Genomic DNA, 72,089 nt, shown 5'->3' with positions numbered 1-72,089 from the left:
AGGAGGTGATCCTTGAGTCCTAGAAGGAAATAATGGATTCCGTGTTTGTTCCTTCTCTTCCCTCAGTTCTGGTAGCCACACCTAGTCTGCATAGCCTCTTCTATTAGCCCTCCCCTCTCCGTAAAACACACATGCGTGTGTGTGTGGGTGTGTGTATGTGGGCACACACATAAGTGCATATATAGATATGTGTATATGTATTTACGTATGCAATCTAAGACTTAGGATCTATTTGTTAGTTCCTATTAGGCTGTAATACCCAGGGATTTAGGGCTGTGCCCTGTTGGTTGTTCAGAGTAAAGTGGGAAAGAAAGCCCCCTTCTCTTGGCTGAGGGATCATGATAATACCAGCCTAATAAGGAGCTATTATCAGAGCCCACAACTCAGGATATCAGATTTCCTTGGTAACAGACAAGTCGCTATGGCAACCAGAGATGGGGCCCAGCTGATGCAGCTTTCAACAACACAATTGTTCCTCAGCAGGGCCTCCCAGCCCGAAGGGAGGGGCTGCAGCCCAGAGCCCATTTTGGGATTCTAACCTCCTCCAAAGACTTTGCTAGCATTCCTCTGCCCCCCCCCCCATTTCCACAGGACAAAGAAAAAAAGAATTAGGACGGGGTAAAATCAGAATGAATTGACACAGGAAGAGCGCATTAATCTTTAAATCACTCAGGCTAAAAGATTGCTTCACCCCAAATTCTTTCTAATTCTGCCACCTTCTTGGGGTGCCATTTTATGATTGCCTGGAGGTGACTTTGGGAGAGTTACAACTATTAACTGTTTACTGTGCCATCTTGGTTCTGATATAGAGTTTTGGAAATTTCCATCCCTAAAATCCATTACAGAAATGGATACCATTGATCTGAGCCAGGAAGCTAAAATGGCAAAGTTAAGATGGCTCAGTGCAGCCCATCCCTAATTTCAGGGAGAGTCTAGGGCTTCCTCTTTCATTGGAAGATTCCTATATTCATTTCCACATGTTGGTAGCAAAATCCTGAGAAACCAAATAAATGCCTTGATACTGGAGGGGTCCTGATTTAGGGAACAGTGAAGCTGGTCCACAAGGTTGACTGTTGATATTGGCACAATAGGTATCTACTGGGGAAGTGTGACTTAAAGAGAATAGAAATTTTACTTACCCCCATTACAACCTGAAAATTCCATTTGTTTACTGAGAAAGAGTTCTGCTTTTGGATTTTAATCAAGCTTTAAACATCTATTAAGCACTACTATGCTCCAGACACTGTCCTAAACATTGAAATTGAGAGGTAATAAACAGCCTCCTGCTCAATTCTTCCCTTAGTCTTGCTTTCTTTCTCTCTTGCCTGAATCTCCCATAGTTTATGTTTATTGTAAACTCAGAGGAGTGAGAAGCTAGTGTGTAACCTAAGTGTTCTGTGCAATTCTAGGGTTTCCTAACCTAGGGCTGGTTCCAGACAGAAGATAGCATTTTTTCAATGCTTCGTTTCTTCCTTCTGAAGTGATTGCGCAGAAACTATGTTTACTGTTAATTAAAGGGAGATGTGACAAAGTCTCTCCAGCAACAGAAAAGCCAACATAGGTCTTGGTCAGGAAGCTACAGGTCAGGTGGTACATCCCTCCCTCCTGGGAATGTGGAGGCTGGCAGGACAAGATTACTAAGGGAGTGCTTTTCTTCCCCTATATCAATTCATTCCAATTTGATCATATATGAATTTGCTTTTTTATATAAAAATAGGAGAGAGGGGATGCTGGCAACATTTTTATGAAAGATTTTAAGTCCCTGCTGAGGAAATATTAAGTGCCCATGAAAGCAACATTAGCTGGAGCTCATCACTGGTTGCCATGGTGACTGGTCTGTTACCAAGGAAATCTGTTATCTTGAGTTGCTGGCCCTCATGCTAGCTTTTCATTAGGCCGATGTTGTGATGATCTCTGAACAAAGGTGAGAAAGGGGCTTCCTTTCCACTTTGCTGTGAGTAGGCAAGTGGTCAGAGACTAAAACCCCTTAAGTTTTAGTACAAAGTAACAGGAGATAATGAAAATATCCAAAAACTCAAACATATATACAGAGGGACACAAAAGAGACAGACAGAGACAGAGAGAGAGAAAAACAGACTGAGAACAAAAAGACAGAGAGATAGAAGGAGAGAAACAAGTTGAGCCAGAGACAGTCATATAGAGGCTAGATGTAGAACAATATCTATGAGAAGATATGTAAACAAGGTGTGGCTATAAAAACTGAGTCAGGAGGAAGAAGAATGCCATCCATCTTTCTATTCCAGTACTCAGTGATCACTTCCTAACCAGGTACTCATAAATCCTCAAATTTTGTCTTAAATCTTAGATTTTCCAAGAGATATCTAAATGTTAAGGAATGTTCTGCCATCAAAAGTGCTTTCAGGATTACAATTCACCTGACATATCAATCTTCACAAACCTCTGGGAGGGTTATCACCCTAATTCCCAGGGAGATAGTGCAAGTATTATGATGTTCTCAGATGAAGGAATAGAGGCTCAGAGAAGGAAAATGTCTTTCCTGGAAAGAATGTTGGTTTTAGGATTGTCATGATATAAGATTAGGTCACACAACTAGTAGATCAGGTCAAGGAAAAAGTTCTATAAGTGCCTAGACAGAAATAATTTAATTATCAGAAAGTCACTATTAGGATTATACAGGACTTGGAAAATGCAACATAAAGGATTTGTGTTCAAGAATATATTTCAGAAGGCAAAGGAGCTAGGACTACAACCAAAGATCACCTATTCAACAAATGAACCATAATACATCAAGATAAAAATAGTCATTCAATGAAATAGGATTTCATGCTTTTATAAGGAGGACACCAGAACTAAACCAAAAATGTCAAGACCCAAAAGAAGCATAAATAGGTTAAAAAAGAAAAGAAAAAATAAAACAAAGGGATTCAATAATTAAACTATTTATAGTTTAATAACATGGGAAGATGGTATTTGTAATTCTTAAAAATTGCAACACTAATAATATAGCTAGAAGTAATAAATATATATATATATAGACAGAGAGTATTGACATAAGAGTAATTTGAGAGCATAATATAAAAAATTAAGGGATTAGAAAGAGGAGTACACTGGATCCAAAAGGAAGGAAGAGGTAGAATGGTATAAATTATTTCACATGATGACATGCAAAAGACAGAGCTAAGTAGTAAAGAAAATGAAAGAGTAAGTACTATAAGCATAAACCTTACTTTATATATAAACCTTACTTTCATCAGTATTGGCTCAAATAGGGAATAATATAGAAAATCAATCAAATATAGATATCTTTCTTATCTAAAAAGGAAGTAGGAGGAGAGGAGATTAAGTAAAGAGAGGGCACTCACAGAAGGAGGAATAGCTCAGGAGAGTTGGTAGACAGAAGAAAAACACTAGTGATAAGGGAAAGAGTGAAAGAGGAGAAAGGAGAAACAGGAGAAAGAATAGTATAGAGTGGAAACATAGGTAATAATCATAACCAAGAATGTGAAGTAGAAACCCATAGAATGGAAATAGAAACACAGAATGGACCAAGTGCATCAAGTGCTATAGTATCCAAATTCTTATAGGATAAATTAAGTGAGTTACAGGAAGAAATAGATAAGAAAATGATACTAATGGGGGACTTCAACTGTCTCCTCTCAAAACTTGATAAATCCAATCAAAAAACAAAAAAGAAACTAAGGTGGTAAGTAGAATATTAGAAAAGTTAGATATGACAGACCTTTGAAGAAAACTGAATGGGAACAGAAACAAATAGACCTTTTTCTCATCTACACAAAGCATCTACACAAAAATAAACCATGTCATAGAAAATAAAAACCTAAAAATCATATGTAAAAAGACAAAAATAGTAAATCCATTTTTCAGATCATAGTGCAATAAAAATGCATTCAACAAAGAGCAGTGGAAAGATAGATTTAAATGAATTGGATTGTAAATAATCTAATTTTAAAAAATAAGTGGGTCAAAGGACAAATCATAGGCCCAATAAATAATTTCATTAAAAAGAAAGATAACAAACAGTATGACAACATATCAAAATTTAAGGAATGCAATGAAAGCAAAAGTTAGGGAAAAACTTTTTTTAAATTCTTACATCAAAATAGAAACAAAAAATGAATTGGGCATGCAACTAAAAAAACTTTAAAAAGAACAAATTAAAAACCCCAAATTGAGCAACAAATTGGAAATCCTGAAAATCAAAGGTGAAATTAATAAAATTGAAAGCAAAAAGCAGAAACAAAACAAAAAACTATTGAGGCAAAAAAAGGAAATTTAGGAGTTCTTTTTACTGGGAGGGGAAGGGAAACATGATAATGTTTTAAGCCATTGGTTAATTTAATTGTGAAAATAAAGAGCATCCAGTATCAAATATCCAGTATCAAAAATGAAAAGGATGAAATCACCACTAATGAAGAAGAAATTAAATTAATCACTATGAAATAAATATTTATATGACAATAATGAAATTTATGAATTTTATTATTATTATTATAGCTTTTTTATTGACAGACCATATGCATGGGTAATTTTTCAACATTGACCCTTGGAAATACTTCTGTTTCAACTTTTCCTTTCCTTCCCTCCACCCTCACCCTTAGATGGCAGGCAGTCCCATACATGTTAAACATGTTAAAGTATACATTAAATACAATATATTTATATATATTTATACAATTATCTTGTTGCACAAGAAAAATCAGATTTAGAAGGAAGGTAAAAATAACCTGGGGAGAAAAATAAAAATACAAGCAAAGAACAGAAAGAGTACAAATGCTATGTTGTGGTCCACACTCATTTCCTAGTGTTCTTTTGCTGGGTGTAGTTGGTTCTGTTCATCACTGAGCAGAAATTTATGAAATTTTTACAAAAACATAAATTATCTAGATCAAGGGATCAGAAAATAGGAACCCTAAATAGCTCCATCTTAGAAAATAAATTGAACAAGCCATTAATGAACTCCCTAGGAAAAATATCCACAAGGCCAGATGAATTCACAAGTGAATTCTACCAAACATTTAAGAACAATTAATTTCAATACTATATAATCTATTTGGAAAAACTGGTGAAGAGGGAGCCATATAAAACTCTATTTAAAACTCACATATGATGCTGATATCTAAATCAGAAAGAGCTAAAACAAAGAAAGAAAAATGTAGACCAATTTCCCTAATGAATATTGATGCAAAAATTTTGAACAAAAAGCAAGGTAATTACAGCAATATATCACAAGAATTATACACTATGACCAGGTAAGATTGATTCAATATTAGAAAAACTGTCAACATAATTGACCATATCAATAACAAAACTAACAGAAATCATAGATTATCTCAATAAATGCTGAAAAAATCTTTTGACAAAATACAGTACCTATTCCTATTAAAAACACTGAAGAGGAGGATTCTGGGAAGAGGGAGCAAGTAAGTAAATGTCAAGCTCTCCAGATTTCCCCCACAAATAGAACAAATTTGTGCCTCAGGGCAAACAAACTGGTAAAACACAAAGAAGACTTGGGGCAGAATGGGGGTCCTCCTGGTACAATCCAAGAAGGTCTGAAGAAAGACCCAAGATAGGGATTAACTAGTACAAAGTGCAAAGACCTTCAGGCTAGAAAGAGCAAGTGGGGACTCCTTGGGTTAGTTGGGTTTGGCTGGAGCCTCAACAGGAACCACAGAAGCTTTCACATCCCAGACAGCATGGGAAGTCAGGGATCTGAGTGGGGAAGACTGAGGTAATCTTGGCTGATTAGGAATGCCAAGTGGCCCTGGCCAAGAAGGAACCAGCATGCCTGGTGACTGCTGAAGCACTGAGGTAGGGATGCTATTGGCTTCAGGCACTTGCAGGAGGGTAGAGCTTTTGGTTTGGGGCTCCCGGTCAGAGGGGAGATCTGAAATAAAGCTAGAGGCTTCCCAATGCCAAAATAAAAGTGCTTATATTAATAGTTCTAATTTTTAAAAAATGAACCATCAAAGAAAAAAGAACCCAACCATAAAAGTTTACTATGGGAATAGGGAAGACTAGGGTTCATTTTCAGAGGACAGTGATGTAAATAAAGCTTTTTCTACCCCAAAGAATAATGTTAAATGGCTACCTGCACAAAAAGAATTTATAATAAGAATTCAAAAAACAGATGTGGAGAACAGATTAAGAAGAGAAATAAAAGAATAATTGGAGTACCTCAAAATTGTGACCAAAAAAAGAATCTTGACACAGTAATACAAGAAATAGTTCAAGAAAATTGTATTGGAGTGATAGAACATGAGGGAAAACTAGCAATAGAAAAAATCCCCCAATCACCACCTCAAAGAGAGCCTTTGTGAAAAACACATAGGAATATTATTGCCAAATTTCAAAAACCCCAGGTTAAAAAGAAAATTTTCAAAAAACAAGAAAAAAATTCAAATATGCAGAAGCTACAATTAGAATTGTACAGAATTTATCAGCAGCCACAATAAAAGACTACAGGTTCTAGAAATCAGCCATCAGAAGAACTAGACCTGTAGCCAAAAATATAATATCCAGCAAAATTATCCATAATATTGAATGGAAAAAATGGACATTCAACAAACTTGCAGGTTTTCAGAATTTTCTCTCAGCCAAACCCAAACTTAATAGAAAATATAACATATAAGAGCCAATATCCAAGATTAATTTCAAGGAATTTAACATGGACAAATTGTTTATTTTTTACATGTTAATATATTCCATATGTTTAAGATTAACATTAGTAATCGGATAGCTCAAAAGAATGATTGGGGCAGAGTACAGTATGTTGACTCTAAAAAAGCAAAAGTATCTAAAAAAATAAAAATAGTAACTATGTTAGACACTGAGGTACAGAGGAAGAATAGGCATTAGAGTGGGGGAGGAGGGCTTGTAGTTCTGAAAACCTATTCACTTTGGGAATTGATTAAATAGGCAACATTACATATATACCATGAAGAGTATAGCACCCTCCAAAATATATAAAGAAATAAGGGGGGAGAGTGAAGAGAGAGATAAGTAAAGTTGGAAGAAGAAGAAAATGAAAGGATCTATGGGTGGGGGAAGGTTAAGTAATAGCAAGGCAAATTAGGGAGCAGAATTAAAGCAGAAGAGTTAGCAGGAATAGGAAAGAAGAGATATACACAAACACTAAAGCAATGATCAGGAATAGAATTTTTTAGAAAAAAAAGTAGGGCTAATAATCATTGATTGATCTTAGTTAAAGTTAAACTTAAAGATTCAATTAAGAGAGAAATTTACATATAAGCCATACTATTATTGTTTTAGGTGCATGTTTACATATGGGTAAATGCATGTGTGTGTGTGTGTATATATTTTTTTTTAATCTATATGTATCTGAGTATATATAGGCATGTATGCATGTAACTCTATGTGCGTGTATAAATATAAGGATATCTATAGCTATCAATATGTGGGTCTGTGGATGGGTATGAATTTATATGTGTGTATGTGTATATCTATATATGTATATACAAATATATCTGTGTTTTAACTGTAGTCTGCTTGAGATAGGTAAGGGAGGATGGAAAAGGAAAAAAAGAATAAATTTTTAAAACTGCACAGCAGAGAACAAAAGAACAACCTACAAGAAAGCAAAGAAAAAATGAACACTCATAAATATAATCTTTCTTTTGTTATATATGCTTTTGTGAAATAGAAATTTATTGTTATATATTTTGAATCCTCCCTGATATTCTGCTAGACATATAGCAACATTCTATTTTGCTTTGTTTTGTTTTGTTTATTTTCCTTTTCTATCTTTCTTTTTTCTATTGTGTTTTTCCTTATTTTGTATTTAGTGCAATAAATTTTTTTTTAAATTAAAAAAAAATACTAGAGAGCATAAAGGTAAGTGCAGCATTCATTAAAATCATTACCATTATCTGTCTAAAGCCATCAACAAGCATTATCTGTAGTGGGGATAAGCTGGAAGCTTTCTGAATAATATATGGCATAAAACAAGGATGCCCATTATCACCAGTATTTTTAATATAGTACTAGAAATGTTAGCTGTAGTAATAAAAGAAGAAAAAGAAATTTTAAAAATTAAGTTAGGGAATGAGGGAACAAATCTATCACTCTTTGCAGATGGTATGATATATACCAGTACCATAGAGCAGCAATTTTAAAATTACTTGAAATAATTAGCAACTTCAGCAAAGTAGTAGGGTATAAGATAAATCTACACAATCATCAGCACTTTTTTTATATGACCAACAAAACCCAGCAGCAAGAGATTGAAAGAGAAATTCCATTTAAAATAATGTCAAATAACATAAAATACTTGGGAGTGTGCCTGCCAAGATAAACCCAGAAACAATATGAACACAATTACAAAACACTTTAATTCTTTTCTTTTCTATTTTAGTTGACTCTAGAGTTCCCTAAAATATTACATCAACTGAATCAATTGTAAAAAGTGATAATTTAGTTTCTCCTTTACCTATGGTCATTCCCACTTTTTTTTAACCTCTTGTCTAATCAATATACCTAGCATTTTTGTTACTCTATTAAATAAGTGTTACCAATAAATATCCTTACTTTATCTCTTAGTCTTATTGGAAAGGTCTCTTATTCTTCTCCATGATACATAAATCTTTTGATAAAATATAACATCTTTTATGTAAAAAAGTTAGGAATAAAGGAAAAATTCCCTCCATTAATAATCAACAGTATTTATCTAGAGACAGAGCCAAGATGGTAGAGAAAAAAGCAGGAAGGCACCTGAGCTATTCCCAGTTTTTCTTGAGAGAGAAATTTAAATCAAGGTTCAAAATGAATTATGGAGTGATATAACCCAGAAAAGGATGGACTGAAAGAATTTTCCCCCTGAAAATAACTTAAAAGGACTGCTCAAAAAGTCATTCTAACTTGGGTAAAAGGGGAGCAGAGCCCAGTTCAGGAAATGTCCAAGCAAGCTAGTGGAAAGACTAGCCCCGGCATAGATCAGCAATCTAAGCTTCTTGGTATGCTTCAGCAGGCCAGAGCATACTGTACCAGCTATGAAGTCTCCATTTCCAGTGCAGGAAGAAACATACCAGTCCCAAGAGGAAAGCCACCAGCTCCGGATTCTCCTCGCTATTCCAATCCCAACTTGTTGCCAGCCACAGGTGAGCTGCTAGCCTCAAAGGCCTCAGCAAAGTAAGAAAGTCAAGGAACTGGACCCTAGCCCCAGGTGCAAGACTACAGGGATGATGCCTCCTATACTCAGTGAGCAGAGCTTAATTTTAAAAGTCACAAAATGTACTAGAAAATGAGACAATAAAAAAACCAGCCTTGACCACAGAAAGTTACTATGGTGACAGAAAAGATCAAAACACAAACTCAAAGAGGAAAACAATGTCAAAACACCTACATTAGAAACCTTGGAGAAATATAAATTAGTCTCAAGCTCAAAAAGGCCTCCTAGAAGAGCTGGAAAAAATATTTTTAAAATGGAATAAGAAAAATAGAAGAAAAAAAGGTCCTCCTGACTCCAGGACCAGTGCTCTATCCACTGCACCATTTAATTGCCCCCAAAAGAAAAAAATAAAACAAAAAACAAAAAAAGCAAAAGAAATGAGAGTTATGCAAGAGAATCATGAAAAACAGAATACCTTGGTAAAGAAAGCACAAAAAAATCCCCACTGAATAAAAAACTTTTTTTAAAAATTCTTTCTTTTTTTATTTTCAAAACATATGCATGGATAATTTTTCAACATGACCCTTGCAAAGCCTTGTGTTCCAGATTCCCCCCCCCTTTCCCATACCCCCTTCCCTAGATGGCAAGAAATCCAATATATGTTAAACATCTTAAAATATATATACACATATATATATTAAATTCAATATATGTATACATATTTATACAATTATCTTGCTGTACAAGAAAAATCAGATCAAAAAGGGAAAAAATTAAAAAGAAAACAAAATGCAAGCAAACAACAACAAAAAGAGTGAAAATGTTATGTTGTGATCCACACTCAATTCCCACAGTCCTCTCTTTGAGTGTAGATAGATGTCTTTATCCCAAGATCACTGGCCTCAATCATCTCACTGTAAAACAACTTCCTAAAAAAGTAAAAATGGAAAAAAAAATAGGTGCAAAAGTTAACTGAAGAAAATAAGTACTTAAAAATTAAAATTGGGCAATTGGGAAGTTAATGACTTTGAGATCAAAAATCAAAGAAACAAAATCAAAAGAATGAAAAATAAATAGTACAGAATAGAAAATATCTCACTGGGGGGAAAGCTGGCCTTGAAAGTAGATCTAAAAGAGGTAATTTATAATTATTGGACTACCAGAACACTATGATTAAAAAAAAAGAAGAAGAAGAAGAAGAAGCCTGGATAGCATACTATTACACTAGAACCAGAAGGTAAAATGGAAATTGAAAGAATCCTTTGATCACCTCCTGAAAGAGATTCCAAAATCAAAAGTCCTAAGCATATTATAGGAAAATTCCAGAACATTCAGGTCAAGGAGAAAATATTGCAAGCAGCCAGAATGATACAATTCAAATATCAAGGAGTCACAGTCAAGATATTACAGGATTTAGCAGTTTCTACATGGAAAATTGGAGGGCTTGGAATATGATATTCTAGAAGGCAAGGATTACATCCAAGAATCAAATACCCAGCAAAACTGAGCATAATCTTTTAGACAGGGAAGTAAACATTCAATGAAATAAGAGAATTTCAAACATTCCTGATGAAAACATCTGAGCTGAACAGAAAATTTGATTTTCTGATTCAAGACTTGAGTGAAACAGAAAAAGGTAAACAGGAAAGTTAAAAAAAAGAAAGAAAGAAAAACATGTTATTCAATAATGTTAAACTGTTTATATCCCTACATTGGAAGATGATACTTTTAACTCTTAAGAACTGTATCTCTAATATGGCAGTTAGAAGGAGTATACATAGACTTAAAGTGTAATTATAAGTGGACTTTGTTGGGATGGTAGAAAAAAAAACAAACTAAGGGGTGAGAAAAGGGATTGCAGTGGGAGAAGAGTAAAGGGAGAGGCAAAATGGGGTAAATTACATCATATGAAGTGGTACAGAAGACGTATTACAGTGTGGAGGGTGAAAGGGAGAAGGGTAATCATTGTTTGAACCTTGCAGAATTGGCTCAAAAAGGGAATAACACTCAAAACCAGTTGGATATAGAAATCTGTTTTACTGCATAGAGAAGGAGGAGAAGAGGGGAACAAGAAAATTTGTGTGGGAGAGATGATAGAAAGGGGAAGACTGATGGAGTCTATGGTCAGAAGTAAAACTCTGGTAAGAAGGGATGAGGGAAAGGACAGAGAGAGAAAAATATAATTGGGGAGAAATTGAATGGAAATACATAGTATTCATGACTATGAATATTAATGGGATGAACTCATAAAAAGAAACAGATTAGAGGATGGATTAAAAAACAAATTATTAAATATGTTGTTTATAAGAAACATCTCTGAAGCTGAATGATACACATAGAGTAAAGGTAAAAGGCTGTGACAGAATATATTATGCTTCAGCTGAAGTTTTGAAAAAAGTAGGGGTAGTAATCATAATCTCAGAGATAAGCAAAAGCAAGAATAGATGTAATTAAAAGGGAAAAAAAGGAAACTACATCTAACTGAAAAGTACCATAGACAATAAAGTAATATCAATATTGACATTTATGCACCAAAGTGGTTTAGTATTCAAATTCTTCAAGAAGTTAAGTCAATTATAGGAAGAAATAGACAGCAAAGCTATAATAGTAGGAAACCTTCATTTTCCTCTCTCAGAACTAGATAAATCTAATCAGAAAATAAACAAGGTAAAAGTTAAGAAGATGAATAGAATTTTAGAAAAGTTAAATATGAGGGGGCAGCTAGGTAGCGCAGTGGATAGAGCACCAGCCTTGAATTCAGGAGGACCCGAGTTCAAATCTAGTCTCGGACACTTAACACTTTCTAGCTGTGTGACCCTGGGCAAGTCACTTAACCCCAGCCCCCCCCCCCAGAAGAAGAAGAAGAAGAAGAAGAAGAAGAAGAAGAAGAAGAAGAAGAAGAAGAAGAAGAAGAAGAAGAAGAAGAAGAAGAAGAAGAAGAAGAAGAAGAAGAAGAAGAAGAATTAAATATAATCACGGAAAAAATCAGTAGTACATGATATCCCCACAAAAATTTATCACTCATCAAAATTCAAAAAGGCAGGCATAATAAATGCATCCTTTTCATATAATGATTCAATAAAAATTTCATTCAATAAAAGGTCATGGAAAGATAAGTTAAAATTAATTGGAGATTAAGTAATCTAATTTTAAAGAATGAGTGGATAAAAGAACAAATGAGAAAAACAATAATTTCATCAAAGAGAATAATAACAAGACAACATACCAAAATTTATGGGACACAACCAAAGCAATACTTGGAAAAAATGTATATCTCTAATTGTTTTACAATAATAAAAAAGAGAAAGAGCAGATCAATAAATTGGGGGCACAATTAAAATGTCTAGAAAAAGAACATATTAGAATTCCCCAATTTAACATTCAATTGGAAATTCTGAAAATCAAAGGAGAGATTAATAAAATTAAAGTCATAAAACCATTAAAATAATAAAACTAAGAGTTGATTTCATGGGGGGAAAACAGAAAAATAAATAAACCTTTAGTTAATCCAGTTTTTAAAAATAAAAGAACCAAATTACCAGTATCAAAAATGAAAAGGGCAAATTCACCACCAATGAAGAAAAATTTAAAGCAATAATTAGAAGCTATTTTACCAAAATGTATGCCAATAAATATGACAAGCTAGATGAAATGGATGAATATTTACAAAAATATAAATTTTCTAAATTAACAAAAGAGGAAATATAATACTGTAAGTAGGAAGAACAAGCTATCAATGAACCCCCTAAGGAAAAAAAAATCTTCAGAGTCATATGGAACAATTAGTTCCAATACTCTATTAGCTATTTGGTAAAATAGGCAAAGGAATCCAACCAAATTCCTTTTATGATACTATTATGATGCTAATACATACCCAAACTAGGATTATCCAAAACAGAGAAATGAAAACTAAAGACAAGTTTTTCTAATGAAAATGCAAAAACTTTAAATAAAATACTAGCAAGATGACTAAAGCAAAATCTCATCAGGATCATACCCTATGACCAGGTGGGATTTATATACAGAATGCAGAACTTGATTAGTATTAAGAAAACTATCCCCATAAGTTGAACATATCAATAACAAAATCCACAGGAAAAAAAATAATTATTTTGATAGATGCAGAAAAAGCTTTTGACAAAATACAGCACCCATTCCTATTAAAAGCACTAGGGAGCATAGAAATAAATGGAGCATTCCTTAATATGATAAGCAGTATTTATCCAAAACCATCATAGGCATTATTTGTAATGGAGATAAGCTAGAAGTCTTCCCAATAAGACCAGGGATGAAGCAAGGATGACTATCACTACCACTATTATTCAGTATTGTACTAGAAATATTAGCTATAGAAATAAGAGAAGAAAAAGAAATTGAAAGAATTTGAATTAGAATGCTGAATTAGGTAGATTTCAAGAAATCCTGGAAAGACTTAACATGGACTGCAGCAAAGTGAAGTGAGCAGAACCAGGAGAATATTGTACAATATAACAACAATACTGTGCAATGATCCACTGTGATTCAACAGTGATTTAAGACAATTCCAAAATACACATGATAGAAAGTTCTATCCACCTTCAGAGAAAGAATTGATAGAGTCTGAATGAAGATTGAAGCATATTGTTTTATAACTTAATTTTTTCTTCTTGTTTTTTTTCTTTTGTTCTCTTTTTTTTCCAACATGGATTAATATGGAAAAATCCTTTACATGAGTGTATATATATATATATATATATATATACATATATATATATATATATATATATATGAATATAAAATATAGTTTACTGTATTAGGGAGGGGAGAGCTGAGAAGGTTGGAGATGAGAGGGAGAAAATTCAGTACTCATAATTTTATAGAAACAGTGACTGGTAAAATTGTCTTTACATGTGATTTTAAAAATAAAAAAACAATATTTACCTAAAAATTAGATAGTATCTATTGCTATAATTCTGTATTTTTCTTGTTTTTGTTATTATAACACAATTTTTCTTGATATTGAACCAGACCAACACTCAGTATAAGAGTTTTGTCACAACAAAATTTTTGTAATATGTTCTGGTAGCTTCTTTGCCAATAATAAATTCAGTATTTTTGTATTGATGATCAGAGACAATATTCTTTCTTTGACTTTTTTGTCCTAGTTTTTGGTATGGAAAATCACATTTTCCTCATAGAAGTTCCCCTATTTTAGGAGACAATTTATTTTAAAATGAAGTTAGTTTTTCTTTGAAGATTTGTTATTATTCATTTGCAAAGACTTTGCAAATTGCAAAAGCCTTATCTCCCCCCCCCAACCTTTGCAAGTTTTTTTTAATGGTTTGTTCTATTTGTTTTAATTCTGCTAATCTCAGTACACTATAATTTTGTAAATATTCATCCATTTATCAATTTTGTTCGCATAAAGTTGGGCAAAAGAGATACTATTGATACTTTTCTTTATTTCATCTGCCTTGGATCTCAGCCCACTCCAATCTATTTTCCAGTTAAGCCACCAAAGTTATTATCCTAAAGCACAAGTCTGATTAGCCCAGCCCTACCTCTCTCCCATCCCCTACCTCTCAAATACACACACTCATAAACTCCAGAGTTTCCCTATTGCCTTCAGGATCAAACACAAAATATTGTTTCTCATTCAAAACCCTACCTAACCTAGCCCCCTCCTACCTTCCGAGTCTTCATACACCTACCTGCCTTCCATATGCTTTTCAATCCAGTGACACTGACTTCCAAGGCTAGTCCTCTTTATCTGCTCCTAGGCTTCCCTAGCTTCCTTTAAATCCCAACTAAGAAATCCCATCTTTTATAGGAACCTTTTCCCAACCCTTCTGAATTCTAATGCCTTCCCTCAGGTTTTTATTCCTTTTTATCTCTTAGGCTTCTCATTTGCACTTTTTTTTTATTTGCTAATTGCTTAGATTGGGAGTTCCTTGAGGGAAGGGACCATCCTTTGCCTCTTTTTCTATCTAGTGTTTAGCAAAGTACTTGGCACTTAGTAGGTACAGATTAAATATTAATTGGCTGACTGATCTTCACCCCGTTTTCCATTAAAACAATTCTGGCAATTAGGTTGCTTTTTTTTTTTTTTTTTTTTTTTTTTTTTTAAAGAAGCAATCAATTAGTGATTTATATTACCCAAATGTTATCCTTTTTTTGGGGGGGGGGGGGGTTGTTTTGTTTTGTTTGTTTTGAGAATTGTTCTTTATGGGCAGTTTATTGTTGTTGTTTTTTCCTATTTATTTCTTTTTTTGAGGGTTTTTTTTTTTTGATCTTTTAGTTGTCTGCTTGCTTTTTAATTCATGGACATAATTTCGATTGATAAATTGTACATAAGCATTGCTTTCCCTGAATCCTGAAAGTATAGATACGTTGGGTCATTTTATGGCTTTATTTTAGAGATTTGTTGTTTGTTTGTTTGTTTCTGATTTTTTCCTGTGTCTTTTAAATTTTCCAGGACTTGCCCAGCACCTGACACATAGTAGGAGCTCACCGAATATTGATTGTCTGACTGATGTGGTCTGCGGGGGCTGCACTCCAGCCCCTGTCCTGAGCTGCAGTCGATTGGCTGAATCAAGCCCCGTCTCCCAAGATGACGTCACAGTTCTCCTCCTTTCTGCGGTTTTCACCTAGGCTGGGGTGTCTTGCATTCTTTTAAAGGGGCTGCCAGAAGCTCAGGCTCCATCAGCTGCCCTCCCTCCGATCCCCGGCCTTCCTGGTTCCACCTTGGAAAGTCGCCTGTGTGTGGGAGGTAAGTAAGGTCCCGCGGAGGGGGGGTATCTTTGACTCCCTCCCTTCCCTTCCCTCCCCAGAACCCCTAGAGGTGTGTTAGTGCGCGCGCCTTCCACATCACTCGTGCATCCCGATCTCTGTCCAAGGCCTTTTGGATTTCATCCATAGATACATCCGCAGCTGGATGTGCCGAGGTTTCTGTCTGTCCAGAAGGATCAAGTTCCTCCGGCAACGCCTCCCGTGATCCCTCCCCACCACCTCCCCTCCTTCTGCCCCACTCCCCATCGCCACTCTAACGTGCCCACCCTCCCAACTCCTTCTCCCTCCCAACCCCTCCCCCCCACTCTCCCAGCTACTCCGTGGACCACGATCCGGAAGGTGGGACTGATGGGTGGTGGTGGCCAAAGAAAAGGCGCTTTACGAAACGCCTCTTGTTTTTAGACCTTAAAATGTTATTCATGTATTCATTCTAACATTTAGTATTATTATACACTCCCCAAACTCCCCAAATAAACATTTCCATGGACATCACATAACAGAAAAAGGGCTTGTCTATTCACCTGTTGATCTGCTTAGTTTCGTTTTTTTCTTTTTTTCCTAATATACAGTAACTTAAGTCTGTATTTTTTTCAAAGCTGTCAATATTTCTTTCTAGCCTTCTGTTCTTGTCGGTGCGTTTTGTTGGGTTTTTTTAAAGATGCCTTAGTGACCATCTTTTTTTTTTTTTTTTTTCCCTTTCCCCCATCTCTGCCTTCTCTACCTCCCACACCCACCTCATTAAAAAAAAAAAAAAAAAAAAAAAAAAAAAAAAAAGGAAAAGCTAGCCTTTGTATCAAATATGCATAGTCAAGCAAAACACAAACCTCCACTTTGTCTGTGTCTGAAAATGTGTCTTATTGAACATCCATTGTGCATCCTTCACATGTCAAGATACGGGCCCCACGCTTCTTCACCATTCTTTTAGGATCTTAATTGCCTATTGCCTTGTGAAAGGCAAAACCCACTTCTTTCAGACTCCATGAACTGGTTTCAGAGCTATATTAGCTTTATGAGAACAGCCAGCTATGTAAAAACTCCCCATTTTAAATACTTTAAAAAGGACACATTAAAAGCTATAGAGAAAGGGGGGAAAATCCCTTTTCACATACAGATAATGGAAGAAGTTGTGAACAAAAAAAAAAAACCTAGACAAATGATCACAGAAAATAAAATGAACAATTTGGATTGCTTAAAAGTGAAAAGGATTTTCTACAAACAAATCTAATGTAATTAAAATGAAAAGGGAAAGAGGTTAATGGGGGAAATTGTATTTAAAGTATCTAACCAATTTAATTGGATCGGGAAGAGTAATTCTTTTCTTTTCTTTTCTTTTTTTTAAATTTTACAAATGTTTATTGTCACTTCTTCCTTGTAGCACCCCTTCCACCCCTGAAACAACAGTGCCTGACAAATAAAATATATTCTAGCAAAACCAATTGCCATCTTGATGATGTCCAAATAGACAAGTGTCATTCTGGAATTTCATTTCATTATCTCTGACAGGAGGTGGGTAGCATGATTCATCTACAGTCCTTTGGACTCCATCAATCAGGGTTCTAAAAGCATTTAAACTTTTTTTTTCTCTCTCTATGATGTTGTTGTCATTGTGTAAGTTGGTCTACTTATGCTCACTTCAATCTATCTGTATCAAATCCTACTAATTTCCTCGGAAACTGTTCCCTTCTTATGGCACAATAAAATATTATCCTGCTATTACATTCATAGACCACAGTTTCTTTAGTTATTTCACCATAGGTGAACACTCCCTTACTTTCCAGTTTGGGGCTACTTCAAAAAGCACTCATAAATATGTTTGTGTGTATGGCTCCTTTTTCTTTTCCTTTTCTCCTTAACAGTTATAAGCCCATTAGTGGTACACTTGGGCCACAATTTAGTAACTTTTGGGGACAATTATAAATTGCTTCCCAATATGCCTGGACCAATTTATGTTTACTAACAATACTTTCTGTGTGCCCATTTTTCTGCAGCTTCTACAACATTTGTCCATTTTGTTCTTTAATAGTTAATAAAAATTTATTAAGCACCTACTATGTGCCATCCACTGAGGATACAAAGACCAAAAAGAAAGACTGTCTCTGTATGTCTCAAGGAATTTATAATCTAATAGAAGAACAGAACACAAAAGAAAGCTGGAAAGTGTGTGTGTGAGAGAGAGAGAGACAGAGAGAAAGAGAGACACACACAGACATGAAGAGAGAGTTGGGGGGGAAGGGATTTTTCTTTTTTCATTATTGCTACCCAGTCTGATGGTTGGGAAGTAAAATTTCAAAGTTACTTTAATTTGCATTTTTCTAATTTTAGAGTATTTTATCATATGATTGTTGATAAGTTGGATTTCTTCCTTTGAACCCTATTTCTTCATAGACTTTGACCATTTATATACTGGTAAATGGCTCTTAGTCTTATAAAGTTGAATCAATTCCATATATGTATTTATACATACATACATAAATATGTATCTATGTATCTATATATATATATATATTTAAAATGATATATATATATTATTTTAAACTTTTAACAAAGAAATTTGCTACAAATTTTCCCCATTAATCTCTTTCCATTTTAAATTTTAATTGCACTAGATTTGTTTGTGGGAAAGCCTTTTCACTTTTATACAATCAAAATTATTCATTTTATTTTCTGTGATCATCTGTATTGATCATCTATATAGCTTGTTTGTTCACAACTTCTTCTGTTATCTGTATATGTAAAAAGTGATTTTTTTTCCTAGCTCCATAACCTATAAAGTGTTCTCTTGGTCACCTTGCATTCTCTTTTTAAAATGATACACAGTGTGAGCATGTTGCCACATGGACAGGGCTTTATTTTAATGGGACAGATGCATATCTTCATTGATTGCCAATAAAAAGAAGGTACTCCCCAACCAGTTCCAGAATTAAAGCCTCAGAATTTCTGTAATAACAGAAGAGAATACTCACCTTGACCTCAGTGTCTCTAGGGGGCTCCATACCATACATTTATCCCATCATTAGTATCAGATTTATTCTTAGGGTGTAAAGTGAATCTAGCACTCTGGTAGAAATTAGATGAGGTTAATATCTCTGTTGTATCTTGTGTCTCTTTTGGTTTTAAGAATGATGTAGTAGTCCCTCAAAATGCCTTCAGCCTCTTGCATAGAACAATTAAAAAAGAACAGTAAAAGATAGTTGTTATCTTGTTTCCTATCCTGATTCCTTCTATTTCTTTTTCTTCTCTCATTTCCTATTTCTAGGATTTCCACTGAAACATTGAATAATATTGGTGACAGTGGACATCCTTGTTTCACACAATTAAATTGATTAGATATCCAATATCCCTTGTCCATTTTTAAGTATTTAAGATTAGGAGTTTATCTCCATTAACCAAATAATATTTGTTGATGGTTTTAGATAAATGCTTTTTATCAGTTTAAGAGGAAAAAATCAATTGATGTCAATGCTTTTAAGTGTTTTTCAATAAAAAATGAGTGTTGAACTTTATCAAAAGCTTTTTCTGCTTCTATTGACATAAATATATTATTTTAAAAATATTTATTATTGATGTAATCAATTTTGTTCATATTTTTCCTTATGTTAAAGCATACCTGCATTCATCATATAAATCTCACTTGATCATAATATATAATCTTTACAATTTATTGTTGTAATCTTTGAGCTAGCATTTTATTCAGGATTTTTGCATCAGTATTTAGTAAAAAAATGGTCTATATTTTTCTTTTTCTATGTTTTGCTTTAGGAATCATTATCATATTTGTGTCACAAAAGGAATTTGATGGGATCTCTTCTTCACCTATTATTCCAAATAATTTATTTAACATTGGAATTAGCTGATCTTAAGTATTTGATAGAATTTTGTAAATCCATTTGGTTCTGGTACTTTTCTCTCAAGAAGCTCATTGTTTATGGTCTGTTCATTTTCTCTTTCTAAAATAGGTCTTTTTAGATATTCTATTTCATCCACTGCTAATCTAAGCAATTTATAGTTTTGTAAATATTATTCTAGTTTTTATTGACAGCTTATCACATAAACATCTCATATCTAAAATAACTTTGTCAAATTGATATGAATACAAGTCATTCCCCAAATGATAAATGATCAAAGGATGGGAACATACAGTTTTCCAAAAAAGAAATCAAAATAATTTATTGTAATATGGGAAAATGCTCTAAATCATTATTGATTATAGAAATTTAAATTAAGACAACTTTTAGATATCGTTTTATACCTACCAGATTGTCTAACATAATAGAAGGGAAAAGTGACAAATGTTGGAGGGGGTGTGGAAAAACTGAAACAGTAATTCAATGTTGGTGGAATTGTGAACTGATCCAACCATTTTGGAAAGCAATCTGGAATTTATACCCAAAGAATTATTATTAAATTACCTATACTCTTTGGCTAAGCAATAATAGTATTTGTTCCGTTTCTGAAGAAAATTAGGGGAAAAGGAAAAGAGCCTATATGTTCTGAAATGTTTACAGCAGCTCTCCAGCAAAGAACTGGAGATTGCAGGTAATCAATTCGGGAATGGCAGAATATGTTATGGTATATGATTGTGTTTGAATACTGCTGTGCTATAAAAAATGATGAGCTTTAGGGATTTTGGGGAAAAATGGAAAGATTTACATGAAGTGATGAGGAGAGTAGTTTTCCTAATTTTCTCTTTTGGTAAATATATTTTAGCTTTAACTTTGTCTGAGATAAATGATTACAACCCATGATTTTATTTTTCTAAAGAATTCTATTCTTATGTATCTCGTTTTCCCCATCCCTGTGACTCTTCTGTTTTATTTTAACCCCCTACTTTGTCTTCCTATTACTTAATCTACCCTCCCAAGGATTTCTCCCTTATCTTCTCCCTCTACCTTTTCCCTTTGTCCTCTTGTTTCTGTCTAAATTTAGAAGACTTTTATAACCTCCCAAATATATTATATATATATACATATATATATATACATATATATACATATATATATGTTGTTTCTTCTTTATCCCATTCCTATTAATCTACAAATCCTTCTATACTTCCCCATCCTATTCCCCCACCCTCTTTATAAACTTGGAAGACTTTTAACCTCTTTTAAATGTATATGTTCTCTCTTTAACCTAGATTTGATTTGAGTAGGGTTCCCGATGAAAATCCCTCCCTTCTCTTCTTCCCACTCCATATAGCTTTATCAACTTATTTGACTCTGAATTTAGAAGATTTTCATAATCTTCTAGATATATATGTATCATTCTCTCTTTTAACCTATTCTTGATGAAAGTAGGGTTCCAGAACTACCAGCGATCCTCCCCCATCTAATTCCTCTGTGTCACTTCTTCCTCTTGCACCTCATTTGTATAATTACTGTTTTTACCTTTTCCTACGTGATTTTACTTTTTAAAATTACATCATACTCGGCTCTATCCCAATCTTTCTTTTGAACCACCCAATTATTAATAATAGTCTTAAACACAGTTTACATTTCCACATATGGAAAAGTACATAGTTTTTCCTTATTGAGTCCCTCATAATTAGTCTTCTATGTTTACTTTATATTTCTCTTGGATTTTTATGTCAGATTTTCTATTAAATTCAGGCCTTTTTGAAAAAGAAATCCTGAAAGTTATCAATTCATTGAATATGCAGTTTTTTTCATTCTGAATTATGCTTAACTTTGTGAGTATGATATTTTCAGCTGTAACTCCAGGTCTTGTGTGATTCTAACTATAGTGCTACCATATTTTATTTGTTTTTTCTTGTTGCTTATAATATTTTCCCTTTAACCTGGGGCTTTTGGAATTTGGCTATGATACTCTTGTAGGTTTTCCTCATGGAGTCTCTTTGAGGTGGTGATCAGGGGATTTTTAAAATTTCTACTTTGCTCTTAATTCAGAAAATTTTCTTAATTATTTCTTGTATTATTGTATCAAGATTCTTTTTTAGGTCATAGCTTTTAGGTAGTCTGATTATTCTTATTTTTTCTCTTATTGATCTGTTCTCCAGATCAGTGGTTATTCTTCTGAGATGTTTTGCATTTTCTTCTATTTGTTCATTCTTTATGTTTTATTATTTCTTGGTCTCATAACTTTGCTGGCTTCTCTGTGCCCAGTTCTGTTTTTCAAGGAGTCATTCTGAATCTCCCTTTTCAGTTGAATGATTTTCTTTTCATAGTCATTTTGTTTTTCTTAGATTATTCTTTTTTAAAAAATCCCTCAATCTCTATCATTTGATTTTTAAAGTCTTTTTTGAGTTTTTCTGTGAATTCTCTGGGGGCAGGTGACCATTTGACATTATTCTTTGGGGTAAAAGAGACTTTATGGCTTCAGTATCCTTCATTAAAGATGAACCTTGTTTTTCTCTTCTAGTCATAACTTTCTATAGTTGAGTTCTTTCTCCTTTGCCAGATCATTTTGTAACAGATTGTTGGTGTAATCACCTCTAGTTCTAAGGTAAGGGAGGGAGTGCTTCTGGCCTCAAGTTCTCCTTCAATTTTCCCTCCTGGCCTAGCATTCAAAACCAAGAACGCCTCCACCCTTTTATAAGTGTGGCAGCCAGTAACATTTTTGCCCCACTGCTTCTGTACTCATCAGGCATGTGCTAGTCTTTCTTGTCTAGGGCCTCATTTCAGGAATATAACTGGACCTGGTATCCCTTATCAGCAGAGGTCCCCTCAAACTTCCAAACTCAAGACACCCAATTCCCCATACTGTCTGGGAGGTGAAAATCCTTGTGATTGGGACTTAGGGATCACCTATTGCTGTTTCAGTGGACCTAGTTTACACTTCACTTAGCTTAAATCTCTGTGCTTGTCTTTTTCTTTAGGTATTTTCCAGAGCAACAGTTCTAGGAGGGCCACTGTTCTCTTGTTGAGGCTCCTGGGTTTATTTTATATTGTTCTGCACTGCTAAAATTGCTCTTTGTTTTGATTAGATTTTTTAAAGTTTATTTCTTAAAGAAACCATTATATCATCCACATAAAGTAATAATTTCTTTTTCTATTTGTCAGTGTTTATTTCTTCAAAATGTTTTTATTGTGTTATTTCTATGATTTGAATTTATAGTAAAATATTGAATAGTAGTGGTAATACTGTTTCTTTGTTTCACCCCTGACCGTATTGAAAATTATTTTAGCTAATCCCTATCAGAGATATTGCTTAGTCTTGATTTTAGATATGCTTCTTATCATTTTAAGGAAATCTCAAATTATTCCTATACTTATCCGTTTTTTTTTTTTGTAACAGCAAGTAGAATTGTGTTTTATCAAACCTTTTTCTATATCTATTGAAATAATCATGATTTTGTGAATTTTGTTATTAATATGGTCAATTATGTTTATAATTTCCTTGTATTGAACTAAACCAACATTCCTGGCATAAATGCAGCCTGATTATAGTATATATTACTGTAGCATCTTTGCTAATATTTTATTGAAAGTTTTCTTATTAATCCTTATGAAAATTGGCTTTCATCTTTTTTCTCCTTTTGACACACTGTATTTGATTACCATGATCATACATGTGTCATAGAAGGAATTTAGTAGGATCCCATCTTTTCCTCTTTTTTTCCAAACACTTTATACAGTATTGGAATTAATTTTTGTTTAAATGTTGGGAGAATCAGGATTTTTAAAAAATTAACATCCTTTTTTTTTTTTGAGTTCCAAATACTCTCACACTCTCTCTCTCTCTCTCTCTCTCTCTCTCTCTCTCTCTCTCTCTCTCTCTCTCTCTCTCTCTCTCTCTCTCTCTCTCTCTCTCTCTCCCCCTCCCTCCCTCTCTCCCTTCATTCCCTCCCCTACTCTGTGAAGAGGCAAGTGATATTAAACATTACATATTTCATTTTAGCTATATTGCAAAATAAAATGCAAGAAAAAAATTTTAAATGAAAAAAAAGGTTCAATTTGCATTCAGAGTTGACCAGTTCTCTCCCTGAAAATAATCAAGAGTGATTCAGAATATATATTTTTTTCATTTGTCTAATGTTAAATTTGATTTCTTCTTCTGAATACTATTTGTTTATATGAATTGGGGAATGCTTTGTATTTTTATTCATTTGGCTCAATTTCCTTACTTATGGCTTTGACAGGTAAATTTGTACATGCTCCTCTAATTTGCCTAAATCATTTGCCTATTTTGATGTTTTCTTGGTATATAATATGAGATGGATGCTAGTGTCTGCCTTGGTTTCTGCCAAACTATTTTACAGGTTTCTCAGGAGATTTTTTTTGTCAGATATTGTGTTTTTACTTCCAAACTTAGATATTTGGGTTTTCAAACACTATATTACTATGATGATTTAATACTGTGTATTGTGTACTTAATCTATTGATATATCACTCTTTTTCTTAGCCATTACTAGATTATTTTGATGATTTGTAATGCAGTTTGAAATCTGGCATTGCTAGAAAATCTTCCTTCACATTTTTTTCATAGTTTTCCTTGATATTTTTGATTTATTGTTCTTCCAGATGAATTTTGTTAATTTTTTTTCTAACTCTATAAAATAATTCTTTAATACTTTGATTGGTACAATCATGAATAAGTAAATTAATTTAGGTAGAATTGTCATTTTTATTATATTGGATTAATCTGTGCAAGATCAATTAATATTTCTGAAATTGTTTAGATCTGTTTTTATTTATGTGAAAAAAGTGTTGTGGTTAACTTCATGGTTTTGTAGATAGTATTTTATATTAATCAGTTATTTTAACTGAAAGTTTTCTTTCTAGCCCTTTTTACTGATTATTTTGGGGAGTAAAATATAGAAATGCTAATGATTTATGGGGGAATTTATTTTGTATTCTAAAATCTTTCAAAAAGTTTTCCTTGTTTCAACTAGTTTTTGAGGTTCTCTAGGGTTCTCTAAGTATATGATCATATTTTCTACAAAGAATGATAATGATACCATTACCTATGGTTATTCAATTTCTTTTATGCTTTTCTTTCTTTTTTGGTCTTATTGCTATGCTAGTGGCAATAATGGATATCCTCCATGCCTGATCTTGCTGTACTTTTTCCCGATTAGAGATAATGCTTGTTCTAAGTTTTAGATAAATAATTCATTTGAAGAAAGGCTGCAAAAGATATGGACAGCTTTTCTTTTCCTTTTTTTGGACTTTTTAATTTTTTAAAATTTTTGATAATAGCTTTTTATTTTCAAAAGACATGAAAAGATAGTTTTCAACATTCACCCTTGCTAACCTTGTGTTCCAATTTTTTCTCCCTCCCATCCCCACCCCCTCCTCTAGATAGCAAATAATCAAATATAAGAATTTGCAATTCTTCTATATATATTTCCACATTTATCATGCTACACAAAAAATTAGATCAAAAAGGAAAAAAATGAGGAAAAAACATCAAAACAACAACAAAAAAGGTGAAAATTATATTTCTAGTTTGCCTACTCAAACAACAACAACAAAAAAGGTGAAAATACTATGTTGTGATCCACACTATGTTGTGTCTTCATAGTCATCTTTCTGGATGCAGATGGTTCTCTCCATCACAAGTCTATTGGAATTGGCCTGAATCAGTTTGTTGTTGAAAAGAATCATGTCCATCATCACATAATCTCGTTTTTGCTGTGTACAAAGTACTCTTGATTTTACTCACTTTGCTTAGCATCAGTTTATGCAAGTCTTTACAAGCCTTTCTGAAATCATCCTGCTGATCATTTCTTATAGATATTCTATTACATTCATATATCATAACTTATACAACCATTCCCCAACTGATGGGCATCCAATCAGTTTCCAGTTCCTTGCCACTACAAAAAAGGCTGCTACAAACATTTTTACCATTATCTCTTTGAGATACAAACCCAGTAGAAACACTGCTAGATCAAAAGGTATGCCCAGTTTGTTAGCCCTTTGTTCATGTTCCAAATTAGAGGCAGGTTTTCAGTGAAGAAATAAAAACAATTTATAATACTATAAAAATTCTCTGAATCATTACTGATTACAAAAATTCTGATTAAAACAACCTTGAAATATCATTTCTACCTACCAGATTGGCTAAAATGGTAGAAGAGGAAAGTGGCAAATGTTGGAGAGATTGTGGAAAGGTTGTTTTGCTAATTAATTGTTAATGAAATATTTGGCAACCATTTTGGAGAACAATCTGGAATTATGTCCAAAGAGTTATTAAACCATCTTTGCCCTTTGACCCAGAAATACCACTAATTGGTTTATTTCCAAAGATGATTAGGAAAAAAAGGAAAAGAAACTTTATGTTCTAGAATCTTTACAGCAGCCCTTTTTGTGGTGTCAAACAACAGGAAACTAGAAATGCTCGTCCATTGGGGAATGGCTGAACAAATTGTGATGGAATACTACTGTGCTATAAGAAATGATGAACTCAGTACTTTTAGAAAAACATGGAAAGACTTTCAAGAAATAATGAAGAGTAAAATGAATAAAACCAATTACTGTATACATTAATAACAATATTGTATTAAAAACAACTTTGAGTGAATTAATTAGGTATTTTGTCTATTCTAAATATGCAAATTAACTATTAAGGGCATAAGAAAAAAAATACTATCTGCATCCAAAGAGAACTGATTTAAAGCATTTTAATGCTTTAACTGATAAAAAGCATTTGTAGAATAATTTACATATATTATATGATTATATGTATCAAATGGTAGCCATCTCTAGAGGTGGAAGGTAGTATGGAAAAGGGGAGAAAAAAGAAGAATTTACATGATAATTTGGTTTTATACTTTCTATATGGAACTATAGTTCCATAGTTTTATATGGAATAGCAAATTTTGTGTAGTAGATTTTCAATTTCATATACAATAATCTTTTTTATTGTACTATGTTATGGAAATGCTTGTCATTCCATAAATTTAAAATAAAATAAAAAGGTTAGAAAAAAAAGCTGCACTTATTGCTATACTTTCAAGTGTTTTTAATAAAAATTGATGTATTTTGTCAAAAGCTTTTTCTGTATTTAGTGATGTAATCATAGAATCCTTGTTTTTGTTATTGATATGATCAATTGTGCTTATAATTTTCACAATATTGAATTCCTACAGTCTTGGTATAAATAATACTTGATATAAGTGTGTGTAATCTTTGTGATATATTGCTGTAATTTCTTTGCTAATATTTTATTTTAAATCTTTTTGCATTAATTCTCATTATGGAAATTAATCTGTTTTTTTTCTCTGACTTTACCCTCCCCTTTTTAGATTACGATACTACTTTTGTGTCACAGAAGGAATTTCATAGAACTTTATCTATTTTGTATGGTAGAATTCACTTGTAAATTCATGTGGTCCTTGAGGTCTTTGTTAGAGAAATAATTTATTGCTCGTTCTATTTTTTTTTCCTAAGATAGGGTTATTCAGTTATTCTATTGACTGTTCTATTAATCTGGGCAACTTCCATTTTTTATAATTTTTTATCAATTTCACTTGAATTGTCAGTTTTATTAGACAAAATAGTTACTAATAATTTCTTCTTTATTGGTGGTATTTTTCATTTTTGGTACTGGCAATTAGGTTTCTTTTTATTTTTAATCAAATTAACCAATAATTTATCTTATAGGTTTTTTTTCTTTTTTTTTTTTTTTTTTTTTGTTTTTTTTTCCTTTTCTGAGGCTGGGGTTAAGTGACTTGCCCAGGGTCACACAGCTAGGAAGTGTTAAGTGTCTGAGACTGCTCTATCCTCTGCTCCACCTAGCTGCCCCAGGATTTTTTCCCATAAAGCCAGCTTCTAGCTTTATTAGTTCAATTTTTACTATCAATTTCATTAATCACCTGTGATTTTTAGGATTTTTATTTTTGTGTTGAATTGGAGACTGTTCATTGTTTTTTGGTTTTGTTTTGTTTTTTTAAAAAGTTGCATGCCTAGTTCATTGATCTGTTCTTTTTTTATTTATTGATGTGTTTAGAGAGATAAATTTTTCCCTAAACACTGCTTTGCCTACATCTTACAAATTTTGGTGTGTTGCCTTTTTGTTGTCATTATCTTCTTTTCTCCCTTCTCTCCCCCATTTGCAATTTACTTATTGGGCCATAGAAAGTATTTTGTAATCTGCAAAACTTTAACCTTTATACAATTTACCAATCTCTTATGTCTTTCTTCAAACTGATTAGTTTGATGCAAAATAAAGGGAAAGAAAAAGAAAAAAATAATGAGCATAAAAGGAAGAAAATAATAAAACAACAATGCTTTGAAACCTTGAAAAAAGTTTGAAAATATGTCCAATATGCAACACCTGGTTCTCCCACCTCTGCTAAAGGTTGGATTATGAGCATGCCCTAATACTTCTTCTTTCAACATATTTCTTCTTTGTAATACATACATATGTGTATTGTGTAATTTTTTCATATCTGATTGCCCTTTCTATTTACATTGTTGAAATCTTTATGTATATTGCTTTCTTGGCTCTCATTAATTGACTCTGCATCTGTTCAAATAGATTTTTCCACAAATCTCTGTATTTATGCCCATCATTTCTTATAGTACAGAAATATTCCATTACATAAATGCACCACAATTTGTTTAGCCATTACCCAACTTGTGGAAATCTATATTGTTTCTATTTTGTGTGTGTGTGTGTGTGTGTGTGTGTGTGTGTGATAACTCCTCAAGTGATGCTATAAATACTTTTTTCCTATATGGTCTTTTTTTCTTACCAATGGCCTCCTTGAGGAATAAACCCATGAATGCACTTTCTGGGTCAAAGGTTATGATCATTTTAGTCACTATTTTTGCATAATTCCATTTTTTAAACAAAATGATTGTATCCATTCATAGTTCTACCAGCAATTCATCAGACCTTCCCATAATCCCTCCAACACCGATTATTTACATTCTTTGTCATTTTGCCAGTTTCCAGGGTATGAGGTGTAACTCCAGGATTGTTTTGATTTGCATTTCTCTTAGTAGTAATTTGGAGCAATTTTATGTGGTTGTAAATGCTTTGCAATTTTTTCTTTAAGAATTGTTCACATTTTACAACTTATTTAAGAGTGAATTTCTATTGTTCTTTTATGTGTCTGTTAATTGTTTATATCTCTTGGATACTAATACCTTGTAAGAGCAATTTGATACAATATTTTTTTTCCATTTAAGCACTTCCTTGCTTATCCAAGGTCAATTCATTTTGCCTATGAAGAAATTTTTCTGTTTTATGTAATTTAAGGTGTTTATTTTCTCTTTTATAATTTTCTCTTTTCTTTGTATGGTAAAGAAAACATTTCTTAACCAAAACTGTGAAAGTGTATTATCTGCTTCTTTTCTAATATTTTTATTGTATGGTATTTAATAATAAGGCCATGTATCCATTTAAAATGAATTCTGGAATATTGTGAAATTTTAGTTCAGTTTCTACAACATTGCTTTCTAGTTTGCCAATGGTTTTAGGAGTTCTTTTCTAAAAGTAACATGTTTGAACAATCCCTCCCTCCCTCCCTCCCTTCCTTCCTTCCTTCCTTCCTTCCTTCCTTCCTTCCTTCCTTCCTTCCTTCCTTCCTTCCTTCCTTCCTTCCTTCCTTCCTTCTGTATACATGGAGAATCACACTCTTACATGTGGGTATTTTGCTCAAAGGAATATATATTTTGATCATTTAAACCTCTCAAGATGTCTTGAGGGTTGGGGGCTGTGAGAAATAATTATTGGACTTAGGAGTAATGAAGTTAAAAGTACATTTTGTTATGCAACTGCAGCAGTGGGTGTCCTATAGAATTAAAGCACCTGAAATCAATAGACATGTCTTTTTATACCTTGTCACCTGAACCACAAGTCCCTTCCCTCATTACCCATTGATTGGGTACTACAAAGGTTACATACAACCTGTCTGGAGAGTTTAATTTCCCCCATGTTAGTCTCCACCCCTAATATTACATTTTACCTTTATTTGTAAATCTGAGTCCCCATCCTGATTACATTTTATAATGTATTTCTTATTCTAATTTGTGGGTTCTCTCCATAAGTTTTGTAACCTTTAGGTTACAGTTTCTCTTATTTTCATTTCTCTAAGTTTTGTAACTCTATGGAAACTAAATCTTCATCCAATTCGCACAGGAACTAGATTTTTTTTTCTCTTCTCTACCTGTTTATTTTTTTCATTAAAAAAACAAACACAATAAGCTATTTTGTCCCATCTTGCGGAAGAAAGTGCAGTGGGGTCTTCACTAGCCCAAATACTGGAGAAAGAAGGTAAATCAGGTATGTTGCTGATGGGTCTCTCTCTCTCTCTCTCTCCCTCCTTCCCTCCCTTCTTTTCTTCCTCCTCCTCCTCCTCCTTCTTCTTCTCCCTCCCCCCTTTCCTCCTCCCTCCCCCTCCCTCCTCTCTCTCTCTCTCTCTCTCTCTCTCTCTCTCTCTCTCTCTCTCTCTCTCTCTCTCTCTCTCTCTCTCTCTCTCTCTCTCTCTCTCTCTCTGCTTGTCTGTCTGTCCCTATGTCTCTCTGTCTCTCTCTGCTAATATCTCATTCCAAATAACTAGAAAAGGCTTAAAATATTTCTGGGTCACTCTACAAATGCACATAAAACACAGAGATTCAATTATAATGTGTCCTTTCAGGAAATAAAGCATAATTTAATGGTTTAAGGCTAGATAAGAAACGAGAATAGGTATATACTAGTTTGTCTACTCAAAAACAAAAAAATCTGGGTTTTTTGTCAGAACAGAGTTTCTATATACAATCACTGGAAGCCATGAAAACTCATACAATGATCAAGTGATTTGGCCAGAACCTATTTTTGTCTCTCTTTTTTAAAACCACCTTTTGTTTTAAACTTTAAGATTCATACTATAGATAATATTTGAATAACTTTGGACAAAATTTCATTTTTATTTTAAAGCATAGTTCATAAATTTTGAATGTCCAAGGCCAGACAGAAGATATGCTTTGCAATCTCCATTTATATTTTTTTAGGCTAGTGTTACAATATTACTAGCTACCTCTAGGTGACATCATATACCTTTCAGGGTTAATGCACAATCTATACTTTGACATTTCAGTATCTATCTTAACTGCCAATACCAAGATACTTATCAATTGTAAATAGCATAGTTGTGATGCTCATCAATACCAACAGAATAGTTATGATTTTATCAATACCAAAGTACTTATTGAAAGAGTAGTAAATAGCAGAAATTATCATACTAATATATTTACCTCAAATGTATGTTTTTAATTCATTGTTAGGGTAAATTGTATAGTTAAAATGTCTTGTTCCTGTCACATACATTCTCCATCAAGATTAGCCTAAATTTATCAAGTATGTCTTTGTAACTCATTGTTAGAGAGATGGTGAGTCAATAGTTTGAATGGCTTGCCCTAAAAGGGAGTGGGTCTCAAGTTATACCTGGACTGAACTCTTGCTATTCATAGATTTATTCAATAATGGCCCTCTACAAAAAAGCAACATGTTTCATCTAATTAGGAGATACAATTAGGAGATACCTCTTTAGTTAAGTTACCAGAGAACTTTGTTTTAATAATCATTTTTTAAAAATTTAAAATGAAATCAAATACAGATTTACACTTCTAGTAGCAATGCTGATGTAAATTGTTTCCCCTTTAACCTTTGGGGGGCCCTGATATAAACTGTGTCCCTTTGGGGAGGAAGAATGTTCCTGAATCTCAAACCTGGAAGGGGCACACCTTTCCCAGACAATTCCCAGATAATCTCATTCAATGGACAATCTCAGCCTGGGGCATAGTCAACATACTCTATTGAGTGTCTCAAACTGCTCCCCAGCTCCAGGCCAAGACTGATTCCACATAATCTAGGGTTTGTTAACCCATTTTTGCTAAATCTTAATCTGAAAGGCCTGCCCTTCTGAATTTAGCCCACTGATGGAGATATTTTCTTCTCAGTGTAAACCCATCTTTGCAATAGTCCTAACAGGACCTTGCCCACTAAGAAAGCTGCCTTCTTAGCCACAAACAAATTCTTTGCCACAAACCTCTTGCCTGTATTTATTGGGGTTTGTGAATTCTTCCACAAACCCTGCACAATCGGCCAAGGGAATCCCATTGCTATTAAGGGATCTCTTACCCTCGATTCTCACACCCCATCAATACAACAATATTAATGCACATATATTTCTAAAATCTTATTCCCAAATTCATCCATTGAAAGTAATTCTATCAAGTAAGTGCAAGGGATAATGTTGTAAAAAAATTACCCATGCATATGTACTATCAAAAAAAAGTTATAATTTTAAAATAAAATAAAAATTAAATTAAAAAAAAAGAAATAAACATGACAGATTAAAAACAAAAAAGAAAGTAATTCTATCACATACTATTTAAATTTAAACACAATAATTTAGGTCACATTTTTGGGAGAAAACTCCTGCTCTCAAGACTTCTAGACTGGCCAAAATTTTTCTTCTCTTCCTGGACCCTTCTCTTGTGCAGATCCTTCTTGCACCCCAGTGTGGATACCTCCATACTCCAGTGATCCCAAATCATTAGAATTTGCTTAACTGCAGATTTCTTGACATTCCCTCTCTTCTAGGACAATATGAGAGGTATGTCCCAGGAGTTCCCACTCCTTGGCTCCATTAAATTCCTCATCTTGCTAACCTGTCTGACATGTCAGACATCATAAGATGGCCTCATCCCCTAAAGGCAAAGCTAAATAGTCCACATTCTTATCTTTGGTCTGTGCACAGAGTTGCCTGGCTGCTATAGAACCTACTTTAGTTCTCTTCTTGATTTCTGGATTCATCAGTGACCTTATTTACCAATATGCTCCTGGGATCTTGGACAGTATGTGAAGGGGGAAAGCCTGCCAAGTCATGAGCCCGTTGAAATCAACAGGATGCATCTCCTTGTGCTTCAACAGGGCCACCCCTAACTCATAATGTCTGGATCTTGGACCTCCTCAATTTGTAAGAAACAAAATACCTTACCAAGAACTCCACTGACTCATTGATGAATGCAGGAAAAATTTATTTTACATTCCTGTAAGAATGGGTGCCTAGGTGAGTAGACACTGCCAAGGCCTATTTCTGACCAATCCTGGAGAGCCAGAGTGATTTGGATTTATAGCATGGTCAAGTAATGTAGCTCCATTTAAATCCCAATGGGCTTTATTGAAACCTAGTTTTCTAGAGCTCCATTTCAAAAATTCAGAGAGGAAATAGTCTCTGATTTCATCACAGCTTTTTAGTGACAGAGGTCCTAGTTAGTTTGCAGAGTTCCACCAGGGAGACAGTTTAGAAAGTGAGGGTGTCTTACCTGCTAGAAGAAATAGCCAATACCCACAAGGAGCTTGCTTGATGTTCCAGTGTCTCAGAGTCCTGCCAACTATACCAAATTGTTAAATTGAAATGAACTTATGTGAGAAAATCCTTGAAATAATAGTTGATTGAAAAGAGGAGAATAGAAGCATCCAGAGTCTCTGCATTTAGGTAGAGGTACCAAGAGAAACTTCAAGAGAAATCCACAGTGCTCTTTTTTATATAGAGAGAAGAGGAGTAACTTCTATAGTTAGCTAAAAAATATTAGAAACATAAGAAATATAAAACATTTGTTTCTCAGAAGTTTTTTTTTCAATAAAATTATTTTTCAGAATTTATTTCAATACATATATTTTTCAAAACTATCATTTCTTTATTTCTTTCCTGGTTAATTTGTTGTAACCTAAGGGAATTGATAACATAGGCATAAAATTGCATAATCCGTTTCAATTTTGTTCCAGTATGTACATCTGTTCTTGGCAAGAGGTAGGGAGGGATTATGGAAGAGTACTTCCTAAAACCTCTCTATGATGGTGGTGGTGGTTTTTAACCCCCTCTTGATGCTTATATTTGCAAGTTATTGTTTTCATTATTATCTTTGCTGATTCCCTAGGATGTTCCAATTATACTCTTATATCATCAACAAAAAGATAATTTGATCTCTTTACACCTACACCTCCCCCATCTTATTGTTGTTTGTAGCCTTTCCAGACATCTGTATCAAATATATCTGAGAACGTAAACATACTTGGTTTGCTCCTATCATTACTGGAAAGCATTGTGTAGGATATCTTTATTGAATATACCCAGTTTTTTAAACTGTGGTTCATATATGCCCTAAGGGCTACCAAACTGTGCATACCCTTTGACCCAGTAGTGTTTCTATTTCACTTATATCCCAAGAGATCTTAAAGAAGGGAAAAGGACCCACAGGTGCAAAAATGTTCCTGGCAGCGCTCTTTGTGGTGGCCAGAAACTGGAAACTGAGTGGATGCCCATCAATTAGAGAATGGCTAGATAAGTTACAGTATATGAATGTTATGGAATATACTATAAGAAATGATCAGCAGGATGATTTCAGAAAGGCCTAGAAAAACTTGCATGAAATAATATTGAGTGAAGTAAGTAGAACCAAGAGAACATTGTAATTTAATTATTTTAGATTTTTATTTAGTCTTCTGATAGGGGAGCATTAAATATTTTTGAAAGTTAATATGTAACTGTGCACAATAGGTTTTGAATAGGTTTTCTTTTTTTCTGATTTTTTTTGGTTATTTTACCTGATTTTCCTAATTTTTTTATTTGATTTTATGCCTAGTTAATTGATAAATTTAAAGTTTTATTAATTTTTTTATTAAATTTGTTTCATTTTATTAATCTTTTCAGATACCCAGTTTTAAATTTTCATTTATCATTTCTAAAGTTCTTTTTGGTTTCTAGCTTATTTCTCCTCTGGTCTTTAATATCTCCTCATTTTTGTTTATTTTAGGTTTATTTGTTGACTTTAAATTTTTAAATACATATTCAGTTCATTATTCCTCTCTTTTTTCTATTTTCTGAAGGGATACTTTTTTCCTACCAAGACTGCTTTAGATACATACCGGAAATATTCATGTTATTTTAACCATTATCATTTTTCTTTCACAGATTTGTTTCTGTGATAAAAATCAACCCACTCATATTTTAGGATTTCATGATTAAGTTCCCATTTGGCTCTGTGCTTTTGTTTTTGCTTCTTCAAGAAATGACTTATTTTTTATTGCATATGGTTTGTAAAGGATATATTAACTATTTCTGCATTTTTTTCATTTGTTTGCAAGATCTCTGTTCCCTAACACCTAATCAGTTTTTATAAAAATTTCATATGGTCCTGAGAAATGTTTCATTTCTTTTGGAACCCCACTTAGAACATGCTTATAAGTCTTTCAGCTCTGGTGTCCCGAACAATTTATTCAGTTCCTTATTTTATCTTTTTTCTATGGAAAACTGGAATACTCAAGAATCACGTCACTATTGTGTCACTTTTTTGGTGGCTCATAGCACCTTTCCTTATTAATTTGGATGCTAAAGCATTTAAGCATATAACTAACACTTATTTTAGTTTGTTGCTTATGATTCCTAGCAACTAAGAACTACTCCAAACTCCCAGTGAAGAAATAATAGGTAGGTCCCAGCCTTGAGCCTCACTTGATCATTGTTTTGTTTTTGATGATTCAAAATTAGTATAAATAGCAGTTGTTTCTCTTCTGGACAGAAACCTTGAGAGTCTTCTTCTTTCCCAGTTTTTTTTTTCTTTTTGAGTAGGTCATCTTTAGCTTCATTTCTTATTTAGCATTAAATCACTAAGTGGGGTTTACTTCAGACAATCTGAGATCTGGGAAAGAACTTAGCTTAAAAAGGCCAAGATCCCCCATTACACCAATCTCTAGTCTTACTGATCTATTTCTTGCCACTTGACTCAGATGACTGGAGGAACTGAGGAGAGAGTAAAGTTGATGACATTGTAGGGTTAGGGTTAGTCACTTAAATCCAATTCACTTGCAAGTCAAGATATCACCATCCTAATCCCATTAGTCCTTTTCAAGAATAAAGGACCAAATTTTTTTTAATAGATCTAGGTATTATTAGATATTTATGGTATTTTGGAACTTATTGTACTGTTTGGCATTCAGACAAATGCCATGGGGAAAAATGCATAGATCTGAAATTTTGCTAACTGAGTGACCTCACAAGTTACCTCACATCTGTTTACCTCAGTTTACTAATCTGAAATAATAGCATCCACCAACCAGAATAGTTGTGAGAATCACATGATTATAAAGCATTTAACTTGATATCTGTCATGAGACAAGAACTATGTGAATACTATTATTTTTTTTCCTTCATTAGATGTAATTGTTTCATGAATTTAAACAGGTTTTATGTTTCATCATGATAAAATTATTTCCTAGGTAAGGTGATGAATTCACCTGAACTGGTCACTTATTGCTAATAAGTTTGTTTCAAATCTCAAATACACACTATTATTTATGACATTGCTATGTTTCTAAATGTTCTTAAATTGGAAAATTGGTAAATTATTGTATCAGTTATGTTGTTAGAAAAAAGAATTTTCATAACTTGTATATTATTAGAATATGAACGGAGCATCTAAAGAAAGTAGAAAAATATTTGAAAACTTATTTTTATAACTCTGCTAACCCTGTATTATAATGTTTTGTTACTGCAATTTAAAAAACTGGAAATTTCCATCTTTTCCTATAGTTAAAAGTAAGGTAAAACTATAACCACTTGGCTATCGCTTATGAAAAGTGTAAGATTGCCAAATTATTTGGGACATTTATTGTCATAATGTTAGACCTATCAAATATTTATATAGGTATGTCAGAAGAAAAAATTGGTAATGATTGTGTGAGAAAAGATACAAAGAAAATACTTTGTTGACTCCCCTTATTTTTGTGAGCTTGCTTGATTTCTGGAAACCATATGGATAAGCCCTGGGAAAAGAGCTTGTTATGGGATGTGGCATTCCTAAATGATGAAACTGACTTACTAAAAATTCATAAGTTTGTATATAATATAGAGCTGATTACCAGTGATTGATCCTTATACCAAGATTAGTACAAGTTCAAAGAAAAGAAAAATAAGTGAATAATATTAAGTGAAATCTCTCATATTTGTGTGAGTCGTGGGAATAAAAATAACTATATCTAGCCCTAAACTATGATTAGTGAAACTTGCCATTTGAGGTAAAAGCTCTTGGGACTGTAACTGAGATTGTTTTAAGTTTTGAATTCAGGTATAATTGTCTGATTGATCATTAAGTCAACAATCTACCATTTGAGAGACAAGCTACTCAGAGAGAATGTGATTCTGAACTCTTACAGGTGGAGGTCTGTATCTGGAGAAAAGCCAAGAGGACAATTTTGGTCTAAGGTAGGATTATTCTGGCTCAGTTTCCCATTATATTGCTTCCTTTTGAACAGGAATGTTTCCCACTTGACTATTCCTGAATCTGGCCATGAGGTGGAATTGTTGCTGCTCATTGTCAATTCCGACTCACCTGAAATCAAATAGAGTTAAGGATGGTTTATCTTTTCATTTATGTGTTCAGTCAATAAGAACCAGTTTTGATGCTGTTAGAATCATGTCCCTGCTTTTTCCTTTTATAGCAAATTTCTATAATCAAAAGCAAATGATCAGTTGAAGATAGGAGCATATTCTTACTGTTTTCAGTCTAAAGGTGTAGTTATTTCATGTCTCACACAACTATGTACTTGTGCTTTTCATCTGCCTGCTAATACTTACATTGTCCCTGTAAGATTAACTTTCTGGAATAGTTCATTCTTTCCAAATGCTATGGGAGTAATTAGACAAAGGTAAAAAAGAAGCTTGTGAAACAAAGATATAAACACAATGTTAAATCATTATCCTATAACCAAAGGTGGGATACGTGTGTAAGATATGAGCTATTTAGCCTAGAGTTATAATCCTTTCTATGTCCTTAACAACTTAGTAAATGAGTATTTAGCCTAATCATTTGCCTGTTACCACACTTACCTGTATAAAATAAGGTCCTTAAAATGATAAAAAATATTTTTAATTTAATTAATAAAATAAATTTACTTATTTTAATTAACAAAATAAATTTTTGAAATGATGCAATTGGAGGTTGATATGGAACCAAGCTGTTAGTCTATTATTAATTAAAACAAAATTAGAAATGTATTCAATTGGTTTGAAGAAATAAATTTGATCTTTTAGAGGAGAGTATAATCTGTCATATCAATTGAAAAGTCAGTTTCATTTAAGATTCTTATTTAATGTGGAAGTGCTGGGTCCTGTGGCACAAACATGTTTTATTACTTGAAATGCACTATTTTGAAATTGACTACTTTAGTGTATCTTCACATCCCATCCCAAGTCTTTTGCAACAATTGATGTTAACTTGGTAACATTTACATGAATTCATTTGTGTATCATAGATCATCTTTGTAGAAGTTTTCTGTAATATATGTTTTTATGTGAGGATTAGATGCTTAACTGTCTTTGTTCCTCCTAAGGAAGGGGAATTCATTGAATTGAATTGGAATTAAATTAAGTGGTATTTAAAAGTTGGAGTTCTAAAATAATTAAATTAAAGTAAAAATTTTAAAGTAAAATATTTGAGTAAAAATTTTGAGATAAAACAAAGTCAAATAAATATATGTGTATCTTGGAAGATTTTTAAGAGTTCTCCCATTAATATTTAAAATATTTAGTTTGTATTTGAGTGTCTTAAAGATATTAATATAACTAACCTTTCTGCTTGTTAACAAATGTTCATGTCAGGTACAGAGGTTAAATAAAAATATAACCTTATTTGATGAAACATTTTTATTTTATTTATTTTATTAGATAAACATTGTTATTAGATTATTATTATGTATTTTATTAGATTAAAAATAGAAATCTATAACCTAATTTTCTGAAGTTGTAGGCTCCTAATTTTGATGTTCTTGTAACTCTGTTATTGATTAGATTCAGAAGTAAAAGGGTTCAGATTCCTACCACACATAGTAATTGTTAGAGAAGTAAACTTTGTGGCTAGTATTGAAATCTTGTATTGAGATCTGTATTGTAGAAGATTTTAGCCGAAACATCTAGGAGTCTTTACAAGTTAACTTGAAAGCAGAAAAGAAATTCACTAAATTGGCAGCCCTAAACCCACAATATTTTCAAGATTTCCCCAAGAAGAGATGTGCCAGAGAATGGATGACTACATGGGACGTCTAAAATTCAGGATTTGAAATGTGATGATTTATGAACCTTGAGCAAGGTTACTAAATTGCAGGGTGACTTAATGTTTGTTAATATCCATGTCCATTATTTGTACTTCTTTGGCTTTTACTTTCTGTATCTGAATACTAAGTTCTATTGGTATTTTTGATGTTGCATAATTTCCTCTCTGGATTAATCCCTAATTTTAAACATTTTTACTATGATTTGTACTGTGATTTTTAACAGTTCTGGTTCTGATCTTACTTTGTGTCAGCCTTCAGACATAATGTGTCCAAGGTTTTTTGTTAGCTTTGTTTGCTGACCTTTATCCTTGTGAAATGTTTCTTTCTTTTGCCTAAAGATATCCTTCTGGGTAATATCCACAAGAATATTTTACTAAGTGTTTACTGTTTTCAGTCTAAAGATGTGGTTATTTCATGTCTCACACAACTAAGTACTTGAACTTTTTATCTGCCTACTAATACCTACATATATATGGAGTGGTCATTGTGAAACCAGTGGTTACTTTTGACCAATGCAGGAAGAGACAGATGTTAAGGGGTGTGTTGAACTTGTCTTTTTGAGTTGCCATATTTTGCAGAAACACTGGACCTGGAGTATGCAAGAAGTCCTGAATGTGTCAAGGATGAAGTTTCCCTCCCCCCCCCCACCTCGCTGACAAAATTTGTTGTTTGAACCCCAAGCTGTACTCCCTGTGTGTCCTTGGGAGTCAAGACAGACACTAGTCCATCTCCACTGGACTGAGAAACTGTTTCTACAGATGGGACCTTTATAGATGATCATGGTCTAGAAATTTCCAAGGGGAAAAATGCTGATTTTGTCATTTTATTTATCCATGCTTTCTCCTCCCTTTTGGGAAAGGATTGGTCCTTTCTCCATCCCCATGACTTCCCCTTTCCCCTGTAACTTAAATATCAAGGCTTTCTTTAAACTGCTAGCCTCCTTTGTATGGGGAATTCCAGTATCTTGTAATTGTGAATTTATTTTTGGATAACACTGTATAGAATATGCTGAATTTTTTTTCTTCAGGTTCTGTTATTTCACTTTGCTATTTGCTATTTTATTGATTTGATCTTCTCCCCTCTTTCTAATTAGATTAGATAAAGGTTTATCTATTTCACTGTTTCTTTGTAGTATTTTTGGTTTCAATTTATCTGTTTCTCCTCTGTTTTTGATATCTCTGTGCTCAGTTCACTATTTCTCTTATTTTCTATGTGTGTAATGTATGTTAATGTATGCTTGTAAAATTTGTGTAGAGGTTTTTTTCCTCCTGAGATCTGCTTTGTCTCCATTGTGGAAATTGTTAGATGTTGTCTCTTCTACATCATCATCATTTCTTCAAATAATTACTTGTTTTCTAAAATATTCTTTAAATTTGTCATTCTTTAGCATTTTGTTGTTAAGTTGTCATATGGTTCTCTGTCTTATGTTTGAGCTGTCTGAACCAATTACTATGTTTATTTAATTATGGACTGGATGGAGAAATGGGGGTAGGTAACTGACAGCACCCTTTCATTTCTCCTCTCTGCTTCTTAGTTTCCCCCTCCAGAACCCAGCAAACAATCGTCACAGCCCCTGATCTTCGACTCACAAGTCCCTCTCCTGCTCTGATGGCTACTGGCAGCCTTGCCCACAGCCCGCTGTACCGGGTCCTGGTACGGGTGTCTGAGAGCTACTCTGGAATAGAAAGGAAGCTGCAAAAGTATTTCCAGAACCCATGGAGGTCTGGAGGAGGCAAGTGCAAGGTCAAACCCGGTCCCCGAGAAGGCACTTTCTGGGTAGAGTTTTATAAAAGGCAAGCCAAGGAAGGTGTGATAGCAAAGAAAGATCACTCTGTGGCCATCAGTGCTACATCCAATGTGAGCATCTTTGTAGAAACAAATGAAAATGCAGGAGAGAGCAACTCTTTGGACATTAGCCAGCTTTCCTTTCAGACTCCGTCTCTCCCAAAGGAATCCTCAGATGAGAAGCATCCAGAAGAAGGAGGTGCTACTAGTTCAAAAAAGCTTCAAAAGATATTTCTCCATCTGGAGGCCCAGATGAACTTCAAGCTTTCCAAAGAGCAAAAGGAGAAAATTATTAACCTGTGCCCAAATCTCAGAATAGAGGGAAGCCATGATGGAACTGAGACACTGATTGGCAACTACCAAGATATTGAAAAAATTAATCGATTCTTAAATGAGAAGATGCTGGGAAGTGACCAGAAAGAAGATTTTCCCCCCTCAGCCTCAGCAAGAGAAGTTGAGCATAAAATGCCAAATGATTATGACAATCCTATTCCTCACTCAAATCCAAAACGCAGAGCAGCAGAAGAGTCAGACCTTATCTCAATTCCTTCACATTTGTATGAATATTATAAATATTTCTTTGCTGAAACTCTGGACAGAATAGAAAGGGAGCATCAAGTACATATCAAAAATACCGTGGCATATCCTACAGGCAATGTGTGTTTAGACTTCAAGACAAGCAAGTCAGGGGACAGAAAAGCAGCAAAAGAAGCTTTCACCAGAGCTTTTCAGAGGGAAATACAGAATGTGACCCATCAGGTGGTTCATTTCACAAATGATAAGCTGGCACCCGAAGTTCAAAAAACACTGACTGAAATGTTTAAAAAGATCTATATTAAAGTTGAAGGAAAAACCATAATCCTCTTGGGACACCGGAAAGATGTTTTAGAAGCTCAACATTTCACTGAAGCAAACTTTTCCTGCAAACAACCTCCGAAAATAATGGTCTCCCAAAATAAGATGAAGAATGGAATTGAGATTGAGACTGTTCACTTTCGTCTTCTGCATCAAGAAATAAGAGAAATAGAGAAAAAATATGACACCGTAATGGATTTGATAAACAAACCCAAAACTCGGAAAACCCTCATCGTATTTAAACCAAAACACAAAAACTTAGACCTCTGTACACATGCTTATGAAGAATTTACTGATGTCTTTCAGATGCTTGTATCTCAGATTGTCAAAGAAGTGATTGTCCTGAAATCATTAATCCAAGACAAAAAGGGTTGGAAAGAAAAAACATTCCTAAAAGATGTTGAAAGAAACCACCCCCAAGTCAACTTGGACTGGAATGGACAAGAACTGGCACTGACTGGTTTGCCCAAGTACCTTGCAGAAGCAATGAAATATATTAAGAGATATTTTAGTGTCGAAGCTCCTGCTCAGCAGAGACCAGGGCCAGCTCTTTCTCTTAGAGGGAATCGGAATAGAGACCCCAGAACGTCTCTGGACAAATACAGTGATGATCTCAAGATGGCTTTACCTCCCTTCAAGGGATTGCCTCGCTGTGGGGACTTAGGAAAAGAGGAGAAGAAGGAAGAGCTGGAAGAGTGTGTCATCTGTCTGGAAGTCATTCGCCACAAAGAAGTCCTCCCAAAGTGCAAGCATGCATTCTGTGGCCCTTGTATCAGAGAGGCCATGAAACATAAGCCAGTGTGCCCTGTATGCCAGACTTTCTACGGTATCATGAAAGGGAATCAGCCAGATGGAACCATGACAACGTCTTACAGAACATCTTCGCTTCCAGGTTACAACTCGTGTGGCACTATCGTGATTCATTATGACATGCGGGGAGGCATCCAGACAGAAGAGCATCCCAACCCAGGAAAACACTATGAAGGAACAAGACGGGTGGCATACTTGCCCAATAATGAAGAAGGACGGCAGGTTTTGAATCTCCTCAGAAGAGCTTTTGACCAAAGGCTGATTTTTACCATAGGACAGTCTGAAGCATTAGGTGTCAAGGATGTGATCACCTGGAATGATATTCACCACAAAACTCTACAATTCGGTGGGCCGGAAAACTTTGGTTACCCTGATCCGACCTATCTGTCACGAGTCAAGCAGGAACTGAAGGCAAAAGGAATCGAGTAAGAATGCTGACTTTGAGGATGCCTAGAAAGCTGGGCTTGCTGTGAAAAGGAATTAAAACAATTGTGAAAAATGTGTGTGTGTGTGTGTGTGTGTGTGTGTGTGTGTGTGTGTGTGTATGTATGTGTGTGTAGGGACCATCTAGAGAAAAAAAAATAAAGGAACATGAGAAGAAATTAATTTGTTTATGGATGAGTTGGATAAACTGCTAACCTGTCTAATTTCTTGGAGTTTTTTTTTTAATTTTTTTAAATTTTTTTTTTACTTCTTATTAGACAAACTGAGAGCCTGGTAGGAATGTAATAGTTGTTGTAGTGAGAAGCCAAAGTGTATCTTTGTGCTTTACTTTGCTGCCTCTCTCCATTTTCCTGTCACCAGGGAAGCTATAATTAAGAAATCTTCTGTTGTACCACTTGCACAAGGTGATGACTGACCCTCAGATCTATTCATATTATTTGTGCTAAGCTGTTGGTGATCTCGGAACTCTCCAGAGCTGGCTCCCTTAAAATTGGAATAGTAGCCAGGAACGTTAAAAAAAAGACTAGAACACATCTTGAAGAAAAGTAGCGTCTCCAAATACCTACACGAGTCTTTTTCTTCAGAAAGAAAGTATCCATCTTTGGGACGCTGGCAAATTTAATGTAAATTGAAGAGTGGGTAAAGATATCTCTGTCTTCAGTAAAGTTCAGTGACTGGAAGTCATTTTGAAGTCTTTGAAGAACAAATAGAAAAGCCACTCTTTGGCATTGAAGCTCTCAGAGCCTTGCCTCTCTCTTTACTCCCCCACTGTGTATTTTGTGATCCAGTAATATGGGCCTCTTGATGTTCCATGCACATGAACCTCTCAGGATTGTGCATTTTCAGTAGATATCCCCCATGACTGGAATTCTTTCATTGTTCATTTCTACCTGCTGGCTTCTGTGACTTATTTGAAATCCTACCTAAAATTTTACCTTCTTCATGAAGCCTTTCCAAGCCCCCTTAAAAACTAGTGTTTTCTTATGTGGATTATCTCTAATTTGTCTTGCATGTAGCTTGTTTGTACATAGTTGTTTGCACATTGTCGTCCCCATTAGACTACAAGCTACTCAAAAGCAGAGACTGTCTTTTTGCCTTCTTTTGTATCCCCAGTACTTAGCATAGTGCCTAGAATATCGAGGCACTTAAATACTTGTTGACTAACTGGCACATTATGAGCGGGCACATTGATATGGGAGTCAGAGTTCTCAGAATAACAGGCAACTGGTGTTGGCTTAATTTGCTGTCCTGATTCTCTGCATTCCTAGCTCAAATCTTAGGGTGCACCTTGTGGTAATTGCTCTGTTTGTCCAGTCTTAGTAAAACCATGTTCATACGCAAATATTTTCTGACTTTTAACCTCCACAAAATCGTCTGCTTTAATTTGCCATTATTGTAGGTGCCCCCTCAAAAATGTATTTGTAGGCACCAGATGAACAAAAACCAAGTGGAAATAATCATTAAGAGCTTCAATACTGTGTCCTGTGGCATTGCTTATAATATGAAGGGGAACCTGTGATGCAGAGAGGTAACTTTCAGTTGCAAACAGCTTATTGGTGATAATGCAACATCCTATTGCCTCAATGCAGAAGGTTAAGTACTGAAGCTCAAATGATACCTAGTTGGTTCTTCTCTAAATAAATGAATCATCTGGATCTGGCTCTCTGCATATGTTAGGGGAGATATGATTTAATGGCTTTGTCAAATGCTTCTAATAAATTCAAAACTATGTCATGATCTGAAAAAAAAACTTTATGGTCTATAAAGAATTTATTAACTGTTTCTGTGTTTTTACAATTGTTTAGCAAATCTGTGTCCTAAATTGACATGGTCAATTTTTGTAAAAGTTCCATGTGCTACTGTAAAATGTGTATATTCTTTTCCAGTGTGATTTAGAAGATGCTAGAAGTCTTTCTGATCTACTTTCTCCAGTAATTTGTTTACTTCCTTATCTTTGTGTTTGTTTATATTTCTATTAAAATCATTCTAAGCAGCATGAGAGAGTGATGATTTACTATGTAAACAAATTCGTCTATATTCTAATCTTTTTATGAGCTACCAATCAGCATTTTCATTAGGTGAGCCACAAGGATCCTTAAGTGTGGAGAATGCAGGAGCTACAAATTTTGGGGACCCAAGTGTGGGCTGAAGGTTGGGAAAGCACAATGAATTAAGGTGGAGCCTTGGTGGAATAAATACTTTTAAACTCCCTGCAGATGGCTAGAAGTGAGAGTAGACAAGTTATAGGAATGCTTAAATTTGGAGAAACCTGATACATAGATAACTTTATCTAATTTTCTTTCTTTTCTTACCAGTAAAATTGGTTACTGCAAGCCCACTACTTTTATTATAAGTCCTTACTTCTCCAAATCTTCCATTACTCAATGCATTCCTCTAATTTGAACTTTAAAGAAAGGGAATTGCTTAACGCATGGCCATTGTTCGTCCTTGGAACAATTGATTATCAAGCCAGGATCATTCCTTAACTGAGCCCACAATCCAGACTGAGTTTCCTTCATTTCAGGTTGCTTTTCCATCATGGGATTAAACTGCCACTTTCCCTTCCTGAACCCAAAGCCACATAGTACCTAAATCACCTTTTTCCTACTGGAGTTACAAAAGCACCCCCTCTGGGATGTAGAATATACAAAATATATGTCAAAATTTACACAGATGTTCTCTTCCCACCAGATCAATAGGCAAATCAAGTGATAGCAAAAAAAAAAGTGTGATTTTCAATTAAAGGCCCTATTTGAACAGAAGGTTTGAAGAGAGAGTTTTTAACTGTATTACCTTTTCAATTCCCTTCCATTTTTTCTTCTTTTTGGCTATCCAAATCATTCTTAAAATGTTTGGAGGAATGATAACTATTTCAAAGATATCAGCAATTCATTTGCTTTGGATACAAAATTTCTCAAAATCCCTCTGAGTATACTAACTAACCTATTTCCAATGAACCTTCCTCTGGCCTCTGACTTTTCACAAATGGGAACATTATATACCTGATTAACTTCTTGAGCTAGAGACCTGCCAACTATGTACAGATTTCCCCCCTATTTCTGTGCCATTTTAGCCAGTGGACATCCAGGCAGGATCTTTTCAGAACATGGACTCCCCATTATTTTAATTTATAATACATGGTCTCCAGTTTCTTCCCAGCACTTTACTTCACAAGGCATTCATTTCATGGAATGGAGGCTTATTAAAAGGTCATGTTCACTTACCTGCTAGAAAGTAGTCATTCACCACTTGTTCATTGTCAAAACACCCTGAGGAGTCGGCCAAATTTTCAGGATGAAATGAATTTTTGAAGAGACAAATCTTGAAATGAAATCAAATGTTAGAAAAGGGGGAAATAATATCATTCAGAACATATATATATATATATATATATGTATATATATATATATATATATATATATATATATATATATATATAGAGAGAGAGAGAGAGAGAGAGAGAGAGAGAGAGAGAGAGAGAGAGTCTGCTATCAGTCAATAAATATCCTATACATATTATGTGCCAAGCATATTTTACACTGGACATACAATAAAAAGCAAAAGATAATTATACTCAAGGAGCTTACATTTTAATGGGATAGACAACATGCAAAACAAATATAAAAAATCATGTGTAGAAGAACTATTAAATAATTGAGACACAAAAATTAAGATGGGCTGGGAAAGTCTACCTTTATAAGATGGGATTTTAGTTGAGAACTAAAGGAAGTCAGGTAAGGCAGTAGGTAGAGTTGAGGAAATCCTAGCAAAGGATTTGCCCACAGATAATGCGTTCTATTAGTGGAACATTTAGGAGAACAATGTCACTCAATCAATTAAGTACATGGTGGGGAATAATGTGTGAGAAGACTGGAAAGGTAAAAGGTGGCTAGGATATGAAAGACCTTAAATGCCACACAGCATTTTGTATTTGCTCTTGGAGGCAATAGGGAGTCACTGGGAGTAATTGGTGGAGTTAGGACTTGGGTAATAATATGATAGAACCTACTGTAGGAAAATTACTTGGGTGGATGAATGGAAGATGGATTGGAGTGGGGAGGTAGACCCACCAGCAGTAGTCTGCAGTAGGCCAGGCATGAGGTAATGAGGGCCTGCACCAAATTGGTGGCAGGTTCAGAGAAGAGAAGGGGGCATGTTCAAGAAAATGCATATCTATACACTGGTGAAGTTGACAGACCTTGGTGACAGATTGCATAGGAGGGATGAGAGATAATGAGAGGTCAAGGAAGTATCCTAGATTAGAAGTCTTTGAGACTGAAATGATGATGTTACTTCCTACAGTAATAAGGTAGAAGACAGTGGAGCTGTTTCAGGGGAAAGATGAGTTCTGTTTTGGACATGTTGAATTCCAGAAATCCACAGGAATCCAGGTCAAGATTCTGAAGGGCAGTTCGAGTTTTGAGTAGTAACTACAGACTTTAATATCAGCATAGAGATTGTAATTAAATCCCTGAGAGCTGATGAGATCCTAATATAAAGGGAGAAAAGAAGAGGGTCCAGAATAGAATCCTGAGAGGCTTCTATGATTAGTTTGTGATCAGAAGAAGGATCCAAAAAAGAACACTAGGGTAGGATAGTCAGACACTGAGGAGAGAACAGTGTATGAAAAACCTAAAGAAACAAAAATGTCAAGGAGGAGAAGGAGATCTCCAGTATCAAAAGCTGCAGCGAGGTCAAGGAGAATAAGGATTCAGAAAAGCCCATTGAATTTGGCAATTAAAAGATCACTGGTAATTTTGGAGACTGCAGTTTCAGTAGAATGATAAGTTTAGGAGTCAGAAGGTAAATTGTTACAAAGACAGTTGAAAAGAGAGAAAACAGAGGGACTTTTTGAGGATTTTAAGTACAAAATCCAGAAGAGATAGACAATAGTAATAGAGATGAACAGGTCATGTGAGAGTTTATTGAGGACAAGGTAGGCAGGAGATTGAAAATAAGTGATTGAGTAGGAGTGGCAAGGCATTCTATTGGAGGACATGGGAAGAAATGGCATTGCTAGAATAGATAAAAGATTTATTCCTTAGTAAGGAGTAAAGCCACCTAATCACGTGGGAAGAGTGAAGGAGGAGATAATGGTAGGATTCTAAGTGATCACAGATGAGGAAGAAGGATTTCAGCTGAGAAGGTGGTGGAAGGGGGTGCCACAAGAGGTTTGAGGAGAGAAGAAAAGGATGGGAAGACCTGCTGTGGAGGGTGGGATAGTGAGTTGATAAGAGCTATAATTGTCTAAAGATAAGACTATCACTCTTTTGATATAGAGAGTCCTAGAGAATCATCCAAAAACCTTCTTGAAACAACAGCTTTAGCAAAGTTGCAGGACATAAAAGAAACCCACACAAATCATCAGCATTTCTATGGATTACTAACACAGCCTAACAGTAAAAGAGAAATTCCATTAAAAAAAAAAACTGTAGACAAAATAAAATATCTGTGTGTCTATCTGCCAAGACAAATCCAGGAACTATATGAACACAATTACAAAACACTTTCACACAAATAAAATCAAATCCAAATCATAATAAGATCATCTAGGAGCAGAGAAGGCCCAACTTCTCTCCCAGCTGAGTTGTGTAACTTCTGGACCAAATCAGAATGCTTCCACGATTTTCTCCACCTTCACTCAACAATACATGTGGACGAGGTAAGGCAATCTTTTGTGGGATTATTTGTGGGAGTATTCCAATGCTGAGACTTGGATAGGACCCATTCAGCAATATAGAGGAGGTCTAGATATTCAAGAATGGAGGACAGTATGCAGTTTAATTGTATCAACAATTAACAAAGGGTTAAGATGGTGGGAGGAGTGGCTAGTTAAGGGATGAAGGCACAAAAGATAATTGAAGGGTCAAGGGATTAGAGATAATGGTGTGGACAAAGAGTAGGATTCTGTAAGCAAAGGCAGCGGAAGGAGGTGAAAAGCCAATAGGTTGTGGTTGGAGAAGGGGGTTTTAGAATGTTTAATCATGGACTTGATGGCAAGATCAAAGATATAACTGTGAGTATAACTCAAAGTGTGTAGATTGAGGAACTGAGTGGTTAGGGTGATAAGAGTCCTGAGGGCAGCAGCTGAAGAGGAAATTGTGAGCCATGTGCCAACCTGACTGAGGAGAGAAAAGTAGCTACCTGCTAGTCAATACATAACAGCTGGCAGAATTTTGATTGGGTATTAGATAAGAATAGCATAAACCTCAAGGGAAGAGAGATGACAAGAGGTAGGGGGAGAATCTGGAAATGGCAATTGGGAACGAGGAATATTTTAACTCTACCTTGAACAGTGAACTGAGTGTGAGAGAAGGTGCAGCCAGGAAAGGGTAACTTGGGAGGGTGTCATCTAGGGGAGCCAGGTTTCAGTTATACCTACAGGAGGAATAGGAGAAGAAATAATTTAGAAGGAAAGGAAATTTGTTGCCTATGGAATAGGTATTCCACAAGTCACAGTTTGGATGACATGAGAGTTACTTAGAGGTGAGATGGTGGACGAGGATGGGAATAAATAATTCCCTAGAATGTAGTTTGGATGATGATCTTCAGGGGTTCAGAATCACTGATTAAAAGGGCATGAGCAGGTGTGTGAATATTTGTTACCAGAGGACACCACTCCTCATCTCAATGGAAGTTGGAGATAAGGCTGAAAGAAGTATAATATGAGATGGGAGTGCAACATTCAAATGGTACATGGGAATCCCAATTTCACTAGTCCTCTTCCCTCTGAAGAATCAAGAGATAAAAAGTCAAAGCTGTGCAATAAATGACAGTCAGAAGTCCCAATCCCCACCAGCTTTTCTCTTCCTTCAAGAGGAAACAGCACAAAAAAGGAACGCCTTAAAGTGAAAAGGTAGGTTGCTCCTTTTTGCATCAGAGATTCTCCACATCTTAGTTGAGAGATTGGACTGGTTGTAGGGGGTAGATGTTGTCTTGTGTTTGTACAGGAGCCCCGGAGTAAGGGTTAAACCTACCTCATGTTGGAGAAGCATCAGAAATGCTGGGGAGTTCTGTCAAAGATATTGGGGTACAAGAGTATAAGCAGCTCAGATTCTGAAAGAATTCCAAACTTGAAATTATCGAGCTAGGGTGTTTGACTTGGTCAGGAAGGAAGAGAAGCTAATACGTGTCACTTTTTTCAAGTTAGTAGTCTGGAAAGAAAGCTTAACTTTTAAGAAAATTTGGGTTGCAAAGAAAACTAAAATGCAGAGAGAAGAGACAGATAAGAGGTAAAATGGAGACACACAGGGAGAAAATGCAGTTGTTTTTCCTAATGTCATCAGTTTCCCTTTGTAATCTTGGGGAGCACAAGTATCTCTAAAATAAAAAGGCCCCATTCTCAACCATGCCTGCTCCCCCAGCATCCTAGAGAAAAATGAGATGTGAGTATTACACTCAACATCCTCAGAGAAGAACATTACCTTTGTCAGGACATCCCCTAACTTGGGTCCAATCAAAAAGCTACTCAATGCACTTAAATGATCCATGAGTGTCCCCCTAAATATCTGGGCTTCTGGGGATGTCTGCTGCAAGTAGGACCAAGAATATTGGGGTTTTTGTTTGTTACTATATTTTGTTTTGATATAATTTATATCTGATCTGTTTCATTGACCAACTTTTTCAATTGCTTACCCAGTTCCAAGTCATTTGACATCAGCTTGAAGTCGAGAGACTTGACACTTTCTTTTCATTATTACTATTGCAATTCATGACTTTTCATTCGAGCATATTGTTGAGTTCAAAAGGAAACCCCAAAAGATTGGGGTTGCACACGTGTCACAAAGTGTCTCAAAAGAATTTGCAGGTTTGAACCCATCTCCAAGTCAAGGGGCAAAGTTTATTGTAATTATAACGCCAAATGAAACAGACTAAGTTCACAAGGGTTTAGCAAAGAACCAGGAACAAGGAGACAAACGTATCTAGTTCTTCATGTCATTGATATGCTAATTTTATGGCCTAGAGGAAGAATTGAGGAGGGGTCTCAGGAACTTGGTTATCTCTGATCAGCAGATCATGTATCTGACAGTCAACAATGTTTGTAGAACTAGGTACTACCAAGGCCCAGTGGCCTCAGGCCTACTGCCACATTTTCCCTAGAAGCTGTATCCCATCTTTCCCACCTCAAGCAGTCCAGATCCAAATTCATTTGGGACAAGAGATGGAGATCTCATCTTTTGGAGTTGCTTCAGGCTGATAAGGGGCATAGAGCTGGCCCTACCTAGTGGAGTCTAGACTGCAGAGGGGAGACACATGACTTGAGAGTGGTGGCAGCAGCATCCAGGGGGTTCTGAGTATCAGAATCAGGTAGCAGATGATATTCAGGGTGGACAAGTAATTGTAAATTCATGGCTTGGAGTCTAGAAGAAACAAATCTCACAAGTAGTTTAAAAATGCAGGGGTCAAAAATGAGCAAAAAAAAATAAATCAATAAACAAAAGTGGAATTAATATGGGATTACTAGAGACAGTAAACAGGAACCCCACCTAGAGGAAGACTTTGAAGGTTAGATGAAGCTATCATTGATGTCTGACAATTTTTCCTAGGATAAATACCAAAGAACATTTTCCCAAAATTCTTGCTTTTGTCTCCTCAAAGGAGTAGGGGCAATGGGTGAAATAGTGGCATTATAGGCAGTGAAAGGAGTGCTCAGGTGGCCTAGGCTGCAAGCACCATAATGTTTAAAAGACATTAAGCATTGGGTAGGGAGGATAACATGCAGAGTGGAGATAATTCATCTTATATGGGTTTGATCTCCTTTAGCAAAAACCTCTGAGCCTTTTCAGTCTTATAATTTTTTTTTTTACCCAATTTACCTAGTTAATAAAGGTGTCAACAAAAACAAACAAACAAACAAAAAAAAAAAAAAAAAGCGGTTTGAAGCCCCTGCCAGTCCTCCCTAAGTATGTTTCCATCCTCTGAATAGGCTTCAAGATGGGAGGCGGCGGGGTTAACAGCCTTTTCAGGATTTACTTGGGCACAAACTGGGCAGGCATGACAGACCTATTTAATTGTTTCTCCTAGCTTGTGAAAATAGGTTTCACAAGGTATTGGAGAACATTGGAGTAGCTTGGTGTTAGCCAAAGAGAATTTTCCACTGGCTGGCCTCTGGGATTAGAAGTTGGCCAGAAAGTGTTTGAAAGCACTCAGAAGGAGAAAGGATGTACCCCCTTTCTTTAGTAAGGATTTGTTCCTGGGGAGTGTAAGAGTTGGGGAGTTGGTGAATTAAAGGCCATGGTCTGGGACAAACGGGCAGCTGAATCTGCAAGCCTGTTTCCCTTGGCCTGAAGTGAATTCCCCTTCTGTTGTCCTTTATAAAACATAACAGACAACTCTCTAAGTCCATGGACAGCTTGTAGTAATTGTTTTCCTGCATACTTAATGGGGACATGTTTGGCTTCTAAAATCTCCTTTCTTTCCATATAGCCCCATGAGATGTAAAATATGAAAGGCATATTTGGAGTCAGTATAAATGTTCACTCTCACTCCTTTCTCCAATTCTAAATCTCTGGTAAGGGCAAAAATGATCTGAATTTGGTGGGGAGTTAGACTCTCCAATGGTTGGCCTAGGTTGAGCTTAGAGATTTCCTTAATTATAAGGGCTATGGCAGCCCCTCTGCTCTAAGGCAGGAGGGTCACCCCAAAGAAACCATTCTTTGAGAAACCTACAAAATCCAGCCATGCCCAGGAAGGTACACAGCTGTTCCTCTAAGGCAGATTCAGGAAGTGATAAGATTGATTCCTTTCCACTGTGAGAGGATGAGAAACAGGAGTTAATTCATGGCCCCAATACTTAAAAGACTAAAAGGCAAAGTGGGCCTTTAGACAAAGAAACTTCATAGCCCTGGGGGGCTAGGAAGTTAAGGGGTTTTGTGGCAGCAGCCAGAGAAGCCTTTCAGGTTGGGCTATGATATCAAGATATCATCTACATACTGGATAGCTAGTGCCTATCCAAATATGTAGGAGTTCTTATAGAAGCCCTGAGCTACCTCCATATTATGGACATGACTGTCTATGTTAATTCTTGTTCCACACAGTAATTACCAATTTTAGGTTTAACATGATGTAGCTCCAAATAACTTAGTTAACAATTTTAAAATTTTCCTAAAAAATAGCCAAATAATCTTAGCTGTAATTTCCTCTTAATTTTCTAGCAGAGGTGAAAATGCCTAATTCTCTAAATTACATATGCAAAATATTATAAAACAGGATTAGCAAGAATAAATAAACTTTCCATCTTTTAGTTCAGTTTATTCTGTCCCCAAGCTGTTGCAGCTTTGGAAGTACTCAGGGAGGATTTCTATTCCCTAGAACTGAGGAATGGTCTCTGGAATTTGGTTATCACTGAGCAGCAGATTATGTATCTGATGGTCAGCAATGTTAATGGAACTAGACACTGTCAAGGCCCAGTGGCCTCAAGGCTACTGCCACATTTCCTCTAGAAGCTGTATCCCATCACTATGAAATTAGTTATTTTCCCAGCTTTGTAAAATATAACTGACAATTTAATAATACAAAATAATACAATATAAATTAAGTATTGTCATTTTTTTGGTACTGGTTAAATATGCACATGAGCAACTAATGTTTAGCTCATCATTCAATTTATCTTTTTTTAGCAGTGTTTCATATTTGGATTATATATAGCATTCCTAATTGCATCTTACGTCGTGTGTGTGTGTGTGTGTGTGTGTGTGTGTGTGTGTGTGTGTGTTATTTATGTACCTTCAGTAAGGTTGGGGTCCCAGGCCAGTGTTTTGAGGTATTTCAAAAGAATTTGCAGGCTTGAACCCATTTCCCGGCCAAGGGGCAAAATTTATTATAATTGTAATGCCATTAATTCTAAATTCCAAGAGAATTCATCAAAAAAACAGAAACAGAAACACATTTAGCTAGTTCTTCATGTTTTAGATATGTTCATTTTATGGCCTAGAGGTAGGACCACGGAGTGGTCTCTGGAATTTGGTTATCACTGACCAACAGAAAGCAATGTTTATTGACAGACAGATTGTTAGAACCATTGTATTCTTAGGTTGGGTGAGAGAGTTACCTGAAGTAGACTCCAAAACCAGAAGATTTAGAACCACTGATTTGCCGTTAGAACAGAAGCTCCCTAAGGTCAGGGGACCTCAAAATCATTGATATCTCCTCTAGAAGCTATATTACATCATTTCCTCTCCCAAGCAGTCACACCCCAAATTCATTTATGACAGAGATGAAGGTCACATCTTCTGGAGATACTTCATGCTGATAAGGGGTGTAGAGCTGTCCCTGCCTAGTGGGGTCCAGAATGAAGAGGGGGAGGCATGCAACTTGAAGATGGCAGTAGGAACATTTAGAATCAGTCAGCTGATGGTATTTAGGGTAAACAAATACTTGGAAGTTCATAGCTTGGAGTCTGGAGGAAACTAATAATTCTCAGGAGTTTATAAAGAAGCTTCAAGGAAAATGGTATAGAAGCATTATGAATTAGTTTGCCAGAAAAATTTTAGAATGGATATTCCATAATTATTATGTGGATAAGAGATTCTTTCTGGCAAGAAAACAGGAGTTAGTCAGGTTAAAGTTATTCCCCTGGTCGGAGGCGGGGGTAGCTACTACAAATGGGATGGCATCCAGGGTGGGGACATTTGGGAATGGGGCCTTTGCAAATAATGCATCAAGTCATTTATCTGGGCTGCCTTGAAGATGCTGATGGCACACCCACCAATCCTGAATGCCCACAGAGTTGCCCAGCCTTACTAAGGACTAAGAAGTTATCTCCCCACTGGTGGGGGCCCACAGAGTGACACTGAGAGAGCTGTAGGGAAAATACTAGGAACAAAGCTCTCATCCTTGGAGTGTTGTTAAAGGTACCCTGCAAAAAGTGGAAAATAACAAGAAAGAAAGCAAGTTTGAATGAGGGAGAGAATGACACAGGCAATGTCCCCCTTCTCTATCCAGAATGTTTCCAAGAGTCCTGCAGAAGAGTAGTTTCAGGTCCTCTATAGGTTCACAGGAATATTCAGAAATGCCTGAGGGAGAAGAAGTAATCTTCTCCAGGATAATACACCATAACCAAGTAGGATTTATACCAAGAATGCAGAACTGGTTCAATATTAGGAAAACTATTAGCATAATTGACTATCAATAACCAAATTAACAACAACCACATGATTATCTCAGTAGATGCAGAAAAAGCATTTGATAAAATCCAACATCCATTCCTAATAAAAACACTAGAGAATATAGGAATAAATGGACTTTTCCTTAAAATAGTCAATAACATCTATTTAAAGCCATCAGCAAGCACATATGTAATAGGGATAAACTGGAACCATTCCCGATAAGATCAAGAATGAAACAAGTTTGCCCACTATCACCATTACTATATAATATTGTATTAGAAATGATAGCTTTGGCAATAAGAGAAGAAAAGGAGATTAAAGAAATTAGAGTAGGTAATGAGGAAACCACATTATTAATCTTTGCAGATGATGTGATGGTATACTTAGAGAACCCTGAACAATCAATTAAAAAACTATTAGAAACAATTCACAACTTTAGCAAAGTTGCAGGATACAAAATAAATTCACATAAATCATCAGAATTCTTATACATCACTAATAAAATCCAACAGCAAGTGTTACAAAGAGAAACTCCATTTAAAATAACTGTCAATATTATAAAATATTTGGGAATCTATCTGCCAAAGGAAAGTCCGGAGCTATATGAGAAAACTACAAAACACTTTCTACTCAAATAAAGTCAAATCTAAACAATTTGAAAAAATATCAAGTGCTCTTGGATAGATCAAGCAAATGTAATAAAGATGATAATACTCCTTAAAATAATCTATTTATTTAATGCTATACCAATCAAACTCCCAAGAAACTATTTTACCAACCTAGAAAAAATAACAACAAAATTCATCTGGAAGAACAAAAGGTCAAGAATTTCAAAGGAACTAATGAAGAGAAAAGCAAATGAAGGTGGCCTAACTGTACCAGATCTAAAACTATATTGTAAACCAGTGGTCATCAAAACCATTTAGTACTAGCTAAGAAATAGACAAGTTGATCAGTGAAACAGGTTAAGTTCACAGAACAAAATAGTCAATGACTATGGAAATATAGTACTTGACAAACCTAAAGGCCCCAGCTTTTGAGATAAGAATTCACTAATTGACAAAAACTGCTAGGAAAATTGGAAACTAGTATGGCAGAAACTAGGCATAGACCCACACCTAACACTGTATACTAAGATAAAGTCAAAATGGGTTCATGATCTAGACATGAATCTAGAATGATCTAGAATGATATTATAAACAAATTAGAAAAACATATGATAGTTTACCTCCCAGATTTGTGAAGGAGAAAGGAATTTGTGACCAAAGAACTGGAGACCATTCCTGATCACAAAATAGATAATTTTGATTATATTAAGTTAAAAAGTTTTTGTACAAACAAAATTAATACAGACAAGATTAGAATGGAAGAAATAAACTGGGGAAACACTTTTATACCCATAGTTCAAGCCCTTGATAAATTGGTCAAAGGAAATGAACAATTTTCAGATGTAGTCACATGAAAGGGTGTTCCAAATCACTATGGATCAGAGAAATGCAAATTAAGACAACTCTGAAATACCACTACATGTATATCAGATTGGCTAAGGTGACAGGAAAAGATAATGATGAATGTTGGAAGGGATGTTGGACACTGATACATTATTGGTGGAATTGTGAATGGATCCAACCATTCTGGAGAGCAGTTTGGAACTATGCTCAAAAAGTTATTAAACTGGCATACCCTTTGATCCAGAAGTGTTTCTACTGGGCTTATATCCCAAAGATATCTTAAAGGAGGGAAAAGGCTCCACGTTGCAAAAATATTTGTGGCAGCCCTCTTTGTAGTGGCAAGAAACTGGAAACTGAGTGGATGCCCATCAGTTGGAGAATGGCTGAACAAGTTATGGAATATGAATGTTATGGAATATTATTGTGCTATAAGGAATGATTAGCAGTATGATTTCGGAAAGGTCTGGAGACACTTACATGAATTGATGCTAAGTAAAATAAACAGACTCAGGAGACCATGATATACAGCAACAGTAAGATTATAAGATGATAAATTCTGACAGACATGGCTCACTTCAACAATGAGGTGATTCAGAACAATTCCAATGGTCTTTTGATGAAGAAATCATTTGCACCTAGCAAGAAGATAGTGGGAACTATGGGTGGACCACAGCATAGTATTTTTACTCTTTTTGTTATTTGCTTGCATTTTGTTTTCTTTCTCACTTTTTCCTTTTTGATCTGATTTTTCTTGTGGAGCATGATATTTGTGGAAATATGTATAGAAGAATTGCACATGTTTAACATATATTGGATCATTTGCCAATTGAGGAAGGGGGTAGGGAAGGGAGAGAAAAAAAATAGAACACAGGGTTTTGTAGGGGTGAATGTCAAAAATTATCCAGGTACATATTTTGAAAATAAAAAGTTATAATTTTAAAAAATGATAATTTTAGATTTTATAAAGACCTGGACAGATTTACAAAAATTGATGCTGAATAAACAAACAAACAAAAAAAGAATCAGGAGTATATTGTATGCAATAAGGGCAATAATGTGGGAATGATGCAGGAGGTGGCCCCCTTTAAGATTCCTTTTCTAATCTCCAACCCCCTTTGGGACTGACCTTTGATTTACAAGATCTGGTCAAAACCACCCTTTTTTATTCCAAGGGGAGAGATCCATATCTGAGCTAATTTGGGCTGTACCCAGCCCCCATTCTAATGATCTGCTCAGGTTTCCCAACCCCCACCTGGTGGGTTTGGGCCCTTAAAGAATCAACCTGGGACTCCACCCATGGGCCCCTTCAAGCAAATAAAAGAGCCAACCTGGAATCATCTCTTGGCAAAGGATAGAAAAATGCAAGCACCATGCTTTGCATCACAGACTCTCTGTCCACCACTTTTGGTGTATTTCTTCCTCTATCTAATACCTTTTACTAACCAGACTTTTAACCTTATTTCCAAACCCTACAATAAACCTCTTTTTATCAATCTAGGTTTTCAGGCCTATAAATTTATTTATAGGGGACTCTCGTGCCACCACTAGACCTCATTTAACTTTGTATCTTTGCGCTGAATCCAAAGGGGTTACAAGGGAGCTCCATTTGACTCCCTGTACCCCAAACCTGCCACTAGACCTCAATTAATCCTAATTTTATTTAAGTATCCCTTATCTAGACCTCAACATTTGGCTAGACCTCATCAGGATGATCAACTATGAAAGATTTGATTCTTCTCAGTGGTTCAGTGATCTAAAGCAATCTCAATAGGCTTTGGACAGAAAATGCCATCTGCATCCAGAAAAAGAAGTAAGGGGACTAAGTGTAAATCAATACTGCTATGTTCACTTCTTTTTTCTGTTTTTTTTTTTAAATCTCTCCTGTGGTTTTTCCCTTTTGTTCTGATTTTTCTTTCCCAACATGATTCATAATGCGATGTATATTAAAAATAAATAAATTTACTAGAGAATAGGAAAAAAAACAACTCATATTCAAAAAGTATAAAATTAATTAAATTAATTATAAGTGCTTTGGAAAATTATTAAAAACTGGGACTGGAAAGCCTGAGTTTCAAGTTGAAGATCTGATTAAGTCAGATAAGTTTAATGACATTCTTTTCAGAATACTGGGAAATGAGTGTAAACTGTGAGCATTTTTTTTTTGTTTTGTTTTTCTTCCCAGATTATTTTTACCTTCCGAATACAATTCTTCCTTTGCAACAACAACAACAACAAAATTCGGTTCTGCACATATATATTGTACCTAGGATATACTATAAGGTATTTAATATGTATGGGAATGCCTGCCATCTAGGGGAGGAGGTGGAGGGAAAGAGGGGAAAAATTTGGAACAGAAGAGAGTACAAGGGATAATGTTGTAAAAAAAAATTACCTATTCATATGTACTGTCAAAAAAAGTTATAATTATAAAAATTATTTTAAAAAATAAAAGATTTCAAATTGAAAAAAAGACATTCTTTTCAATAAATATCATAAATTTAATGTTGTTCCTAAGAATGTGTTAGTAAAAAATACATGAACTTTTATGACTTTTATTGTTCAGAAGCAACAGTGAAAGCCTTTTAATTTTTCTGATTTATTAGAACCATATATTTGGCCTCAATATTAAAGAAAAAACTCATAAAATTGATTTAAATGGTTTTCATAATTTTATAGTAGAAAAACAATGTTCTAGTCCCTAAAAGTATATAATGCACTAAAAAGAGAATTAGCACTATGGCATTCTATTGAGCTGAAATTAAAAGCGTTTTCAGTTTAATGGATAAAACTTATACTAAATGAAGTAACTAGAAGTTAACAATGGATCACATATCTAATTTAATGACACTAAATTTATTGGGAATAGAGTTAGCTGATTGGTATGTAATTCTATATTCCAAAAGAAATTGTTTTCAAAAGTTAATGGAGCTATATACACAAAAATACAGTATCTGTTTTTGTAGTAACAACAAATTAGAAATTGAGGAGAATAAATTGGAGAATCGATGAACATTGTAGCATATGATTGTGATGGAACACTATTTGTCCTTAAAAAATGACAAGCAGGATATTTTTTCAGAAAAAAACTGGAAAAACAAGAACCAATGCAAAGTGAAATAAGCAGAATCATTGTGATCAACTTAGCTATTCTTAGCAATACAATGACTAAGATAATTCAAAGGTTTTATGATGCAAAACACTACCTCCAGAGGAAGAATTGATGGAGTCTGAATGTATATTAAAGGGTACTTTTTTTAAACTCTATCTTGGAGGGGTTTTTAGTCTGCTTTCTTTCACAATATGACTAATATGGAAATATACTTTGCATCACTGCACATATATAAGTTTTATCAAATTGCTTGCCTTCTCAATGTGGAAGGAAAAGAGGAATGTAAAGAATTTGGAACTAATTTTTTTTTAAAGAATGCAAAAATATTTTTACATATAATTGGGAAAAAATAAAATATAGAGAAAAATAATGGCTAGATTCTGGTTGCAATCCTCTCCCATTTTATGAATAAGTTTATCCCATTCACATTCACAGTTATGATTGTTAATTGTGTATTTGTAGCCATCCTACTCTTTTACATTTTTGCTTCTCTTTATTTTCCACATTCTTTTGAAGAGTTTTGTTTGCTTCTGACTAATCCCTCTATGTACCTTCAAACATTTTCCTCTATCCTTTCCCTCTGTTTCTTTATTAGAATAAAATACATTTTTGTATCCAACTCTGTTTGTATATGGGGAGGTGGGGGGATGTGTGGGTGTGCTCTTTCTTCTTCTGACCAATTCAAATGTGAGGTGCAAGTGTCATTTGCTTCCCTCCCAAATTTCTCTTCTTGTTATGTAGACTTCTTGCACATCTCTATTTTGTGAGAGAATTTTCCCCAACCTCCTTTTCCTTCCCATCTCCTATTATATTCCTCTTTCTCTCCCCCTCCATTTTTCTTATAAGATCATCAAAACATAACAGTCACTTTCAGGACCTCTACATGGATTCCTTCTATGATTTCTAGTGTTAACATTCTGATATCCTTCTATGTATTAAAGTGTAAGAACCTTATTCTTGTTTAATCATATTTTAATTACTGGTTCATGTTTACTTTTTTTATCATTCTTTCGATTCCTATGTTTGTATTTTCATTAGGAATACTTGGATATCTGCTAGGTCATTAAATGCCCATTTTTCCCAAAGACAGATTATACTCAGTTGTGCTATATAAATTGTTCTTGTCTTATGGACAGTCTTCTGTCTTATGGAATATCATATTACAAGTTCTCTACTCCTTTATAGTGTCAGTACTAAACTGAGTGTGATTCCAAGGCTCCTGAGTATTTTAAATCTTTTTTTTTTCTAGTTGCTGGATAGTGTTTATTTCTTTGACCTAAAAGTTCTGAATTTTTGGAATAGTATTCCTGAAAGTTTGAAATTGTTAGTTTTTTTTTCCCCCAAGAAGCAACCAGTGGTTTCCTCTATTTCAACTTTGCTCTCTAGTTCTAAGAGCTATGGACAGTTTTAAGATTTTTTAAAATATTAGACTCTCTATTTGGTCGTGACATTTTTAAAACTTAAAAGTATTTAATATAGATTTATCATCATTATTGGTAGGCTGATGATTCGTAAATTATCTGTCCTAAATTACTTTCTCAGATTAGTTTATATATATATATATATATATATATATATATATATATATAGTTTTTAATTAACCAGATATATGCATGGGTAATTTTATAGCATTGACAATTGCCAAACCTTATATTCTAATTTTTCCCCTCCTCCACCCCCCAGATAGCAGGTTGACCAATATATGTTAAATATGTTAAAGTATAAATTAAATACAGTATATGTATACATATCCAAACAGTTACTTTGCTGTACAAAAAGAATTGGACTTTGAAATAGTGTACAATTAGCCTGTGAAGGAAATCAAAAATGTAGGCAGACAAAAATAGAAGGACTAGAAATTCTACGTAGTGGTTCATAGTCATCTCCCACAGTTCTTTCGCTGGGTGTAGCTGGTTCAGTTCATTACTGCTCTATTGGAATTGATTTGGTTCATCTCATTGTTGAAGAGGTCCACGTCCATCAGAATTGATCATCATATAGTTTTGCTGTTGAAATATAGAATGATCTCTTGGTCCTGCTCATTTCACTCATCACCAGTTCATGTAAGTCTCTCCAGGCCTTTCTGAAATCATCCTGCTGGTCATTTCTTACAGAACAATAATATTCCATAATATTCATATACCATAATTTATTCAGCCATTCTCCAATTGATGGGCATCCACTCAGTCTCTAGTTTCTGGCCACTACAAAGGGGGCTGCCACAAACATTCTTGCACATACAGGTCCCTTTCCCTTCTTTAAGATCTCTTTGGGATACAAGCCCAGTAGTAACACTGCTGGGTCAAAGGGTATGCACAGTTTGATAACTTTTTGAGCATAGTTCCAGAATGGCTGGATGAATTCACAATTCCACCAACAATGTATCAGTGTCCCTGTTTTCCCGCATCCCCTCCAACATTGCTCATTATCTTTCCCTGTCATTCTAGCCAATCTGACAGGTGTGTAGTGGTATCTCAGAGTTGTCTTAATTTGCATTTCTCTGATTAATGACTTGTAGCATCTTTTCATATGGCTAGAAATAGTTTCAATTTCTTCATCTGAGAATTGTCTGTTCATATCCTTTGAACATTTATCAATTGGAGAATGGCTTGATTTCTTATAAATTAGAGTCAATTCTCTGTATATTTTGGAAATGAGGCCTTTATCGGAAACTTTGACTGTAAAAATGTTTTCCCAGTTTATTGTTTCCCTTCTAATCTTATCTGCATTAGTTTTGTATGTACAAAAAGTTTTCAATTCGATATAATCAAAGTTTTCTATTTTGTGATCAATAATGATCTCTAGTTCTTCTTTGGACATGAATTCATTCCTCTCCCACAGGTCTGAGAGGTAAATTATCCTATGTTACTCTAATTTATTTGTAATCTCATTCTATGCCTAGGTCATGAACCCATTTTGACCTGATTTTTGGTTTACGGTGTTAAGTGTGGGTCAATGCCTAGTTTCTGCCATATTAATTTCCAATTTTCCAAGCAATTTTTGTCAAATATTGAGTTCTTATCCCCAAAGCTGGGGTCCTTGGGTTTGTTAAACACTAGATTATTAAAGTTATTGATTATTTTGTCCTTTGGACCTAACCTATTCTACTGATCAACTAGTCTATTTCTTAGCCAATACCAATAGTTGTTTTTTTTTCTATAAAACACCTTATATTTTCATCAATATTTTTCATTCTTTTACCTTTGTTTTATTATGTCTTGATGTTTCACGAAGCCATTTAGTCAAATTTCATTTCAAGGGAGTTCTCACTCCCATGGAAAAAAAAATTTTTCTCTCTTGTTCTGAGCTGTTAATTCTCTTTCCATATCTTTTTTCCATAGTTCTTTTTTTTGTTGTTTGTTTTTTGTCTCATTTTTTCCTCTAGTATCATTTCTTTTCTTTCTAAATCATTTTTCTCTCCTTTAAAATAGTTTGTCATGGGGCAGCTAGATGGTATATAGTGTATTGGGCACTGGTCTTAGAGTCAGGAGAACCTGAGTTCGTCTAGCCTCAGAAATTAACACTTCTTAGCTATGTGACCTGGGAAGTCACTTTGTCCTAAATGCCTGGCCAAAAAAAATTTTTTTTCATCTCTTTAAGGATTTATGATTGTATTTTGCCCAAGGGATCCAAAGCCTACAGATGTTTTGGGGTCATTCTCTGGCTTTGTGTCTTGAGATTTTCTATCATTATAATTGCTTTTTTTTTAATGGCAGAATTTTTTCCCCATTTGCTCATTGTTCCAATCCACTTTCTGTCTTTGCAAATTTTTTGGAACAAGTTCGGCATATTTCTGAGAATAATATCTACATTGACTTTTTTTCTACCTCCTGCTTCTTTCTTGGTATACTGAGTTGTTACTTCAAATTAGGATCTCAATGCCATCTCAGGCTGAGGACCTGAAAGCTTTTAGTGCTTCAAAAATGTTGTGGCCCAATGCAAAATCTGCTTATTTCATTCCTGATCATTGATCTACAAGTTTCTGACTCAAATTTGCAACTGAACAATAAGTCTGTGAATTTGTCCCTGTTTGAGAGTACCAATAGACTGCAGCTATATTCAGCAACTCTCAGTCATTTGGGAAACTGCAGGTTCACCGTTATCTAACTTCAGACTCTCCTTTAGTTTGGAATCCTTGCTGTGGAAGCTAAAAGCTTTAGCATGAGCTGGAGGCTGCCAATGAGTTCCTGCTTTGTTCCTGAGGTAAGAGCTATATAATTTACTTTGAACCTCAATCCTGGCTCATTATGAAGCAACGTCCATAGTTGCTCTTCTCTGCCACCCTAGATGCAGGGCTTTTCCAGTCTATACTGGATCTATGACCCAGAACAGAGTAGTGAATAACAAAGCTAACAGATGGCAATTATTGCTACAGTACGCACTAATTAGAGGAGACCTAATCCTTCCAGGGATCCTCCTCCTTCCCTGATTCTTCCTGTCTCACTAGATAATCTAGGTTTTCTTTCTGTCCCTGAACTCTGGAGTACTTTGCAACAAACTTTTTAAAAGATCATATTTCCAGTGACTGCAGATGAGACCAGAAAAATGACTCAATCACTTTTTTTTCTTGGATTCCTGATGAGGGGGCAGCTAGGTGGTGCAGTGGATAGAGCACCAGCCCTGAAGTCAGGAGGACCTGAGTTCAAATATGGTTTCAGACACTTGAATGCTTCCTAGCTGTGTGACCCTGGGCAAGTCACTTAACCCCAATTGCCCCAACCAAAAAAAAAAAAAAGGGGGGGGGTGGATTTCCTGATGAGGAATCAGTCTGTTAGAGATAGATAGATAGATATAGATATGTCATTAAAAGATGCTTCTGCTTTTCTACATTTGTTTGTAAGGTTTTTAATGCCCTAATACAAAACCAATTGTTTTAAAAGGTGATCTCTACAGCTGGGCTTCTTAGTCCTGTTCATTTATCTCCAGAAAGCTATCATATCTAACTTTTTCTAAAATTTTATTTAGGTCCTTAACTTTTATTTTATTTTTTTGCTGAGGCAATTACGTTTAAGTGACTTGCCCAGCGTCAGTCACACAGCTAGGAAGTATTAAGTGTCTGAGACCAGACTTGAACTGAGGTGCTCCTGACTTAAGGGCTGGTAATCTATCCACAAGTCCTTAACTTTTAAAAAATTGTTAGATTTATCTGGGTATGAAAAAAAGTATGTTGAACTTCTCCCACTGTAATTATTTCTCCCTATAATCCATTTAACTTTGATGCATGTTTAGTATGACATTAATCCTATGAAACCTTTCATCAAAATTTAATTTCCATATTCATTTCCTTTAAATCAGTTTTTTTTTTATTTTACTTTGTCTGAGATCAAGATTGCTTACACTGCCCCTTTTTTTCTTTCAACTGAAGAATCCTAATCACTACAAAAGCTTGGTCTTCAGACCTACTTTCTGACTTTACATTAGTGCTAATTCTGAGGATAGTTTTAATAGCTTTTTATGTACAAGATATATGCATGGGTAATTTTTGAGCATTGACAATTGCAAAACCTTTTGTTACAATTTTTCCCCTCTTTACCCCCACTACTTCCCCCAGATGGCAGGTAGGCCAATACATGTTAAATATGTTAAAGTATATGTTAAATACAATACATGTATACGTGTCCATACAGTTATTTTGCTGCACAAAAAGTATCGGGCTTTGAAAGAGTGTACAATTAACCTGTGAAGGAAATAAAAAATGCAGGCGGATAAAAATAGAGGGATTGGGAATTCTACGTAGTGGTTCATAGTCATCTCCCAGAGTTCTTTCGCTGGGTGTAGCTGGTTCAGTTCATTGCTGCTCTATTGGAACTGATTTGGTTCATCTCATTGTTGAAGAGGGCCACGTCCATCAGAATTGATCATCATACAGTATTGTTGTTGAAGTGTATAATGATCTCCTGGTCCTGCTCATTTCACTCGGCATCAGTTCATGTAAATCTCTCCAGGCCTCTCTGAAATCCTCCTGTTTGTCATTTCTTACAGAACAATAATATTCCATAACATTCATATATCACAATTTATTCAGCCATTCTCCAAATGAGGGGCATCCACTCAGTTTCCGGTTTCTGCCCACTACAAAGAGGGCGGCCACAAACATTCTTGCACATACAGGTTTCTTTTCCTCCTATAAGATCTCTTTGGTATATAAACCCAGTAGAAACACTGCTGGATCAAAGGGTATGCACAGTTTGACGCTTTTTGAGCATAGTTCCAAATTGTTCTCCAGAATGGCTGGATGTATTCACAATTCCACCAACAATGCATCAGTGTCCCAGTTTTCCCACATCCCCTCCAGAATCCCGCATTATCTTTCCTTGTCATTCTAGCCAATCTGACAGGTATATAGTGGTATCTCAGTAACTTTGAGGATTTCTAGAGAGGAGGGGGCATGCTTGTGTCCTCTTCAATTCTGCTATTGCTTTCTTGGGGGTATTGAGTCTTGTGATATTCCAGAATATTGGGGTCAGATCTGGAGAGTAAGAACTTGCCATCCTTTCTTTCTCCCAAAGTTGTCTAATCCAGCATGAAATCTGAGAAATGTTCTCTGGTTTGGGCTCTCTAAAATTTCTTAACCTGGGTTTTGCTCTGAGCCAAAGAACTTTGTTTGCCCATACATAGAGGCCTAGTAGACTGTTACTAGGTTTTACCTACTATCAGCTAGTTGGTAAGGTCTTTAGCATCAGTGTAAGAAAATTTCAGATTCCCCTCTAGTTCTAACTTTCTTGGCCTAGTTATTTCATGACTACCTCAACATTAAGGGCAGGCTCTCTGTGTGAATCTGGGACTTCTCACAGTAGTACACAGTTTTGTATAGACCCTTATTCAGTCCTCATGACAGAAAGATCCACTGTAGCATGCGCAGGACTAGATCCTTTGCCCATGATACAGACTTTTTTGTTTGACCTGACCTATACTAAACTGGTCTGAAAAATTATTTGTGTGAGGTTTTGTTTTTTTTTTTTTTGGGGGGGGGCATTATATTTCTACTCTGGACTCGATCTATTATACTTTATCTTTGAAAAGTAATTGTTGGGGAGAGCATGGCTGTGCATCTTCCTGCTATTATGCTATCTTAGCTGATCTTTCCTGTTAAATATTTTTTTTATTAAGCAATCATGTAGAGAATGGAGAATGCTACCAAAATGAATTTTAATCATCTGAAAACAATATCTCTACAAGATTGGTTTTGACACATATTAAGTAAGTACTGCAGGTAATTTGTAAGGGTTCTTTTATCTTCCTAGATTCATCATTTGTGTCTTTTCAATAGAGTTGCTCCCCCCAATTTGGCTGGTAGATGAATATGATACTCTCATAGATGAGCTTCTCTGCCTCACGGGTTATTCATCATTTGTGTCTTTTCAATAGAGTTGCTCCCCCAATTTGGCTAGTAGATGAATATGATACTCTCATAGATGAGCTTCTCTGCCTCATGGATTATGGCTTGCATAGTCAAGTCACAATGGCAGGAAAAAGTCACTGAAGCCATTCAATATGTACAAATCTTTGAGGCATGTGATGGAAGTGACTAGAGTTAGGGCAGCAGGAGCCTAGGACAAGTAGGAAGATGGCTTGAGTTCATGTATGTCTACATGAAATGCTGTATATTGCAATTTTGTATATACATGTATTTATCATCCTTTTATCCATTTCAGATGCAAGGAAAATATGGTAGCCCATTTATTTCATTTTTGTAATCTTTTTACCCACCCTGATTATGCAAAATAGTAAATTCTTCATTCTTCTTCATCCCCTTTTCTTCCCTAAACTAGTTTTTTCTTTAAAAATAATTGATTCCAAGCCTTCCGTTTATTCTTTTTTATTTAATATTTTTATTTTCTCAGTTACATGTAAAATAATTTTACATGTTTTAAAACTTTGACTTCTAGATTCTCTCCCTTCTTCCCCATCCTCATTCTTTTTAAAAAGTCATATGTGAAGTTATGCAAAATATTTCCATAAGTCATGTTGTAAAAAAAAACAACATGGACTTCTCCTCTTACCCCCCAAAAACCCCTAAGAAAAAATAAAGCAAAAAAAGCAATATGCTTCAATTTGTATTCAGACAAAATCAGTTCTTTCTTTGGGTATGGGTAGCATTTTTCATTACATCTTTGTGGATCATGCTATTGCTAAGAATAGTAAAGTCATTCACAGCTGATTATCCCACAACATTGATATTAGTTTGTACATAGTACATTTAACTTTGCTTGAGTTCATGGAGGACTTTACAGGCTGTTCTGAAAGCATCCTGCTCATATTTCCCATAGAACGATAACGTATCATCAAAATCAGATAATGCAATTTATTCAGCCATTCCCCAATTGATGGGCTTTCCTCAGTTTACATTTCTTTGCCCTGAGTAGAGAACTGTTATAAATATTTTTGTACATATAGGTCTTTTTTCATTTATTAAGGACTCTTTTGGAATTCATGCCTAGTAGTAATATTGTTAGGTCAAAGGTTATTCATGATTTTCTAGCCCTTTAGTTAATTCATATCTTTTTGATCTTTTATCAATTGGGGAGTGGTTCTTGGGGTTTATTTATTTTTTTTTTTTATAAATTTGACTCAGTTCTCTATACATTTGAGAAATGAAACCATCAGAGAGAAACTTATTTCAAAATTCTTTTTCCAATTCCTATTACTAAATGTATTTCCCCCCTGTTTATTGTATTTTCTCTCTGCTTTCAGCCTGAGCAAATGTATTTTTCCCCATTTATTCTATTCTCTCTGCTTTCACCCCAACCCTCCTCAAAAAATGTTTTGCTACTGGCCATTCCCTTCCCCAATATGCTCTCTCTTCTATCACCTTTCCCCCTTCTCATTTTCCCTTCCCCTCTTACTTTCCTGCAGGGTAAGATAGATTTTTTTATACTCATATTATGTGTATAGGTTATTTCCTCTTTGAGCCAATTCTGATGAGAGTAAGGTTTACTCACTCCCCTTTCTCTCCCCCACTTCAATGTAAAAATTTTTTCTTGCCTCTTTTATCACAGATAATTTACACCATTCCACCTCTCCCTTTGCCATTCTCCCAGTTTCTCTCTCATCCCTTATTTTTATTTTTAAGATAGTATCCCTTCATATTCAACTCACACATGTGCCCTCTGTGTATAAAATATCCTTCTAACTGCCATAATAATGAGAAAGGTCTAACAAGTTACATGTAACATCCTGCCATGTAGGAATGTAAACAGATTAACCTTATTAAGTCTCTTACTTCTTTCCTAATTACCTCCTTATGCTTCTCCTGAGCCCTGTATTTGAAAATCAAAATTTCTACTCAGTTCTGGTATTTTCATCACAAATGTTTGAAAGTCTCCTATTTCATTTAATTTCAACCTTTTCCCCTAAAGGACTATACTGATTTTTTGCTAGGTAGATGATTCTTGGTTGTAATCCTAGCTCCATTGCTCTCTGGAATATCATATTTCAAGCCCTCCTGTACTTTACTGTAGAAGCTGCTAAATCTTGTTCTATCCTAACTACTATTCCACTACACTTGAATTGTTTCTTTCTGGATGGTTAAAATATTTTATCCTTGACCTGGGAGTTTCAGAATTTGGCTATAATATTCCTGGGAGTTTTCATTTTGGGTTCTCTTTCAGGAGGTGATTAACAGATTTTTTCAATTTCTATTTTTACCCTCTGGTTCTAGGATATCAGGACAATTTTCCTTGAGAATTCCTTTAAAGATGATGTCTAGTCTTTTTTTATCATGGTTTTCAGGTAGATCAATAATTTTTGAATTGCTTCTGAATCTCTTTTCCAGATCAGCTGTTTTCCCAATGAGATATTTCACATTGTTTTCTTTTTTTGTTTTGTTTTATTTCTTAATTTCTCATAAAGTCATTAGATTTTATTTGCTCAAGTCTAATTTTAAGGAATTATTTTCCTCAGTGAGCATTTGTACCTCCTTTGCCATTTAATCGGTTTTGCTTTTTTAAAGCATTCTTCTCCTCATTAGCCTTCTGTATTTCCTTTTGTACCATTCTCAATTCTCTTTTAGAATTTTCCTCTTACTTGATTTTCAAAATCCTTTTTGAGCTCTTCCATGGCTTAAGACCAATTCTTATTTTTCTTGCAGGCCTTGGATATAGGAGCTTTGACTTTTTTTTTTCTTCTGGGTGTAGGTTTTGATCTTTCTTGTCACCACAGTAACTTTCTATGATCAGAATATTTTTTCTGTTGTCTACTCATTTTCTCAGAGTATTATTTGGATTTTAACTATTTGTAAAATTAGGGTTCCATCTCTAGGGTGGAGGGTGCACTGTCCCAAATTGTTTTCAGAGATCTTTCTAGGAAGCTGACCACAAGCACTCTTTTCTGCCTGGAACTGTGAAAAGTGTTCCCACTCCATTGTGGCTCTAAGTTCTAGTGTCTAAAGCAACAGAGACTTCATGTGAGCTGAGGCCTCCAGAAGTTGTCCCCACTGCCAACACCCATACCTACTCCTAGTCTGCTGGTTTCCCAAGGTCCTCTCTCACTAATGACATCTTTCTTGCTGACCTTCCAAGTCCTTTTTGGTGTCTCTGGGCTGAGAGGTCTAGAAACCGCCAGTACTGCCACTGATTCAGAAACTCAAAGTTCATTCCTGTTTTACTGGAGCTGAGGCCAGGGCTGGGGATACACTGTTGTGGCCTACACTGGGACTGTATGCTGAACTCACATCCTAGTACCATAGACCTTTCCTGCTGACCTTCTAAATTGTCTTCAGCTGGAAAATTTTCCATTCTGTCTTTTTGTGTGTGCTCTATAATTTGTTTAGAGTCATTATTTAAAGGAATTTGGAGAAGTTTGGAGGAGAGCTGCTTTACTCAGCCATCTTGGCTCTGTCTTCCTCTCCATTTATTCTTTCTAGGACCTTAGAAGACAGTATAATTCTAAGGAATATGTGCTTCTTCTCTCCCATTAGAATATGAACACTTCACCATATGCTCAAACATATACAATTCTCTGTTTCTCTTCCCTCCAATATTTATAATTGAAAATATTCAACTCTGGTCTATTCATAATGAATAGACATCTTCTATTCTATTCTATAACAGCACTTACTTCACAGAGTTATTGTGAGGATCATATGAGATAATATTTGTAAAGTGCTTAGCATTGTGCCTGGAACATGCCTACTCCATTCCATTCATTAAAGTTCCACTTCCCTCCTGTAATATTATATTATTTTGCTAGATCAGTTAATATGGGGTGTATTATTTTAGCTCCTGCCTTCTGAAATATCTTATTCCAATCTCTCTTCTCCTTTACATTTGTCACTGTCAGTTCATGAGTGATCCTGAATGTGGCTCCATGGTACAGTTTATCTCTTCCATATTTCAAATTTTCCCATCATGATAAGAAATTAAATGGGGAGTTTGACAGAGTTTTGCAGAATCTGGAGATGATATGCAAAGATTAGCAGACAACACAGAAAAAGGTTAGAAACTCAGGAATGCAAATATATCTATGTCTATATCTATCTATCTATCTATCTATCTATCTATCTATCTATCTATCTATATATGAATGTAAAATATTAACCCAAATTTTACAATAAGATGAAGATCACATAAAAGAAAAAGAATAAATTCAGACTTCTTCTCTGGTATGAATGGAACATCAAAAATTTTATAAGTATCTCCTAGATCACAGGGATGCTGGGCCCCTAAGCCCCACAGTGTAGAAGAAACAATTATATATGTATTTTTTATCTTTCTTTCAGATTATATAAAGCATTTCTTCTTCAAAATGAAAGCTTTGAGATTTGATTATAAAATTCTTTAGAGTTTTCATTTTGGATTTTTTAAAGGAGTTGACTAGTGTATTTTTTTTTATTTTTATTTCACACTTTGATTCTAATGGGTATGATCAATTTCCATTTGTCATTTCTGGAAATATGGTAACTAAGCTGTTGGGGTTCTTTTTTTAGGGTCAAGGTTTTCAGGTGGTCATTTATATGATTCTTAGATTATCTCTTCCTGAAATGTTTTGCAGGTTATTTTGCTAGGAAAAACCTTACATTTTTAAAAATTACTTTATTATAGCTTTTTATTTCCAAAACATATGCATGGGTAATTTTTTAACATTGACCCTTGCAAAACCTTCTGTTCCAAATTTTTCCCTCCTTCCCCATCCCCTCCTCTAGATGGTAGATAGTCCAACGCATGCTAAATGTGTTAAAATATATGTTAAATCCAATATATATATATACTTGCATTTTGTTTTCTTTCTCCATTTTTTTCCCTTCTTGATCCGACTTTTCTTGTGCAGCAAGATAACTGTATAAATATATATGTATATATTTGTATATATAATACATATAAATATGTATAATATATATGTGTATATATAATATATATATTATATATAATATGTATAATAATATATGTATATATAAATATGTATATGTATACATATTTATACAGTTATCTTGTACAGTTATATATATTTATATATAATAATTATATATAATATATATGTCTATATATATATATATATATAAATATATATACATATTTATATAGTTATCTTGTACAGTTATATATGTATATATAATATATATTTCAATTATAACTGAAAAACCTTACATTTTATAATACATTTTACTATTGATTTTGTTCTAATAT

General features: G+C 34.7%; 1 pseudogene; it reads left to right on the top strand.

Annotated features, from left to right (window-relative positions):
* The first annotated feature begins 15,745 nt into the window (after positions 1 to 15,745).
* Positions 15,746 to 44,793, top strand: LOC141548225 (E3 ubiquitin-protein ligase DTX3L pseudogene; annotated as a pseudogene).
* Positions 44,794 to 72,089: the final 27,296 nt, after the last annotated feature.

The sequence above is a fragment of the Sminthopsis crassicaudata genome, chromosome X, assembly GCF_048593235.1.
Source record: "Sminthopsis crassicaudata isolate SCR6 chromosome X, ASM4859323v1, whole genome shotgun sequence".
Classification (NCBI taxonomy): Eukaryota; Metazoa; Chordata; class Mammalia; order Dasyuromorphia; family Dasyuridae; genus Sminthopsis; species Sminthopsis crassicaudata.
Note: the sequence above shows the minus strand (reverse complement) of the source record. Positions and strands in the feature narration are given on the sequence as shown.